At 37.0% G+C, this 72089-nt stretch overlaps 1 long non-coding RNA gene and 1 pseudogene across 1 annotated transcript; one reads left to right on the top strand and one right to left on the bottom strand.

Annotated features, from left to right (window-relative positions):
- The first annotated feature begins 16920 nt into the window (after positions 1-16920).
- Positions 16921-54319, top strand: LOC132293176 (uncharacterized). Its single transcript, XR_009477792.1, has 8 exons — positions 16921-17642; positions 17775-17916; positions 18880-23752; positions 24004-24301; positions 24543-24642; positions 25276-25347; positions 25425-25654; positions 54012-54319. It is a non-coding gene; the product is annotated as an uncharacterized LOC132293176 (long non-coding RNA).
- Positions 54320-56519: 2200 nt separating this feature from the next.
- The window catches only part of LOC132269588 (lysine-specific demethylase JMJ25-like), a 19024-nt pseudogene continuing 3454 nt past the window's right edge, over positions 56520-72089 (bottom strand).

Raw genomic sequence — 72089 nt, 5'->3', positions numbered from 1 at the left:
TTAATCACTAAAAAATTACGAAATCAAATACATTTACGATGTCGTATGTATGTTAATGCGCACATGTGAATGCAAACATTATGCACCTCATCTACTATGCTTAAAACATTAGGCAACATTATTAAACTAAAAATGACTAATTCACACTCACCAAACTACAGAACTTCAGACTTTTGGAACAGCCGCTTACTATTGTTGAAAGTAGGACTCCAAATCAAGAATAAATAACATCTGCGCTTTGTGGGTTTTTAGGGCGATCGGTTATGGGGTTCTCTTTAATCACTGAAAAGGAAAGAGGTAGAAAGGGTAAGAGAGAGGTTTTGGTTTTTTTTTAATCAAATAAAGAGCGAGAGAGGTTTTGGTTTTTTTTTAATCAAATAAAGAGCAAGAGAGGTTAGGTTTTTCTTCAATGTAGTGATGGTTCTCTGGTTCTCTTCGCAGACCCAAGCCTCAGACGCAAAAGAGAGGCTAGGGTTTTGGGATACACTTTACAAATACTTTGGAATTTATATTACGAACATGTTAGGATGTACATAAGGAAAATGTTGTGACTCACTTTAAAAAAAGTATTGGAATGTAGATAAGGAAGAATTTGGGATGCTTATTAGGAGAAAGTTGGGATGTAACTTTTGAAAACGTTGTGATGCAAGCCCAACGACTAAATATTTTCTTAACATTGTAACACTCTGAAACACTTTTTTTGGGCACTCATGTACTCTACAAATCCTCTCATTTTTTATCCTCGCAAACAAACACTCAAACCAAACCCCTAAAAACTGCACAATAAAAAGCCATCAATTCAAATTCACCAATAATTTTCTATTTCTGGGTTTCTTACAAAAAATGTATCTATATATTCGTACTAATTATATTTGTTTCTGCCATTCAGTTCTTATGGAAATAAGACGATTTCCTTCAAAATCAAATCTAAAAATTATAATTCATACCTACTTAGGTTTAACAACAAAATTTTGGGTTCATTCACAGAACAATAGTTGCTTCCGGCTTCTATTTGGAAAGAGAGGTTAGGGTTTTCTTCAACGTAGCGGTGGTTCTCTTCACAGACCCAAGCCTCAAACGCACAAGAGAGGTTACGATTTTCTTCAACTACAAAAAGGGCAACAGAGGTCTTTCTTCCTTCTTTCTTTTTCGCAAACCTTCTTCCGGCAACAGAGGAAATTCATCCTACGCAGACCTTCTTCTGGTAACAGAGGACCTTCTTCCTACGCAAACCTTCTTCTGATAACAGAGGATCTTCTTCCTTCTTCGTAGACCTTCTTCCTTTTTTCTCTTCTTTGCATTCCTTAAAAATTATGTAAAGTAAGGGCTAGGGCTAAATGGACAATTCCATACAATAAGTAAGGGTTAAATGGATAATATGTCATATAAATATAACCTATACCGTATTATTACACAAATATACCATATTGTTACACACATGTAATACAACTTCAACAGTGTGTAGTTACTTTTTTTGACCAACTTTTTAAAGTGACGTGGCCATTTCTCCTTCACTCATTCCAAAATGGAGGAAATTGCGCACTGTTGGAATAGAGATGATTTTTGGCCGGAGGCATACCCCTAAAATGTGTATAACTTCCCACGGCAAAAAATCACCTCCATTCCAACAGTGCGCACTAGGGTGGTATTCCCAGCTGGTTAGTGCCCGGAATAACCGTTTAACTTTTGGTTAAACTCCGGGATTTGATGTCCTAGCATTCCACTATTTGATTTTGTATTCAATTCCAAGTTGACAACCAATGTTTTTGTTTATTTGCGGTTTTAATGTTATAAGAACATTTATGCATTGTGATTTTCTTTGAATCATTGTGGTTCTAATGTTGTTAAGTACATTTATGCATTGTGATTTTATTAAATCATTAGATGATCCTTTAATACACCTTGAATATAGACGTTAAATGGAATGATTCCTTGTATTCGTTAATATTAATCTTATAATGATATTGAAACTTTAGGGTATACGCATATACTTCTTCATACGAGTAACTTGTTTACTCACCCTAATTGTTCGGATTTCTTTTCAGGCAAAGAGACTTTGTTTTTGGATGCTTATCATCCATAGATGTCTTTATAGCAATTTGGATTACTTTATGTACATTTATCATGCAAGTATTAACCTGTTTTAGTTTATCTCTTTTGATATAATGTTTAATTTACTTGGAAGCATGCTTTAGCTTCCCTTTTGGCTATGTAAAAGTACCTAAGTACTTTATTTTGACATTATTTATCATGTATGCAATGAGGCCAAGGGCCAAGCATGTTCTAGTTAACACTTATACCCTTTTGGTACCATGTTTTACTTTTGAAAGTAATTTTACGAACTTTGGAGGTTTGGCATGTGAAATTTTTGTAATTGATATGTATGAGGCCGTGAGCCGTTGTATTTCATTCATTTATGTAAATTATGTTTGTTGGCATGTTTACACAACTTTAAATCTTTGTTTTTGGACCATTTCATGATGGGGATTAAGGCTTTGGTGAAGCCTTAACATTTCTGGTGCATAGCAAGTTCTTCTGCTCTTTCTCGCGTCATTTTGGACGACCGAAATGTTATTTTGGACAACTGATTTCTTTTGTATTTATTTGAACAGTGTTTCCAGTAGCAAAAGTTCTTTTTGGTCCACAACTGGTCGACCAGTTCTCCATTTCAAACAACCAGAATGTGGTGTTCCTTTGGGTCTATTTCGGTCAACCGAAATGCCATTTCAGACGACCGAAATGCTATTGCTTTGTGGACTTTGTTTGGTTAGTTTCCTATGCATATTTGAACCCTCGTGCTTATCCCATTTTGCATTTTGACCTTATATTAGCCATTTTGTGGTGTTCAAGTGGCTGTCATCGGTACCGGAAGATACCGTTTGACTTTTTTAACTTAACCCCCGCATTTGATCCCATTTTGAGTATCGTTTCCTCATTGAGGACTTTCCTTTGTCCTAGAAGTGGCATTTGTCTCTAGTGACCTTTTATGTTGTTTTGCTTTCGGATTCCTTGATTTCTTTTGAGTTTGTGACTTCTTTGAAAGTCACTTTGTTGTCTTAGAGGTAGTGTCTATCTCTAGAGACCTCCGTCCTTTTCTCGCTTTCGCGTTTGCCTTTGAGATGAGTCTTGTGACTCTTATAAGGTTCCTTTATTGTTCTAGAGGTGTTGTTCCTCTCTAGGGACTCTTCTTCTTCTTGCTTCCACATTTCAGATTCGATATCGGGTCAGTCTTCGAGTTACTTGTTGACGTATTGGGTTCTTCAAAATTTGGGCCATCATAGAGTTTGTCATCACTTTATTAATACCCAAATACATTTTGGCATGCAAACAACCCCCCTCCCCCCCAACCCAAGTTTTTAAAGAAGATAAGTTACTTCACAGGAACTCAAATTTTTTTTCCCTTAGCAACAACCACACAAAAACAACAAAGAAACAAGCCAACTCGTACACTCAACTAGCAGCATCAACTGTCAACAGCCTAGAGATGAATGCTGGGATCGAATGAAGCACCAAATCCTCATCCACTTCAACCCTCGATAGACCAGCTAGAGCATGTGCCGCCTTATTACCTTCCCCTATAACATGTGCTAATGAAAACGAAGAACAAGTACACATCTCCTTCCGGAGCTCAGACACTAAAGGGAAGCACTCACTATCACCATCTCGCACACCCTCAATAGCTTCCACCACCACTTTAGTATCCGTCTCAAAGCAGTCATGTTAAAAGTTAAACATTTTGGCCCAATACACAGCACTAGACAAAACAGAAGCCTCAGCTTTGCTCACGAACAAGGAAGAGACCGATTTAAAAATCACTGCTTGAAGAACAGATCCATCAGAGCTCTGAAAAACCGCCCCTCCACCTCCTAACAAAGATGATTTTGTAAAACTAGCATCCACATTACATTTAATCTAGCCAGGCAATGGGCGTATCTAATGGCTAGAGGAGACAATACAACTCATAGACGAATTGATCACTTGGCATTGATGAGTGCTCAAATGTGACGCATTTTAGTACCTAAGCGAGGGTATTTTAGTCCATTCATCTATCTTTATTTTCCTATTTTAGTACTTATTTGTGTTTTTGTCTATTTCAGGTTAATAAGGTTCAAACGGGCTAAAAATGGTTTATTACAGCCTTTTTGGAGTCAAACAAAAGTTCAGGAAGATTTAAAAAAAATCCTGAAAAGGTCAAAAATGCTGAATTTTTGGATGGATCGAAGATATTTTGGATCGATTAAAGTTTCGATCGATCGAAAATGTGCTGATAACGAGCTGTTTTATTCCCGCGCGCCCGAATTCCACCTACCACATAATTGCGGGATTAGATATTTTGAGGGCTCATTTTCTAACTTGTTCACTATTCTAAGGACCTTTTATAAAGGGGGAATTGAACCATTTTGTAATATATCTTTAGTCTTTAATTTTATTTTATTGAAATTTTATTTTCTCTCTAGAAAAGTTAGAGATTAGGGTTAGAAGAAAAGAAAAGAGTGGAGGCACCAAAAACACATCTCTAGATCTACACACACTCTCTCTAGAATTCAACAAAGAAGAAGAGGAAGAATATGGAGCCATATTTGGGGATTACTCTTGAGGGTTCCAAGATCACACCCACCTCCTCCATGATTGGCTAGACTTCTCCTTGGGACTTGGATGAGCCCCAAGTTTGTAATCTAAACCTCTATCTTTTTTATACTTTTTGGGGAATAATATTTTATGATTAATGTTTTAGTCTTGTAAATTTAATGAATCTTGGTATATTTTTATGATTTCTATAGTTTAATTCTTACTATTAATTTTCTAGTTTATTTACATGTCTATGTGTGATTTAATTGGGAATTATGTCTTATATGATTCATATGATTTAATTCTTCATATTAATTCTCTTTGTGATTAAATGTTGTCTTATGTGTCATTATTTGAGAATTGATATCTACACTAGTTTTTCTATATTAGTTGCATGTCTATGTATGGTTGATTGAGAATCTAGTGATGGTTAGACATGATTTTTATTAGATGGGTTTGTCAATTAATTTGATGGATTATACTTATACTTGATGGGTTGTTCTACAATTTAATTCATGCTTGTAGGTAGGTAGACAATGCTTGTAGGTAGGTAGACAATTTTTACTTGATTTGATATTCCATAGCTTATTATTGTAAATTCCATGATTCTCTAGATTGATGTGTGCTACAATTGTGACTAGTTTGATGAGTCATTCTTAGAATTGATGGGTTGTGCTACACTTATTTAATTGTCGGTTAGGTAAACGATTCATTATTGAATTTGATGGTCCATGCTTAATATTGCAATTGGTAGTCACATTTTGTTCATAAGAAGGTTTTCCCCAAATTAGTTAAAAGTGTGTGATTTGGTGAACAAGCTTGGTGGTGATTCCAATGCACCCTAAGACCTCACTTCTTATCTCTTAAATCCCTATCTCAACTTAGTTTATTTTAATTGAATTTTAATTAATTGTTTTCAAGAGTAATTAACTAATCGATCTCTCATTTGCAATCTTGTAATCCATCAGAGTCGAAATTAAATTCTAACATGTATAATCCCTCAGAACGATCCCTACTCACTCTTGCTACGTTAGTAATAGTGGTTTTTATAAATTTAAACTTGACCTAAAAGGTTTTTCTTAAACCGCACATTCACTACATTATTTTAGCATATACAAGCGGCCTCGTCAAATTTTGGCGCCGTTGCTGGGGATTAATGGTTTTGTTGGAATTAAACTAAACAATAGTGTTCATTTTATTGCTTCTATTTTTATTTTATATTTCATTGTATATTCTTTTCTGACTCTTAATAATATCTGTCAATTAGGTACTTGACTACAAGAAAGGCAAACTTTGGAACTTGAAGCAATCATTGGAGCTTAAAACTAGGATTAGAGTTGAAGTTACTTAAGGACCTTTGTGAGCATTTCTTGAAAATCTCGTAGTTTAATTGTTTCACTTCTTTGCATGCTTGTGATAGCCCTTGTTAGGGCTTATTATATTGCTTAAATCTTTGTCCAAGCATCGGCTCGTGTGGAGGCCATTATTTGTTGCATTTGGATTTTGAATGTGGATGGAGCCATTGTTTGATCCAAGTTTGAGGAAAAATTACTTCCCTTCACCTTATTCCCCTCCATCATATTTTAATCCTTATGAGATTGTGTAATACCCCTAATTTTCAAAAGGATAGTCTCGGTACTTTGTTTAATTGTTTTCTGTTCATTAATTGTTTTTGGTTCATTAATTGTTTTGAATTATGTTTTAATTGACTTTTTAATTATTTGCTTTTCTTGACTTATTTGCGTTATTTGAATTAATTAGTTGGTTTATTTGTTTTCTTTGGTTTAACTAATTATTTGACTTATTTACATTAATTGTGATTATTTAAGTTAATTGTTTTAATTATTTATTTGGCTTTAATTTTTTGTAAATTGTATGTTATTTTCTGTTTTACGTTAACTTGGAATTTTATTGTTTCTTTAATTGAATTAGTAATTACATGTTTTAATTTATGACTAGGTATAAAAGTGTGGTTAGGGTTTTAGTTCTGTTTAGGTTTAATGTAATGCGCCGACAGGGTTTATAAACTAGGTTGTGTTTATGGGCCGCGTTTCAGACTTTAGATGTAATTGGACTTAGGGTTTTGGTTGCCTATAAATATATAAGATAAGTCTGCTTAGGAAAAAAATAATAAAACCAAAACACGTCTGTGAAATTAAAAACGAGGAACAGAGGAAGTTGTAGGAGGAATCACCGGAGATCGTAGAAGACGACGTAGAGATTTTTGGACAAAGATCTCAAAGGCAAGTTCTAACCTTACTCTCTCCCTTATACTCGTGTTCTTTGCATACTCAATAGTTCCAGGATGAATTACATGTTTAAAAAAACTAAAAACGTTAGCTGTTTCATGTTCAGAGTTTCACTGAAACTGAATTTGCTTTAAAATTGTAAACTGTTTAAACTTTGAACTTTCTTGTTTAATTCTTGGTTTAATCCATATTAGTAGCATAATAAGGACTGAATTAAGGGTTGGAATCTTCTGGGATTAAGTTAAACTCTCTGAAAACCTATACTGTGAAGTATCGGAGGCGTAAATGACTACCGGAGAGGAGAACACGAAGAAGAGGAGGGAGAGAGCCGGCTCCTATTGGATTGGAGCCGGCTCTCCTTGGACTGGAGGCGGCTCCAATGGTCTAGGAGCCGGCTCCAGGGCCATTGGAGGCGGCTCCAATATTCTGGAGCCGGCTCCAGGTTGTTTATTTGTGGGTTTTTGGTTCTGTTGGTTGTTTTTCCAATTTTTTAGTGATTAGGCTTCCTAGTGATTGTTTTAATATGTTTTAGTGGAGAATGAATACTGTAATGGATGGTTTAGGAGTGGTCTAGGGTAAACGTAAATATGTAAAGACCAGATTAACATAGAATTGGACACAAAGCATTAATCATTAGGATTACATGGAGTTAATTACGAATGTCTTGTAGACTGTGTGGATTTGGAGTTTCTAATTTCTTAATTATATTAGAAATTTTCTGTGAGAGCTTGTCCACTCGAATTATATGTTCATGGAAATAGAAATTATGCTAAAAATTTATACTTCACTGAAAATTAGTTGATGATTAAATTTAACGGTTAGTGCGGCAAGTTGTTGGACAGGAAACTATAAGTATAATAGATTACTTATATTTATTTTTCATGTTATAGATTTGAGTGGGAAAATATCTATTTAGGCTCTGTTAATTCTATGGAAACTGGGAATAGGTCATAATTACAAATAAAGCCCTGTATGATCAAATTATGGATTCTGAATTGGCTTACTTAAGCATGTTTGTTAATCTGTTCTAACATGTTTAGTTTGGAACTGTTGGTATTGACATTTATATGGTCATTATTTTATCAACTGTGAATGTAAATAAGCATGTTGATTATCTATTTCAATATGCATAGTAAGGAGTAGTTGACATTGATATTTATATTTTCAATGTGAATCAATTATTGGTATTTTTAAGAATGGTTGCTAATGCATTCTATTATGTTTAGTATGGAATTGTTGATATTGTTGTTATTATTAACGATGCTTTATCAACTATTGGACGGATTGGATTGTATGTACCGGTATGGGACGGTGACATACTAGGTTTGGATTAGCTCAAATTGCTAAGTCCTACCTATTTTGGAGTAAGGGCATGGGTTATAAAATACAATCCTCCTTATATATATAAGTCGGTACGGTTGAATACGTCGAGTGACTTACTGGATTTCTTGTGGATGGATAGAAACGGAGTTTAGATATATTTTTATGTTACCGTGTCATGAGCTTGAGTCTCAGTGTCGACGGTTGGGGTGCGTATATGCAGTTGGATGTGTAGCTGACTGTGAAGGTTGAGGTATACCCTGTTTAGGTTTAGGTACTCATACCCACTCAGGTGCGTATTGTGTGATGCCTTCTATCCAGGTTGAGACCCCCTTCATGGCCTAGCGAGAGTCCAGTAGTGTGGATATATTTATGTACGGATTATTAGTTATTGTTGAACTATTTAGTATGTACATGCGTATCGAGTCTCTGCTTGGATTGTAGTAGGATAGAACTTGTTCGTGGGCCTGACCCACTCCTATTTTTCAGGTGTACGTCAGTTCCAGGCTTGAGCTTGTTCGTGCTGTGCAGAGACGATCTTCCATTCTACCGACAATGTAGGATTTCTTTCCAGATTTTGGATTTGGATTTTATCTTTCATTTTACTTTCATTCAGTGTGAGATTTTTATTAGGGGTCCACTGGAGATGGATTTCCGAGTTGTTCAAATTATAGATATTTGGTTTATCAAATTTAAGTATTTAATTATTTAAGGATTTTCTTTTAGTTTTCTTTTCAGCTTTAATTTCATTTCTTAATTCATTTTGTATTCCGTGTTCGTTATAAAATATAATTGTTTGATATTCCCTCGGGTTTGGGCCTGGGCCTGATCAACCCGTGTCTCGGATCCGAGGGGTATCACAGATTGAGTCCAATTCATTTTATGCTTCATCTTATTATGGACTTAATCACTCTTTTGATCCTCTTTGTGACTTTTATCCTCCTCCACCATTTTATGAAAAACCACCTCCATCACCTTATTCACCCGAGTTTCAAGAAAAAGTGTTAGCTCTACTTGATGGGCTTAATTCACAAACTCAACTTATTCTTTCACATTCTCAAATTTTAGCCAATCTTGAAGTTCAAGTTGAGCAAATTGCAAGTACTCTTTCTCATCAAGAGGAGGAGGAAGAGGCAAATGAAAAAATGGCAAGAACTTCAATTTATATAGATGAGGATGATGAGAGTGAAGAGGAAGAAGTAGCAAGTGAGCAAATTGAGGAATTAATGAGTCCACCATTGGCTAGTGCGATAGAGCACAACATGACTTATGAGGATTTTTCTTATTTTGATCATGATTTAATTCTGGCCTTTGATACTGTAGAGAGTGAGGAGATGGTGACCACTATAGAAGTAGGAGAGGAGGAGGAGGAACTTGTTGAAGAGGGCCTTTCTTCTTGAGACATGTCTTTTTAAAATGTATTAAAATTGTGGTTTTGACCTTGAAAGCTCTAAAATTAAGTGAACTCTCTAATGAACTCCTTAGCTAACTTGGCACGTGAGGAGATGGTGATTTATGAGGAAGAAAAAAAGGATGAAGAGAGTGCAATTTCTATTAATCCAATTGAGTCTTTGAAAGACTTTGTCTTGCCAAGTGCAAGGCCGCTTATTATTGATTTTATTTTCAAGGCCGTGGATGAAAAAAAACAAATTGCATCTTTCATAGTTTCTTTTCAAGTGAGTCTTTTGGAGGATGTTTATATTGTTGTTAGTGAGGCATTAAATGAGAAAATGGAAAAGAGGGTTAATAAGGATGTTTCATATCCGATTTTTGATACTTTCGACTAGTGAGTCAACCAAATGTCTTGCTAAAGACGTTAAATACTAATATTCGTAGAGTTTCACAACTCTATTCCTTCCCTATTTTTTTTTTTTTTTTTTGCGTCGTCTAAATATGTTCCATTGCACTTCATTGTCAAAAATCAGGGTTTTAGACCATATTCATGCATTTTGGGGCCTTAGAAAATTTTTCGAAATTCAGCAATTTATGCCCAGGTAATTCGATCGATCGAAGACTTTTTCGATCGATCAACAATTATTCCGATCAATCGAACATGGTCTCAATTGATCGAAAATAATTTCGATCGATAGGAATTGCATAGAAATTTTTTGATCCCAGGACAATAATATTCATGTTTTCGATCGATCATGGCCCAGCTCAAGCGATTGAAGTAAATTTCGATCGATTGAGCACTGGTAAAAAAAAAAAAAAAAGTTTATTTGCATTTTCATTCATTGCATATTTATTTGTTTTTATTTTTGGGTGTGTATACATACTTGTTATGTCTAAAAAAAAATAAAAAATAAAAAAGTTTATTTTTATTTTTCATTATTTTATTCTTGCATTACAACATTTCCAAATAAAATGCTTAACCTTAGAAGGCACAGACAAGCCCCACAATTGACTCCAAACCTGTCTAGACACCATATGCCGATGCTCCCGTATTTCAGCCCACAAATTCGGATAATAAAGAGATACAACCAATTGGTAAGAGGACTAAACAAAAAAACCTTACTGAGGCATCACCATTCCAAATTAGAACATCCTCTACTACCCATTACGTAAAGAGATCTGAGATATACGATTAATCTCAACTGCAGAAAAAAATTGCCGCATCACCTCCATACGCCACTGTTTTTTTTTTTTTGATAAGTCTCCATACGCCACTGTTTACTACCACCATCAATACGCTCAGCAACCCAAGTAAAACTCGACCCACCCACCCGCTCTCCAAAAGGAATGGAAAAACCAGGCACCCAAAAATTTTCAATCCAAATGTGAATAAATGTCCCATTGCCAACCACCCATCGCAAACCATGCCTCAGTAACTCCTGCGCTAACCAAATACTATGCCAAGCCCAGGATGGATTCGATCCAAGGTGCGCATCCACAAAGAAAAATGATCGGAAATATCTCACTTTGAATAACTGATACGCCACTCTATGCTTATAAACTTGGAAACTCCAAGCGTGTTTTGCCAACAACACCAAATTAAAAGCTTCCAGGTCTCGAAATCCCAAACCACCATCCTTTTTACTTTTACACAATAAATCCCAATGAACCTAATGTATTGCTTTATCTTTCCCAAATTTCCGCCACCAAAAAGAGTGCACCTGCTGTATTAATTCTAGACATAAATTACGAGGAAGGCGGAAGGCAAATATAATATAGGTTGTAAGAGCATTCAACACCGCTTTTATCAAGACTTCCTTACCACCATCTGAGAGTGTAAGTTGCTTCCAAGAGGCCAAACGATCCTTCATTCATTGAAGCAAAAACTTAAACACATCATATTTGGATCGACCAATTATCATAGGCATCCCGAGATACTTCATCTGAAACCCTTCCTCGGATAAACCCAATAACTGACTCAAGGCATGCCGTAAATGCAAAGGCGCGTTTTTAGAGAAAAAAATGGTGAATTCTTCAAAGTTCGCCTTTTATCCCGAAGCCATTTCATAAACGGTAAGGATATGCTTTAAAGATCCGATCTCCGCCTTAGATGCCTGACAAAAAACAACTAATTCATCCGCAAAAAATAAGTGAGAAATAGATAGAGCACCTCTACAAATTCTCACCCCGGAGATAAGCTTTGCTTGCTGAGCTTGTTGGATAGCCAAAGACAATGCCTTAGCACAAAGAATGAAAAGATATGGCGATAAAGGATCACTTTGGTGCAACCCACGCGATGCCTGGAAGAAACCCACTGAAGTGCCATTGATACCCAAAGAATAGGAGACCGTTAAGATACATGAGGATAACATTTTAACCCAATGGTTATTCATTTTCAATTTACGAAGCATACTGAATAAAAAATCCCATTATATACGATCATAGGCTTTACTCATATCAAGGTTGAGTGCCAAAAAAGCCTTCTTACCCTTCCTTTTATTTTTCAAATAATGGAGAATCTTATGTGAAATAAGAATATTGTCAGTAATATGCCTTCCTGCAACAAACGCAGATTGAGATTCACTAATGACTTGAACAACCACACATTTCAAACAATTAGTCATAACTTTAGCAATAATTTGATATGCAACATTACACAAAGAAATAGGCCTGCAATGAGTAACTTAAGTAGGTGAGTCAGTTTTAGGAATAAGAATATTATTAGTATGATTTAAGCAGGAAAACATATACTCAGTTTGGAAGAAACTGGTTACCGCTGCAACAACATCCTTAATCACCTCCCAATATTTCTGATAAAAGAGAGGAGTCATACCATCTGGTCTAGGAGCTTTTAAAGGTTCCATTTCTGTCAGTGGCAATAGTAAAGATTGATTCATTTCTGGTGAGATTCGACAAGGAATAAAAATTGGTCAATTTGTTGAGGATGTTGAGTCTGAAATAACTGCTGAAAGTATCTCAAAAAAATAGATTGAATTTTATCATCCTCTTCTTGCCAAACTCCCACTTCATCAGTTACCCCAGAAATTCTATTTCGAGCTCTTCTTCGGCGGGTTGCTGCATGAAAAAAGCGTGATTTTTTATCCCTGAGTTAAAGCCACTGATTCCAAGATTTCTGTTTCCAATAAATCTCCTCTTCCAGCTAACATTGCAATAAATCAGATTCCGCCTGAAGCACCAGTGAATGATTATACGTCGCCGTCAATTCTTTGAGAGATCTCAAATAAGATTCCGCCTGCCGAATCTTATTTTAGAATTAGACTGACATTGTAGTAAAGCTTTTTTACAGTTTTTCATTTTGATAGCCGAGCAAACTGGCAAGATCCATGCACTGATTTATTCCACGATCATCCATAGTCCATCGAGCATCAAAATAAAATTGTCGTTTCCCCTTAGGGACAATTGGAACAAGATTTAACATTAACGCATGGTGATCCGATCCAGCCACAGTAAGATGGGATAAAGTAGCCCGTCGAAACACCGAGGTCCACGCTGTAGTTGCCAAAGCTCGATTTAATCTTTCTTGAATATTTGTAGACCCAGAACGGTGATTATTCCACATAAAAGGATAGCCCAAATCTCACAAATTGCAGTTCTCCAATAAAGACCAAAATGCCTGTAATCGCCACCCAGCTTTAATTACCCCACCATATTTTTCAGAAGGATGAAGAATATCATTGAAGTCACCAACAATCACCCATTTTGAAGACCAGTATTGGTCTTGATTCGCCAAATAATTCCATTGGATAATGCGAATACGGTCCACATAACTAGCATACACAACAGTAAGTGTCCATGGGGGATTATGGGGAGAGTGAATCATTGTAGTAATATGAAACTCATTTGATTCCATCACTTGTAACTGAACCGTGTCCATCCACCAAAGCACTATCCCTCTCGAACGTCCCACAAGATCTGACACTCTCCCTTGATGGAACCTAAGAACTTTCCGAATATGATCCATTCGATTTCTATGATTCTTGGTTTCCAACACCGTCAAAATATTCGGAGACTATAGCCGATGGAGAGAAATAAGCTGTTGGATGGTCACAGGGTTACCTAGCCCTTGAAAATTCCAAACAATTATACGCAAATTATCATTCTGAAAATGACCTAAAAACCCAGCCTATACCTTAGAGTTGTCACCACACCACCTAGGACGGTCGGTAGAGAACATTATCCCAGCCAAAGGCATCTTAGGCAGACACTACAACAAATTTGGGCTCTTGCCACGAAATTTTTTGCCACGTGTAAAATTTCATGGCAAAAAGTAGTGTTTCTACCACAAAATTAAATTCTCGTGGCTAAATATTGGTATTTGCCACAGAGCAAACTTTTCGTGGCAAATATTAGGCTATCGTGACAAATTTTACGAACGACCTAAAAATTTGTGGCTAAATATCAATTTTGCCACGACAAATTAGGGACGACATACAAAATCGTGGCAAAAATGTTGGTTTTGCCACGAATTTTCAGTCGTGGCTATTGTATGCTCTTTTGCCACGTAACTATTTTCGTGGCAAATCTATTAGTAATTCGCAACAATGTTACTCTTATGGTGAAAAATGTTATTTTGATACGAATTTTTTGTCTCGTGGCTAAATGATTTATTCTGCCATGAATTTTTAGTCGTAGCTATTGTATGCTATTTTGCCACATAACTATTTTCGTAGCAAATCTATTTGTAATTCACAACGATGTTATTTTTTGTAGCGAAAAATGTTATTTTGCCACGAATATTTTGACTTGTGGCTAAAAGGCATATTTTGTCACGAATTTTTAGTTGTGGCTATTGTATGATCTTTTGCCACGTAACTATTTTCGTGGCAACGATATTATTCGTTTCACAAAAAATGTCATTGTTTGTAGTCATAATTTTCTTGTGTTATGAAATTTTAATATAAAATAATTATGTTTATTTTAATTGTTATATGAGAAAAGTGTAAAGCAATTTATTTGTTACAAATGTTTTGATATATATAAAATATTATAACTTATACTGAACGATAAACTTATTTATATTCAATTGCTTTAATATTTTTTTTCTTATATAAAAAAATCTAATTAGAGATGAAAATTTATAGAAGTTTACTTATATTTTCAATGGCCAATCTTAGATAATTTTTCCCACGTTTCTTTATTAGTTTTCCTAGCAATTGTTTTGATATAATATAAAAATATTATATCTTATAGTGAAAGATAAACTTATTTAGAGGTAATTAATTTAATATAATTTTTTCTTTATTAGAGAAATTCATATTGTCCAGTTTACTCGATCATTCTAATTAAATGATTTGCCAATATGTTTCAAGGTAACAAATAATTATTGTTCTAAGGTATACCTAGGGGTGTTCAAATAATCCGTCAATCCGGTCCAAATCAATCCGATCCGTGTGGTTTAGTTCGGTTTTCATATCTCATGGTTGGTGATAGTTTAGAAAAATAGCAATCTGCTATCCGTGATTCGGTTAACGGATTGGCCCTGAAAAAACCGATCCGATCCGTTAACCGAACCGAACCGATTCGTTACCTTAATTATATATTAATATATTATATATATACTTACTGTCATTTATTACTGTATTTATATTTTTTGCTTTTATTCATTATTTAAGTTAACCCTAGGTCACTAGTTATCTCATTAGTCATTAGAATTTATAGTCATTACAGGCACAGTGCGCCTCACTCTTCAGCCTCGCAGTCTTCAATTTCTCGCCTCTCAATCCATCGTTCACCCTACAATACATCAAAACAACAGAGACCTCTGTGTATCGAAGAAACAACGACCTCTTTGACTGGATCGACCTTTTTTTAGGTGAGTTCATAAGATTTTTTCATGAATTTTCTTATTCTTCTCTTCTCTGAACAACTCGTATTGTTTTTTGTAATGTCCTTGCTGATTTCTTCTGTTTGTCTTATTTTTCTCATATTTTTTGAAAATATTTTATTCTGATTTATTATTTATTTGTATAAAGACGTAATTATGATGATCTTTTGGTAGGTTAGGTATTCAGTTCTACAAGTTTGATTTTAAAATTTTTTATTCTCTTAAAAATATAGTTTGATTTTAATTTGTGATTTTTTTTTTTTTGAAAGTTTTTTTTTTCGTAGTTGGAACTCACACACACATGCCTTTACCGAGGTTCGAATCCCTTACTTCCTTGTGAAAAGTAGGAGCTTGGTACCGCTAGGCCACTGGCCCGTTGGTTTTTGAAAGTTATATAATTGGTTCAGATGAGGAATATTGGAATATGTATTAGTAGCTGAATCTGATGTAACAATTTATGTTCTTGGCAAATGACAACTGTAGAAAATACTAATGTTCTAAGGTTTGAAAAGCCCAATCCGTCAGAATCGAACCGATTCGATCTGTTATTTTACGGATTGACTTGGTTCGGATTGAAAGTCTTCACAGATCGGTTTAGTTTTAAATTTAACAAATCCGTGGAGCTCGAATTGAATTGAACTTTACCCCAAAACTGGACTGAATCGATCCGTGAGCTTATTCTCTTCTCTTACATCCAACCAAACAAAAAAAGAAACTTACACAATATCTTCTCTATAGATATTGTAAAAGATAAAATTTAACGATATATATATAGTTGTAATAAGTTCTCCTTTAAGGTACCAAAACATTCTTTGATCCAAGTTATTTTTAACTAATAATTCTCCCTCAAATGCTATATTAAGCACACATAAAATTACAAACATGCCTATGCACATATATAAAAATCATTAAAATATTTTTTGAACTATTAGATTATGTTGGAAATTATATGCTTCAAATTACATTTAAGATATAACTAACCTTATACTAATATGTCATGAGATAATTAATAATGTATTTAAAAATAATTAATTAAATATTTTAACTTATTATTTAATTAAACATGCAAATTAAATCAATAACATAATAATAATAAATAAAGAATGTGGACCGAGCCTAGTATTGGAAACTATGTCTTTAAGACAATTTATAACCCGCATGGTATTGACAGATTCTGTGACGCTTGTCTTTCAGAATATAATGGTTTACATTCATTAGTAACTACAAACTTGTAAATACTATTACAAGAATACCACTACAAGAAAAGAGGTATTAGTGACAATCTTTTAGGGACAGTACAAAAAATTGTCCCTAAAGACACTATTATTTTAGCAGTCTCTAAAGCCCAACCCAGAACAAATTTCATCCAAAAAATATAGTAGCGGGAAATTTGGCGCCATTGAGTTTAAGGAAATGTGAAAAATTAAAAATTAGCCTTTTGAATGTACTGTGAGCCAATGCTACCTTAATAAACGACATCGTTTTTGTCTATTAAGTATACATATCCTAGCCCAGGTGAGATAAGGAAGACTCGTAGAAGCCCACTGGACAACTCTGCTCTCCCTCCCTTAGGTCGAACAAGTACAATGACCTAGCTCTCTCTCTGTCGACAAAGACGATGTCGACGAAGACGGTGCTGTAGCTTCTCTTTCTCTGTATTCGATATCAGATCGAAGCTCCCAATCTCTCTTTGCCTGCATGCCATATCACCTCTCTATATCTTCTCTCTCTCAAATTGTTGATGTGGAGTCACCATTAGGCGTTAGCAACCTCATTCACACACGGCTATTCACTTTGTATTTTGCGTACAGGGAAACTAAAGGTTTGGAACCCTAAAATTCAATCTGTTGCCTTTTTCTTTCTCTTTCGCATAGCTGATTGTGATTGTGATTAGATTTTGCGCTCTAGAAGCAACACCACAATAGCATATTTTACCCTTTCAAACTGAAGTATTCAGTCGAATTTGGACACCACAACCAGCAATTTAGAGGGACAATTTCTTCGGATTTGAGACTGATATGCCTCAATTTCATCATATTGCTGGATGTAAGATTTGGAGTGACGATTTCTTCAGATTTCAGATAGCTACGCCTGATGTCATTTGATCACCGAACCAAAGTAGGATTTAGAGTGACGATTTCGTTGGATTGCAGACGGCTACACTTCAATTTCATCTAATCGCTTAATTGAAGTAGTTAGGAGTGACGGTTTTTTTCAATATTCCTGCGAACAACAGAGAAATTGAAGGTTTGGAGGAGTAACTCAAGGTTCGTCTCTCTATATATGTGTGTGTTAGTTTTGATTTTTTTGATCTTTCTGTAGGGTTTTTTTTTTTTTTTTTTTTTTTTTTTAATGCAAATACATGTTCTATTTTGAACTATTCATGTTGGTATTTACAGAGCAAGCCAGAGACTGAAGCTCGGAATGGAGGGAATTCCTTGGGAGAGGCTCAATTTTACGGGAGATGTATACCGCGAGACGAGACTGAAGCACTACAAAAATTACGAGAACCTCTTGTTCTCTCCTGAAGAGCTCGAAAAGGTTAGCCTCTTTTGCCTCTGTTTTGATGGAATAATTTTTGCAGCCGAAACAAAAATTTGTCTATTTTCAACTAAATCGTTTCATCTGGTGGTAGTTGTGAATTTAGAAGTTAGATTAACTTAACATCTTCCCACTTTTTTGTTCACCAAAACAAGAAAATGGTTCCCTGAATTTTTTTTAATACATATACTAATTTTTGCCTTTTGTTGGATTGGTTGATTTCCAATCTCTTTGATCTTAGGGTTTAGCTGTATCATCAGATGGGTTTTTGATTTAAGCAGTAGAAGGCACAGAAAAAAAAAAAAAAAAAACAGAAAAAAACAAAAGAAGGAACTTTGAATGTAGGGCAAGTCTTAAAAGCTTGTTCATTTCTGAATTTTACCAGTGGAATGTTACATAGATTGGGTACGTGTGTGGGTTACGGATTTTTGTCAAGTGTCGGATTTATCAGAGCTAAAACCCAAGGGCATGGTGACACAACAAAATATTTTTGTTGTTTAATATTCTTCCTTTCTGTTTACAGAAAATATAGTTTTTCCCCCTAAACATTTCACTCATTTTAAAGCAATAATGTAATAAAAGGGACATACTTGAAGCACCGGCTATGCTTGGTAGGTGCATGTCAACTGGACTTGTTAGGCACATATCCATGCCCATATCCAAGTGTCTTGTATTTGATGCAGGTACTTCATGCATTTTTGAAGACTCTTTTAACAAATCTCTTGTTTTAAATATGTTTTATTTTCCTCTTCCATATTTTTAAATATACAATAACACATCCTTTACGTCCATTAGGCCTTATTACTTAACCTTGTTCTTTAATATATATATATATATATGTATATTATATTGTAAAAGTTCTAGCTATTTTTCTTCTCCATATGCTAAGATTTTCATCAGTGCACACTAGATAATTATTTGTTTTGAGCTTTGTGCTGAAATATTCTTCTTGCTGGAGTGCAGAAAAGTGGAGAAGGGCCACAGCTTCTATGATTTTCAGTTCAATACAAGGCTTGTCAAATCAACAATTGTGCATTTCAGGTAGTGAACTCACATCTGATTTATATTAATAAATTTTTCTATAGTTCTTGCCAATGTTTTTCAGAGTGTGACTTAAGATATCTACAAATTCATAATAGTTGCATTGAATCAAAAGTAAACTTGCCTGACCAAGCAATATTCTAAGTTAGAGTTGAAGGTCTAAATAGAATTGTTCCCGAAATAAATCTAAACTTCTGAACAGACAAAACTATCTATTAGGAGTGTCTGCCCTTCTTGGATTTTTGTCCATGCCCATTTCTGTCTATAGTACACTTCACCCATCACATGGAAAAAAATAATAAAACCACTCTCCTTAATTTTAAAGAGGGTTTGTTGTCTACTTTAGGGCACTTGGTCTTCACACTTATTTAAAATTCTGCACATATATTTATTTAATACAATTATACTATAATAAGTTCTTAATTTTTTTGTGTTCTCTAAGCAATATGATATCCTTTAACTACATTAGATAATGAACAGGTCCTGTTGTAGTTTAGGTAGTTAGTTAAAGCAATATTCACTTGTATCTCATAAATGTAGAAAATAAGTTACTCTTTCTTAATACAGGAGAAACTGTTGATGCCAATATTAAAGCTCCATATTCACGACAAATGAAAAAAAGTTTCATTTAGCGTTAATGATAGGGATTTTTACATATAAATGGAGTTATGGAGCCATATTTACTCATGGATGGAGTCAAAGTCCTATATTTTCATAAAAATGAGTTTGACCTAAATGATGACATGGCACATGAAGTTTTACTGTTTAAAATTTTTGTTACCTAAAATGCCCTTCTCCCTATTCCAATGCATTTATCTTATCACCCTTGTTCAGAAAACATGGTACCTGGAGGCCAAAAAGTGGTACCTTCAGTTCAAAAATGTGGTACCTTCAGAACAAAAGTGGTACCTTCGTAAAAGGGAATTGTTTTTGCAATTGAAAATGACATTGAACCCCACACCGCTAATTAAGTTGCACATTACATCCATAAACAGCTTCATTAGTGCCATGAATAACACAAATTATTCTTCAAGCTAGCTAAGCGAGTGTTTAGAAAATATGGTACCTAAAGGCCAAAAAGTGGTATCTTTAATTCAAAAACGTGGTACATTTAGAACAAAAGTGGTACCTTCGTAAAAGGAACTTATTTTTGCAATTGAAAATGGTATTAAACCTCACACCGTTAATTAAGTTGCACATTAGATCTATAAACTGCTGTTGAAAAATTTATAAACCTTCTTATTAAATATAAGAGCCTAACATGCATGTATTTATTAAATAGAATAATCAAAATCCATTACTTTTCATTAAATCAAAACCATCAAGTGAAGTGCTATGTCTACAAAATACTTTAAGTCATCACGAATGTCAAAAAAGTTATGATCCATCCAATCTAATAAAGTCAACAAAAAATAAAAAACTAAATCACTAAATTTAAAGAAAGCAATCATCTTTTGCAAAATAAGAACACAATTATTAAGTTTGAACATTTATTAGCCCCTACTCGTCCATACAAAGTCTTGATTGCAATATTAACTCCCACTCATCCATACAAAGTCTTGATGGCAAGAATCGATCCTTCAATCACACTGTCAAAAAAAAAAAAAAAAAAAAAAAAAAAAAGGTTACTATATTTAATTGTATCACATTAACGAAAAAATTAACCAACCTTAAAGAAGTAAGCGAAATGGAAAAAGTAAAGGAGAGGAACTGAAAACGTGGACAAATTTTCAGACTCTTAAACAAAATGAAAAAATATAATTAAATGCATAAGATGAGGTATTTCAGAATTTCTAAACTGGGGCATTTCAAAATTTCAATAACACATCAGTATAATTATAATTGTATGCAAAGAAAAATATAATTCTAGACTGGGGCATTCTAGAATCTCAATAACACATTAATCTCTTTAAGTTATAATGTATAAGATGTCTGTTTGAATTCATGATAATCATTCTATTCTTATCATACAATTAATATATATATATATATATATATATATATATATATAAGTAGCATCCTACAATTAATTAGGACCTAGATCTATATCAAAATTCTAAATGGTCTTCATGTATAAGAGGTCTAGAGACCAAATTATCTCCCTATTATCATTGAAAAATTCTAAAGATTTAATTATGACCCAGATCCATATCAAACATGATCTTTGGATACCATAATTTTTTTAACAATTGCATTATTGAAATAGTTATTCAAAAGTCCCAAACAGCCTTGCCGATTAAAATGGTGCGAAAAAAAAAAATCTACCATACCAACTATTTAGATGTAGTATATGATAATTAAGAAATATTTGTGTTATTTATGGCGTTAATGAAGTTGTTTATAGATCTAATGTGCAACTTAATTAGTGGTGTGGGGTTTAATACCATTTTCAATTGCAAAATTAAGTTCCTTTTACGAAGATACCACTTTTGTTCTAAAGGTATCACGTTTTTGAATTAAAGGTACCACTTTTTGGCCTCCAGGTACCATGTTTTCTAAATACTCGCTTAGCTAGCTTGGAGAATATTTTGTGTTATTCATGGCGCTAATGGAGCTGTTTATGGATGTAATGTGCAACTTAATTAGCGGTGTGGGGTTTAATGCCATTTCAATTGCAAAAATAAGTCCCTTTTACGAAGGTACCACTTTTGTTTTAAAGGTACCACATTTTTGAACTGAAGGTATCACTTTTTGGTCTCCAGGTACCATGTTTTCTAAACAAGGGTAATAAGGTAAATGCATTAGAATAGGAAGAAGGGTATTTTAGGCAACAAAAATTTTAAACAGTAAAACTTTATGTGCCATGTCATCATTTAGGCAAACTCATTTTTGTGAAAATATAAGATTTTGACTTCATCCATGAGTAAATATACCTCACTAACTCTATTTATATGTAAAAATCCCTTAATGATATTCCACGTAAACTTTTTTGAAAGCCTTTTTTATCCATTGCGTACTCATGCAACATTATCATTCTGTGTTTCTTCATCGCTGCATTAAAAAATAAATAAATAGAGGAAAAAAGAAAGCTTCAAAAATTGTGTACTTGTTTAACCAATGGTCTCAATTGTCAGGTTCTACTTAGCTTTTTCTAGGTCCATGGCTTAATTTTATTTGTGTTTTTCTGTTTCCGTACTGATCATGTTTAATCCACATGGTAGTCCATGGCAATGCATTCTATGCTTAAAAAGTTGAATATTTTTTTCCCTTGCAAATTGTGTATTGTGCTTACCCTATGAACTTGTGTGTTTGGATGGTTGTAGTGCAATGCATTCCCAAGTTGTATCCTGTTACTCGGATTTTCTTTCTTCTCTTTTCTCTGTTTTTGTTTCTTCTTTTTGTCTCTTGTGGTTTGATTGTTGTTGCAGGTAGAGGAAAGATCATCATTGTTTGTTTTGTAGATTTTTGGATGGCTCGTGCTACAAGACTTCAAGCCCTTTTTGTTTAAGATGGTTTAAGTAGTGTATGTTTAGGTCTTTGAACTCTTTGTTTAGGAATCTATAGTTCATTTTTGTCTAAGATCTTAGAAACATTTTATTTAAGATACTAGCTTGTTTTGGTCCAAATTATTGGAGTTGAAATTGTATTAGATGTCAAGATTCAATTTTTTACGCGATGGGCTTTATTATGTATGTTGTAAACAATAAATTTTTTGGTTGGTGTAATTTATGCAATATCAAGTATTTATTTGTTTGCATAATCATGTTGATGTGATAAATTTTTTTATTTTATATTATTTCTTTTGTTTATAATGTTAATAATATACAGGTTTGCTACAAATTTTTATCTATGTAGTCTATTTTTGGTATTTGCAACAATATATATTTTTGACTATTAAATTATATTTTATTTTATTAATAATAGAATAGCCACAGATAAACTTCGTGGCCTATTTTAGATAGTTGCCACGATATATATTCGTAGGCAATTAAAATTATAGCCACGAATAAATTTTGTTGCCTATTTTTGGGTATTTGTCACGACATATATTCATGGGCAATTAAATTTATAGTTACAAATAAATTTCGTGGGAAAAGACCTATTCTACCATGATAAATATTTCGTTGCAAAAGGATTGAATTAGTTACGATTAATTCCTATATTGGGATTGCTACTTGCCACGAAAGGATTGTTATTTAGCGACGAAATAATTTGTGACAATAGAAGGTATTTTACCACGAATTCAAATTTCTGACAAAAGGTCCACAATATTTAATCTTAAAAATCACTGTATAATGACTATCATAACATTATAATATTATTACATATAAGTGAATTCATAATCTAATTCATCTCTTGGTTAGACGATGGAATCTCTGAATACAATATGAAAAATGTTTTATTAATTTTTTTCCCCCCAAAATATTCCTTCAGGCGGTTTAATTATTTTATATTCCCGCCCAAATATATTTTCCCTTTTTCTATCACGGTACCCAAACGCTTTATCACTTTTTCCAACTCAAGCCCTAAACCTTACCCAAGCACTTCCTGTGACATCCTTAAACTGCACACATTCAAATAGTCGTGATTCAGGCTTCGGTGTCGAAGCTCTTGAACAATCAAGAGAGGGAACGCGAGATGTGTACTCTAGCTAATTGCTTGTGTGTTAGGGATGGTAATGGTGTTGGATCCGTAGAAATGAATCAGAGTTTGAAGGAATCTCTGATCGGAGGGAGGTCGCAGCACCGGCGAGGTCTCAGTCTCAACGGAATCTCCAAGGATACTGATGAGAACTTGGATCTCTTCTCTAGGAATCGCCGGAGTCTCTCCGTTGCTTCGTCCGATGAATCAGACGGTACGATTCCTCTTCATATGCACCGTATTATCCTTCACTTTGAATCTCACTAGTCCTTATTTACTTGTGGACTATGATATTGCATTCAAAGCTGTTTGATTTAGTTTAGTGCACAATTAATTTTGATCTGTTTCAGTTCAATCAGCTAATTAATGCCTTCACAACTTGTTCATAATTTAATTCATACTTGTTCAATTATTGGGATTTTATGAAGCCAGAGGGTTAATTTACTTTTCATTACCTAATTGCAGTTTTAGTGAAATTGGGGAGACTTTCAGTTGGATCAGCGAAACCCTACAAAATATATAATTACCAGACCAACTTCTTCTACTACTTCTTCCTCCGAGGACACCAATTCATGGGTCGTTCATGCCTAGCTAGTCGCCGCCGGACTGCACTAGTGGCGGTGGCCGGGGCATACGCTTCATTCTCTCTCCAAGGATTCACAAGATTTCGAAGGCAGGTGATCGGAATTATACCAGCACAGTACCTCCTCTTGATTCCAAGGCAAACCCCTTGTTTCCATCCTCGGCAAAGCCCATGATTCAGGTACTACTGTCTCTCTCTATTTGTATATGCCATATATATTTATATATATTTGGTAGAATTTAAATCTTGTCCCGAACTCTGTAATTGTTTAAGTAGACTTCTCATATATGAATTATGGAAATTAAAAATTGGTCCCCAATCCATTGGTTTCAGTGTAATTAACTTGTCTAGTAAAAAAGATTGAATTTTGGTCAGATTGTGTCGAGTAAGAGTTGCTAATATACATTGTTTTATCGTCAAGTTTGATCTGCAGGTCTCTACATCCATGAAGGACCTGTGTCATGATGTTTTTGGGATATCAAAGGAAAAAAAAGATCCAAGAGATGTGAAAGGGAACCGAGGTATGACTTGCTTTGGTTTTCTTTAAGCTTATAACCTTCATATGCATATTCTAGTGCTCATTCATGTGATTTAGTAATGATTTATTAAACTTATTGTTTGATTCTTATCTATAACAGTATATACACCCATTCCGATTACTTTATCAAATACGATCCAAATCCTGTTTATTTTATAATCAAGTGATTAAAAAATGTGGCAGCTGATATGTGTATTCTTATAAATGCATTTTACACTTGATGTGTGTGACTTCTTTGTCAGAAAAGGAAATAGTTTTTGCTTGCTTGCTTACTTACTTTCTTAGGCATGTAATTGCATTTCTCCTGTTGGATAGAAGGATGGTGTATTCAGTTTCAACAGGATAAAATTTAGTAAGAATTTTTAAAACCAATTAATGTTCATGTTGTATGATCATATGTTACCTATTTTTTTTTTAAAGATAAATAGAGTAAACTGTATTAATAGAAAATAGTGTACAACCAAGTCCTTTGAGGATCAAAGAAAGCCTTAATTTCAAGGCTGGTCAAGTAAGACATTAAGATGCATAAATACAAAGCATGATTAACTTGACAATTAATTCTACCTTGCTTATATGTTAGCTATGAACAATGCTAGATTTTTATTTTTTGGCTCAGGGACATCTCAAACAACAAAATTAATGGTTCTATTCCTTCTTCCCTTGGTGATTTGGAGCATCTTCTGAAACTGTGAGTTTTACATTTAAAGGAATCTTGTACCAATTTTTATTTTTATTTTTGCTGACAATCCCTTAAATTATATGCAGGAACTTAAGCAGGAATAATTTGGTTGGCTATATACCAGTTGAGTTTGGTAATCTAAGAAGCGTTATGGAGATGTATGGAATCTTTAATTGCAATTATGGGTATTATTGCATTTTCTTTGTCCAGTGTTCAACTTTGTTGTCATGATTTTCCATTGTAGAGATATTTCAAATAATCACCTTTATGGTCCCATTCCTCAAGAACTCGGTCAGCTTCAAAATGTCCTCATGCTGTAAGTTCTATTTCCCTGTTTGATAATTGTGCTTCAAGTTTCTATTTGTGGACTTCACTAGTTGTCAAAGTGACTGTTATTCTGTGGGAGGATAAAACCAACAGGTTTGGTTATGTACTGCTGCAACTTATGAAACATAACATTTATATATACTCTCTCTCTCTCTATATATATATATATATATATTTATGCATATATATGGGTTTAGAAGGTTTTTGGTTCCCATTTTCAATTTTACTTACCACCTATAGAAGTTTTACACCCAATTATTCCGAATAACACTTGCATTCTTTGTATTACCCAAGGGCTGTCAAACCAATAATTAAAAATTTCCAATTTTCCAAATCAAATGCCCCAACATATGGATTGCAGATATGGATGTAGAGTAATTTGACAGTCAACATGACTTGATATTTTTTAGAATTTATTTGGAAAATAACTTATGTTTCTGTTGGCACCAAAACTTGGCAGCCACTTCAGCAGCGACGTGGACCAATGGGAAGCCGATAAGTGTTAAGCATGTCCAAGAATGGTCGGCTAATGGAGAAATAGTAGGAGAAGATTTAGGAAGATATCTATATATTCAGCCACCTCACCAAAAGGGTTGTTACTAAACAACCGAGACTTGTGTTAATTTCAAAAGGAAATTTCATTAGAAATAGAACATTGGGAGAAGTTGGCCTATAAAATAGGGATTTAGTTATGAGAAAGGAAATTGAGTCCTTATGGAAATGAAATTCAAAAGGAAGGGGCAGCCACGTGAGTGTATGGGTTAAGGCTATAAATGGTCTTCCAGCCATTTAAGGGAATGAAACGGGCTGCTAAACTTAAAGAGGGGAGTTGCCAAAAATTAGCAACTTTTCAGCAACTTTCTAGCAACGTTTTAGCAATATCTCGGCAACTTACATGTGATTAAATCGAGGAAGGTTGTTTTTACAGAGATTTCCTATTGAAACAAAACAAGAAAGGAAGCGGAATAACAATAGGATTTGACTGAGTTCAAATTGTGAAGAGAAAGAATCAAAGAAGGAGAAATTTTCTAGCAATAACTTAGGAAAATAAGTTGAGATAGAAGTTCTATAAATAGAAGTATTGTATTCCATTCTAGGGGGTCCAGCACCACCACAAAACATGCATTTCAACTAAAAATGTTTTCAATTGACTCTACGTCATTTTCCTATCAATTTCTTTATTTTAATTTAATGGCAATTGATTAGATCCTCGTCAACTATTTCGATTCAGCCATTTACTTTCTTTCAATTTCAATTATGCCAATTTTAATTACGCAATTTTAGTTAGGCTTTCAATTCAATGGCAATTGATTAAATTCTTGCCATTGAATCGTAGTGACAATTGATTAAATTCTTGTCATTACTTGGCTGATGGCAATTGATTAAATTCTTGCTATCACGTTTCATTGGCGATCGATTAAATTCTTGCCATTGTGTTTGGCTGGTGGCGATCGATTAAATTATTGCCATTGTGTTTGGCTGATGGCGATTGATTAAGTTCTCGCCATCACGTTCGGCCGGCGATCGATTAAGTTCTTGTCGCCTGTCTTCACTCGGCCATTCCATCCATTCAAACATTCATCAGCCGTTACATTTCTTTAGACACTCTAAAAAGTCTTTGCTACAAACAAGGCATAAAAGAACCTTACTGGGAGTTCTTACTAGTCTCTCTCCCACATAATCGCCTGAGAGTCAGCCATCGGAAAAAGGGATAGGCTGGTGTTCAATTACATATTTTGGGTATTTTGTACAAATACTCTGGCACGCCCGCGAAGAGTCCATCGACCAGCGTAGGGAACAAAAACCGCGCGAACACGTTTTGGCACGCCCGGTGGGACCATTACTAGAATGTTATAAAAGAGGCAAATATGCCGCGGCCCACAAAAAATTCTAAGGCCGTGGCTACTGATGAAGATTTGGAGGAAGGCGATCAGCAAGTACAGGCTGAGAACTCTGCAACAGGTCTTACTGATGAGTTAGCCGTACTTCAAGCACAGGTTAGCTCCTTGGTAGATGCAATGGGAAGGATGGGAGCACGCTACAACGATTTGCATGAAAACATGTCCCAACTCTCAGCCTTTATTTTGAACAAGCCGACTCAAGCTAGCAGCTCCAACAATCAGGAATCGGCTTCTCAGCCGAACTTATCACAAGCTGCTCGGCTAGAGAGGGCCATTGAAACATCACAGCCATGGCCGCCAGTAGTGACACTCCAACCAGGTGCAACATCAAGTCAGCCGGTTCATACGCTACTCACCTGGGTAGAAAGCTATCCTCAGCCTACGTTGGCAGGTTCTAATCAGCCACCAGTAGTAGGTTCGCGGCCACAGGTAATTCCACCAAACCCTCCTCGGATGCCTTTGAACTCGGGGGGTTATCAGATCAGGTGGAGGCCACCGAACCCACTGTATACTCATGTGCCGCCACAGGTAGGGCTCGGGGGGCAGAATATGGCTAATCAGCCACATGATTGGCCGAATTGCTATCAACCAGCGGCTAATCAGCCGCCAGTTTTTAATCAGGTACCTCAAGTCATGTTAGATAGAAGACAATTAGCTGATTTACTCACAGAAAAATATGGCCTGGAACTTAGAGGTGCCGGCCGACCAATTTATAGAACTCCTTATCCAGAAGTGGTAGACCAAGTTGAGTTCCCTAGAGGATATAAAGTCCCTGACTTTGTAACCTTTAGTGGAGAGGGGAATCAATCGACCGTGGAACACATTGGCCGATTCACGGTTCAATGTGGAGAGGCCAGTGTTAGCCCGTGGTTGAAATTGAGACTTTTTCCTAACTCTTTGACAGGGGCAGCTTTTTCATGGTAAATTCGTCTACCTCCTAACTCTGTTTTTAATTGGCCATAGATGGAGGAATTATTCCACAATCAGTTCTACCGTACGGAGACAGAACCTACTCTGGCCGATTTATCCAGGCTAAGTCAATTGCTTAGTGAATCGGTCGAGACATTCATTGCAAGATTCAGGAGAGCAAGATTAAGATGTCGTGTACCTCTTCCAGAACAGGAGTACATTCGTTTGGCTTTGAACGACCTTGATTTTGAACTTCGAAAGAGGTTTGAAGGAGTTCCATTTCGTGACATGTATGACCTGGCCGAGAAAGCTACTAGGTATGAGTTGGTTCTCAAAGAGGAGAAAGAACGAAAAAATTCCTCTAAAGGTACGTACTATAGGGACCCCAACTATGAAGTTTATTCAACTGATATGGTTGAAGAGGAAGATTTTGAAGCTAATTTAGCCGAAGTCATTCTAAAGAAGCCTTATGTATGTGACGCTTTAACAAAACCAAATGTATCCACCAGTGGTACTCAGCCATCGACTTCATCGGCCAGGAAGGGTACGGCTGATACTGGTAAGGTTTATACGTTTGATCTGGCCAAAACAGAACAAATTTTTGATCATTTGTTGGCCGACAAACAAATCGTTTTGCTAAAAGGACACAATATACCATCGACCAATGATTTAAAAGGAAGAGAGTTCTGCAAATTTCATAATTCATGGAATCATACTACTAACAATTGTTATGTATTTAGAAATGTATTGCAGAAATCTATCGATGAAGGTGTATTGAAATTCCCTAAAAAGAAGCCAGATGTAATGGGGGTCGATGGCGATCCATTTCCTAATATTGTCAGTACCAATGTAATCAGCCTGGCAACTGAAAAAGCCGCTGATAATGGTAGACAGGAAAGATTACCAAAAGTTCTTGGTAGTTCATCGGCCAGTAATGATGAGCAGAAAGTTAAGGATTTGGAAATTCAGTTAAGAGAAGCTCAAATTGCCCTCATCAACCATGGTTGTTGTCCAAATTGCAAAGGCCGAAGGAATGACTCAGACAAGAGGGGCTATTTCCAATCAACCAGAAAGCGCAGTGTCCATGAAAGGTTAGGCCATCAGCCTAGACAGAATCACGAAGAAATCAATCGATCAATATTTAGAGAAAATGGGCCAAGGGCAGTGAGAATCATTCGGTCATCGGTGGCCGATAGAGTCATGCCAGAACAACATTTTTATCCTAGTTTCAAAAGGAAACCAACAATTCAGTCAGAAATATGGGTTCAAAAAGGAGAAGAATCTAGCCGTGTAAGAACGGTTAGACCTCCTTTGGTTGACCATGGCAGATGGACTCGAGTAAGTCACCCAAAGTTTCCTAAGCAACCTCCTACACGTACTCAAAAAAGGAGGATGCGAAGAAAAAATGCAGAACTCAAAAGGAAAGAAGACAAGATCGACCATGATCAACTAGAAAGAAAAAATGAACCAGTGGTGGCTGAAGTCATGGAGGTCGCTACATCCTTTGAGAATAAGGCATGCTTTTATGAAGAAAAAGATGATCAGCCAGACCAGGATCCAAAGCATGCGGCCAAGTACAGAATTCGTTTTGGTTCTCTCCCGGATGAGGTAAATTGTAACATGGTATTTGTTTTGCCTTCTGTGTTTGAAGAAACGATAGAACCAACGATGAACAGGGATGTTGAGTCAGCCAAGCAGGAGGAAAAGGCTGAATCTTCAGAAATTAAGAACGATTCGACAAGTTCATCGGCCGGGATATGATTGATCTCTCACGATCAGCCATCTAAGGCCGATAAAATTATTTTCGAAAAACCACCTTTGTCCATGACACAGCAGTTGAGGCCGTTGTATGTTAAAGTATGGGTTGAGGGTCAGCCAATCAATAGGGTTTTGGTTGACAATGGTTCGATGGTGAATGTCATTCCTGCAACTACTTTGAAGAAATTGGGTAAAACCATGGACGATGTAGGTCCAACCGACGTGGCTATCAGTGGTTTTAATGGAGGATCTAGTAACACTAAAGGTATTTTACCTTTGGAAATTACTATTGGTGGTAAGACATCCTTTACGGCTTTCTTTATCATTGATTCAACCACGGCCTATAATCTCCTTTTAGGCCGAGATTGGATTCATCCTAACATGTGTATCCCATCAACCTTGCATCAAATGTTGATTTTTTGGGATGGAAATGAGGTAAAAATTGTTGAGGCCGATAACAAACCCTTTATAGCTAGGGTGTATTCGGCTGAGGCTGCACTTTATGATGAAACTGTTGTACCTATCAAATTTGTTGGCATTAACAGGATGGGACGACCAGCAGCGGCAACAATGAAGAAGAATTTAATTAATGCTGATATTAAAGAATTATTGTCAGAAGCAGCTCGGCCGAAAATTGATATTTTCAGGTCGACCATCAAGGACATTGAAGATGTTACTGATGGATCACAAAACCAATGAAGAAAAGAAGCGGCAAGCTTTCAGGGCCGCTTGCATAAGACTGAAAGCATATCTGGCTGAGAAGAGATTGGCCAGAGAAGAACAGCTATATGAAGAGGTATCAGCTAGCACGGTGGATATAATTGAAGAAGGTTTCGAAAAGCTCGAAGCAATCCAACTTGAAGATTTGGAGTCAGCCCCTTCCAGGATGGAAGATAATAAAGCAGAGGTGCAAGATCCTTTATTGGAAATAAATGTTGGTACTAAAAGAGATAATCGGCCATTATTTGTTAGTGCTTTGTTTGAGCCTAAATTCCAGGTCGATTTGATTAAATTATTAAATGAATATAAGGATTGCTTTGCTTGGAGTTATGAAGAGATGCCTGGCCTGTCTAGAAAATTGGTAGAACATAGATTACCGATCAAGAAAGATTTTCAGCCATATAAACAACCACCAAGAAGGATGTCTTCGGAAGTAATGCTCAAAATTAAAGAAGAAATTGAGAGACTTCTTAAGGCAGGATTTATTCGAACAGTTAGGTATGTTGAATGGCTGTCTAATGTTGTTCCGGTAATGAAGAAGAATGACAAACTTAGAGTTTGTGTGGATTTTCGCAATTTAAATAATGCCACTCCAAAAGATGAATATCCAATGCCTGTGGCCGATCAACTTATTGATTCGGTCGCTAAGCATGAAATATTGTCTTTTATGGACGGCCATTCAGGTTATAATCAAATCTATTTAGCCGAGGAAGATATTCATAAAACGGCTTTTAGATGTCCTGGGTCAATTGGTACTTTTGAGTGGATTGTGATGCCATTTGGCCTAAAAATACTGGGGCTACTTATCAAAGGGCAATGAATTCTATCTTTCATGATATGATTGGCCGATTCATGGAAATTTATATAGATGATGTAGTTGTGAAATCATCGGCCAAGAGACAGTATTTGAAACACTTGAAAAGGGCCTTTGAAAGGATGATGATTCACAAATTGAAAATGAACCCATTGAAGTGTGCATTTGGAGTTTCAGCCGGGAATTTCTTGGGGTTCTTGGTACACATACGAGGTATTGAAGTTGATCAGAACAAGGTCAAAGCTATTATAAATGCTAGGGCCCCAGCCAACAAAAAACAAGTGCAAAGGTTCCTCGGCCAGGTAGGTTTTCTTAGAAGATTTATTTCTAACCATGTTGGCCGAGTGCATGTCTTTTCGACTTTAGTGAAATTAAAGTCACATAAGAAATTTCATTGGGACAAATCCCATCAGAAGGCCTTTGACAAAATAAAAGAGTATTTGGCAAACCCCCCGGTTGTAATGCCTCCAAGAAAGAAGTGGCAGTTAAAGCTTTATTTATCGGCCGCAGAAGAATCAATTGGTAGTATGCTCGCACAAGACAATGAACATGGAAAGGAGCAGGCTGTCTACTACCTGAGTAGAGTGCTAACTGATGTAGAATGCAGATATTCCTCAATTGAGAAACTTTGTTTATCTTTGTACTATTCGGCCATGAAGTTGAGAGTATACATGTGGCCTGTTGATGTTTACATTCTTTGTCAGACTAACGTGATCAAGTATATGCTATCAAGGCCATTGATTACTGGCCGAATAGGTAAGTGGGCTTTGGCTTTGATGGAATTCAATTTTATTTACGTCCCACAAAAATCAGTAAAAGGACTGGCTGATTTTTTGGCCGATCATCCTTCAACTGATATTGATCCATGGGTTTATGATGAATTGGAGTCATCAGCTATATTCTTAACTCCTTGGATCTTGATGTTTGATGGATCAAGCACGGCTGATGGAGCAGGAGCAGGTATTGTTATTATTTCGCCAGCTGGCAGAAAGGCTTCATTCTCTTTCTTTTTAGATTTTAAATGTTCAAATAATCAGGCCGAATATGAAGCGCTTATAATCGGCCTGGAGATTTTAATTGAAATGGCTGTTAGAGATGTAAAGATTTTGGGAGTATAAACTTAGTCCTTAGCCAAATTTCTGAAGATTTTAAGTGCCTAAGTTGGCAATTATGGCCGTTTCATTCTCTGGCCACTTCATTAATGAATCAATTTGATAATGTTCAACTTAAGTTCTGGCCGAGAGGGCAGAATAAGGAGGCCAACAGCATGGCCCAAGCAGCCTCTAGAATAAGAGTACCAGCCGGAATAGAAGATCAATTGATAAAGATAACACGAAGATCTGTGCCATCGGCCGAATTGAGAAATACTATATTGTTTGATACTTGGACAATTGATGTAGAAGATTTGGCCGACGATGACTGGAGGATACCATTTATAATGTTCCTTCGAAATCCAAACATCAAGGCTGATAGAAGTATTAAAAGAAAAGTGATTAACTTTGTGCTTCTAGATGGGGATCTATACAGAAAAGGGTTAGAAGATGGGCTCCTACTACAATGCATAAGCAAGGAGGAATCACTTCAGGTTATGGCCGAGGTACATGAGGGCAGCTGTGGGGCTCACCAAGTTGGGATTAAAATGAGATGGCTGATTCGCAGGTATGGATATTATTGGCCGAGGATGAGGAAAGATTGCATAGATTACTCAAAAGGTTGTCAAGCTTGTCAAAGACACGGGCCGATTCAAAATGTACCAGCAAAAGAATTACATCCAATAATCAAACTTTGGCCATTCAGAGGTTGGGGCCTTGACCTTATTGGTAAAATTAATCCACTATCAAGCGAAGGCCATCACTGGGTGATTGTTGCCACAGATTATTTTACTAAATGGGTTGAGGCCAAGGCTTGCAAAGCGGTTGATCAGCAAACAGTGATTAATTTCATGGAACAAAACATCATCTACAGATTTGGGATTCCAGAAACACTTGTTTCAGACAATGCAACAGTATTTAGGGCCTGGAAAATATCATCGGTCAGAGTTGGTAGTTGGCCTTTAAAGGTAGCAATAGTGGCTTGAAGATCAACCGGAAAGTCTGGGTACTGGCTGAGTGTAGAAAGCACTGCTGTGAGCTCACTTTCAAATTGAGGAAGATCAGTAGCATCTCTTTTCAAGATCTCAAGTAAAGATTTTTTGTTTTCTTCTAAGGATTGTATAGGGATATTGGCTGAAGTGACTGGAGTGGCTCCAGAAGATTCACTTTCTTTCTCTTCGGTCGCTGAAGCTACCACATCCTTAAAGAAATTGCTCAAGGCCAATAGAGATGAAGCAGGAGCTTTTTGTGGAGGAAATAAAGGAACAATTTGAGTTTTCTCATACATAACCTGACAAAATGAGGAAAGATTAGATCTTAAATTTTTTTGGGGTTATGAGATAGTCAATACCTTGGATGATTCGGCCATGTCTGTCACCAAGAGTGGCTGATGACTAGTTACTAGAGGAGGAAATTCTGGCTGAACCGCTGTGTTATCTCCCTGGGATGAAGTTTTAGCAGGAGTGACTTGAACATTGAAGGGCACCTCAATGGGATCATGAAAATCCTTCAGAGGGCTGAAATTTCTAACCGGACAATAGACCAAGTCAAGAAGAGGAGATTGCTGCAAAAGAGAAGAGATTAAGGATGTTATTAATTGAAAAGTTTGGAAAGTTCAAGTACAGTTATCTTTACCTCTTTTTCATCTGAGGAATGATCAGAAGGATAGTCAGCCACATTAATTACAAGATCATCGGCCACGTCTTCTGTAGGATGAGGGCTTTCTAGATTTTCTTCTACTTCATGTTTCTTACTTTTGCTCAATCTTGTCTTTTTTAAAGTACCATGAGCAGTTGATTTCTTTCTTTTTCCCTGGAGATGGAAGCTTTATTAAAGTTTGTCTCGGCCAATAATAGTTGTGGCCAAGAATTAGAAATCAATATTGGCCAAGTATTTTAATAATAGGGCCGATATGATTATCTTCGTATGTTAATGGATAAAAACTTTTACCTTTGGAAGGGCTGGAGGAACATCAGGGATGACGACTGATTCAGTTGTTGTAGGCTGAGGAGGTTGGCTTGAGGAAATTTCATCATCTTGGGGCTCAACGTTCTCTGGATTAGGCGAGGCTGATAAAGTTCCACTGTCTGAATCTGCAAAAAAAAGGTGTAAGAGAAATTCAATTAAAAGTTCTTTTAAAAATATATATATATGCAAGTAAAGGAAGATTGTACCTTTGAGAAGGCTGGCAGTGGCTTTGGCCTTAGCTTTTCTCTCTTTATTGATCCTTGTTGGAGCATCTGCTGGCTGAGAGAAATGGAGTTTCTTGACTGTTTGTTTTTTACCTTTGGGAGGATTCTTTTGAGGCACCTTCTTTGGGGTAACGGCCCGGGAAATTATGAATGCCCCTTCAAAGGCCACAGATATGAACTTGAAAGATTCCAATATTTTAACAACAAGTGACTGGTTATCAGCCGTCCTTGTAGAAGTAATGTAAGAAGACCACCATTGATCAAAACTAGAATCTGAGGCTGGGTTCTTGATGAAGGGTTGGAATTGGAATCCGGCTTGCAGATTTGAGAACCGAGAGGACACGTTCTTTACATAGGAGTCATCTGGAAATACCACACGCCTATGGAAGTTTTTGTTGAAAGAGAAATAAGGGGGCATGGGGATCATTTGAGTCAGACCAAATTGCCTAGCAAGTTGGTTTGGATTGTAGAACTTAACTCCAACTTTTGAGTTTACTGTGCCTAGAGGGCCAGTGTTGAAGTGAAGGTCTCTTGAAAGTAAGAAACTAGCCCACATGGCCGAATGCTTATCAGCTAATTTTTTGGTAGAGACTCCTTGAGGAGGAGTTAGCCATCGAGGTGCTTGTGAGTAATGAGAAAATGGAAGGAATTGGCTGATAGTCCTCTGTTCACAACCGGAGTAAAAGAAATTGAAGCAATCTCCAAACGAATGGGATTTAGGTACGGCCGATGCATAACTTACAGAAAGTAATGGGTCATTGGCCGAAGGCCTCACCACAGGTCCGAGCTCAGGAAAGTACACTTTAAGCCAAATTTGAAATAACCAGAGGGGATCGCCATAGCATCCGAAGTTGGAGGTAAGCAAGTCATAAATCCCTCTATATAAATGGGAAAGCACCAAGGGAGCAAGAGCAAGGTGTTTACCTCTTGAAAGGGCAACGGCCACATGAATGAAATCCTTTGTGACTTGAAAGGCCGGTACACATAAAAGAAACTTGTTCAGCCAGGCCAACAAGAAGGCAATATGTTCAGCATCATTCACAGGGACGCGAGGATCCATGGTGGAAGTTAAGTACTTGCCATAAGAGGATTCAGATGACTTGGTTCCAGTTTGCTTTGAAGGGAAGATGAAAGGAGAATCCTCCTCTACCAACAAGGTACTTACATCAATCCCAAAGGGTTTGAGGCCGGTTAGATAGCACATGTCTTGAATGGTTGGAGCCATCATGCCACACTTCAAGTGTAAGGAGTTGGTGGTGGTCGACCAATTAAACATGGCTGCTATCATCAAGGCCCTGTCTTGGGCGATGTTAGTTTTACTTAGCTGAATGGCATCATATATGCCACAATCCTTCCATACTTCTCCCTTCACAGCTCCAACTCGGTCGACCCAATTGATCCAAGCATTATTTGAAATATGCCATGTTCTAAAATGAAAGTGTGGCAAACTGCCATTTTCATTAGGAGGGAAGGTTTGAAGGAATGGAAGAACGTCGGTCGAAGGATAGAAAGGTGGGATTGATGAAGGAGCTTCGTCAAGGAAAGCAGGACCTAAGCCTTTGAAGTCAGTACGAAGATCGATAAGGGTATTGAGACAGTATTTGTAAGGAGATAGAGTTTTTAGGGATATTTCTATGATGTTGCCATAAAGATCGATAAGGGTATTGAGACAGTATTTGTAAGGAGATAGAGTTTTTAGGGATTTTTCTATGATGTTGCCATGGATTGAAAGATCGGAAGGTTGAGGGATAGAGGTGGAATCAGTTGATTTAGTTTTCTTAGGAGCCATAGAAGACGTCAGGAACGATTTTGCCGAGAAAGAATTTCAGAGATAGAAAGTTTAAGGGAAGAAGAATGATTTTAGGGATTAGAGAGCATCAAGCTAAATACTTGCTGGATGTAATAGCGGATTAGTGTAGTCACCGCTTTAATTGGGAAAGATAACCATTAAAGCAGGTGGTTGGAAAGAGAATTTATTACCAAAATTTGAATTACAATTTTAGGCCGATTCAAATTCCAAACGCTTCGTATCATAAGTGATAAAAGCATTTGAAATTCAGGGGGCATTTGTTGGCACCAAAACTTGGCAGCCACTTCAGCAGCGACGTGGACCAATGGGAAGCCGATAAGTGTTAATCATGTCCAAGAATGGTCGGCCAATGGAGAAATAGTAGGAGAAGATTTAGGAAGATATCTATATATTCAGCCACCTCACCAAAAGGGTTGTTACTAAACAACCGAGACTTGTGTTAATTTCAAAAGGAAATTTCATTAGAAATAGAACATTGGGAGAAGTTGGCCTATAAAATAGGGATTTAGTTATGAGAAAGGAAATTGAGTCCTTATGGAAATGAAATTCAAAAGGAAGGGGCAGCCACGTGAGTGTATGGTTTAAGGCTATAAATGGTCTTCCAACCATTTAAGGGAATGAAACGGGCTGCTAAACTTAAGGAGGGGAGTTGCTAAAAATTAGCAACTTTTCAGCAACTTTCTAGCAACGTTTTAGCAATATCTCGGCAACTTACATGTGATTAAATCGAGGAAGGTTGTTTTTACAGAGATTTCCTACTGAAACAAAACAAGAAAGGAAGCGGAATAACAATAGGATTTGACTGAGTTCAAATTGTGAAGAGAAAGAATCAAAGAAGGAGAAATTTTCTAGCAATAACTTAGGAAAATAAGTTGAGATAGAACTTCTATAAATAGAAGTATTGTATTCTATTCTAGGGGGTCCAGCACCACCACAAAACATGCATTTTAACTAAAAATGTTTTCAATTGACTCTACGTCATTTTCCTATCAATTTCTTTATTTCAATTTAATGGCAATTGATTAGATCCTCGTCAACTATTTCGATTCAGCCATTTACTTTCTTTCAATTTCAATTATGCCAATTTTAATTACACAATTTTAGTTAGGCTTTCAATTCAATGGCAATTGATTAAATTCTTGCCATTGAATCGTAGTGACAATTGATTAAATTCTTGTCATTACTTGGCTGATGGCAATTGATTAAATTCTTGCTATCACGTTTCAGTGGCGATCGATTAAATTCTTGCCATTGTGTTTGGCTGGTGGCGATCGATTAAATTATTGCCATTGTGTTTGGCTGATGGCGATTGATTAAGTTCTCGCCATCACATTCGGCCGGCGATCGATTAAGTTCTTGCCGTCTGTCTTCACTCGGCCATTCCATCCATTCAAACATTCATCAGTCGTTGCATTTCTTTAGACACTCTAAAAAGTCCTTGCTACAAACAAGGCATAAAAGAACCTTGCTGGGAGTTCTTACTAATCTCTCTCCCACACAATCGCCTGAAAGTCAGCCATCGGAAAAAGGGATAGGCTGGTGTTCAATTACATATTTTGGGTATTTTGTACAAATACTCTGGCACGCCCGCGAAGAGTCCATCGACCGGCGTAGGGAACAAAAACCGCGCGAACAGTTTCACCCTTTAGTAATTAGCTGATGTGGTTGGCTTATCCTTTCTTAAGCAGGAACCTTTGTCTCACACCCCATGAATTAAGAAACATAATATTTAATCTCTCAATATGATCCACCCTTCTCGTGTCATCTATCATTTTTGTAATACTACTACTGTATGCCATGGCCATATTAGATATGAATCTTCTCACAGTGATGTGCTTGTTTATTGTTTTCTTCTGTTAATTGTTCTTTTTTTCATTTTATTCTATTATATAATACTGAGTTTTTATATGTTTCTCACAAGATTCTACTGGATAAAAAACAGTTGAATGATTGCTAGAACAGAGAAAATTCTCATTGTAGTGCTTTTTCTTCAATTGTTAGAATATATTTTTTAGTTATGATTTGTTTGTCAATTATAGTGACCCCATAAGAAAGAGGAAAGGAAAATATAGATGAGATGGAAGGCATGGGAAGTCTTGTCCACTTGTACTATCATCTTGAATCCTTGAACTCTTTGAAGTGTCCAAATTACATTAGAGATGTTGTCAAACAATTTCCAAGTAGCCCCTCTAACTTTCTTGTCATTTTTTTTTTTTTTTTTTTTGTTGGGTCATTGGTTAAATATTTTTTCTTGAATGGGTTATTGAACTTATTGGTTAATTTGGATTGTTCAAAAAATTAATTATTTAGCCAAAGTAGATTCAAAATAGTTAACATTAAAAAACCTGTAAAACTAACTAATCAATTAAAAATAAAGTTGGTAACTTCTTACTTGTGTAATGTATTGCCCAATGGTCTATAGTAAAAGTCTAGTTATGTGGACTTTGTCTTAGTACATCACAAAAAGGCATAAGGGTGACTTGGTTTCCTACAGAGGTTTTGAAGAATACTGAAGTGAAAGTAGTGAATTTTTTGCGAGTAAAAAATTATGTCCTTGTTGGCACCAAAACTTGGCAGCCACCTCAGCAGCGACGTGGACCAATGGGAAGCCGATAAGGGTTGAGCATGTCCAAGAATGGATCGGCCAGTTTTGAAGATATTAGGAGCAAATATAGAAAGATATATTTCAGCCACCTAATGATTTGGCAGTTGCTGAAATATAGCAACTCACATTTGACTTTTTTTTAAAATGGGATGTTAACAGAAAAGGAAAAGGTTAGAGTTTGGATGAAACTCAATAACTAAATTCCTATAAAATAGGAAGTTTAGTTTGATGAAAGAAGGAAAGCTTTGAAGACATGTATAGAAGGTTGGCAGCATGAAGTGAACAAATCTAATTGTGACAAGTGGCCTTGACATGGCGCTAAAAGATGGGCCACTTGGGATAGAACACGGCTGCCAAGTTTATAAAAGGAAGTTGCTAGAACTCAGCAACTTTTCAGCAACTTTCTAGCAACGTTTTAGCAATATCTCGGCAACTTATATGTGACTAAATCAAGGAAGTTGGTTTTAGCAAGGATTTCCTACTAAGGCAAGCCATGAAGATAAGGAGAAATATATTGAGTTTTGGCTTAGTTTGATTCACGAAGAGAAGAAAATCAAGGAATGAGAGATTTTCTAGCAAAAAGTTAGGAAAATAAGTTGAGAAAGAATTTTATAAATAGGAAAGTTGTAATCCTATTCCAATTCGTCCAGCACCACCACAAAACACGCATTTCAACTAAAAATATTTTCAATTGACTCTACGTCATTTTTCCTATCAATTTCTTTATTTCAATTTAATGGCAATTGATTAGATCATTGTCAACTATTTCAATTCAGCTATTTACTTTCTTTCAATTTCAATTATGCCAATTTTAATTACGCAATTTTAGTTAGGCTTTCAATTCAATGGCAATTGATTAAATTCTTGCCATTGAATCGTAGTGACAATTGATTAAATTCTTGTCATTACTTGGCTGATGGCAATTGATTAAATTCTTGCTATCACGTTTCAGTGGCGATCGATTAAATTCTTGCCATTGTGTTTGGCTGATGGCGATTGATTAAGTTCTCGCCATCACGTTCGGCCGGCGATCGATTAAGTTCTTGCCGCCTGTCTTCACTCGGCCATTCCATCCATTCAAACATTCATCAGCCGTTGCATTTCTTTAGACACTCTAAAAAGTCCTTGCTACAAACAAGGCATAAAAGAACCTTGCTGGGAGTTCTTACTAGTTTCTCTCCCACACAATCGCCTGAGAGTCAGCCATCGGAAAAAGGGATAGGCTGGTGTTCAATTACATATTTTGGGTATTTTGTATAAATACTCTGGCACGCCCGCGAAGAGTCCATCGACCGGCGTAGGGAACAAAAACCGCGTGAACACGTTTTGGCACGCCCGGTGGGACTACTACTAGAGTGTTATAAAAGAGGCAAATATGCCGCGGCTCACAAAAAATTCTAAGGCCGTGGCTACTGATGAAGATTTGGAGGAAGGCGATCAGCTAGTACAGGCTGAGAACTCTGCAGCAGGTCCTACTGATGAGTTAGCCGTTCTTCAAGCACAGGTTAGCTCCTTGGTAGATGCAATGGGAAGGATGGGAGCACGCTACAACGACTTGCATGAAAATATGTCCCAACTCTCAGCCTTTATTTTGAACAAGCCGACTCAAGCTAGCAGCTCCAACAATCAGGAATCGGCTTCTCAGCTGAATCTATCACAAGCTGCTCGGCCAGAGAGGGCCATTGAAACATCACAGCCATGGCCGCCAGTAGTGACACTCCAACCAGGTACAACATCAAGTCAGCCGGTTCATACGCTACTCGCCTGGGCAGAAAGCTATCCTCAGCCTATGTTGGCAGGTTCTAATCAGCCACCAGTAGTAGGTTCGCAGCCACAGGTAATTCTACCAAACCCTCCTCGGATGCCTTTGAACTCGGGGGGCAATCAGATCAGGTGGAGGCCACCGAACCCACTGTATACTCCTGTGCCGCCACAGGTAGGGCTCGGGGGGCAGAATATGGCTAATCAGCCACATGATTGGCCGAATTGCTATCAACCAGCGGCTAATCAGCCGCCAGTTTTTAATCAGGTACCTCAAGTCATGTTAGATAGAAGACAATTAGCTGATTTACTCACAGAAGAATATGGCCTGGAACTTAGAGGTGCCGGCCGACCAATTTATAGAACTCCTTATCCAGAAGTGGTAGACCAAGTTGAGTTCCCTAGAGGATATAAAGTCCCTGACTTTGTAACCTTTAGTGGAGAGGGAAATCAATCGACCGTGGAACACATTGGCCGATTCACGGTTCAATGTGGAGAGGCCAGTGTTAGCCCGTGGTTGAAATTGAGACTTTTTCCTAACTCTTTGACAGGGGCAGCTTTTTCATGGTATATTCGTCTACCTCCTAACTCTGTTTTTAATTGGCCACAGATGGAGGAATTATTCCACAATCAGTTCTACCGTACGGAGACAGAACCTACTCTGGCCGATTTATCCAGGCTAAGTCAATTGCCTAGTGAATCGGTCGAGACATTCATTGCAAGATTCAGGAGAGCAAGATTAAGATGTCGTGTACCTCTTCCAGAACAGGAGTACATTCGTTTGGCTTTGAACGGCCTTGATTTTGAACTTCGGAAGAGGTTTGAAGGAGTTCCATTTCGTGACATGTGTGACCTGGCCGAGAAAGTTACCAGGTATGAGTTGGTTCTCAAAGAGGAGAAAGAACGAAAAAATTCCTCTAAAGGTACGTACTATAGGGACCCCAACTATGAAGTTTATTCAACTAATGTGGTTGAAGAGGAAGATTTTGAAGCTAATTTAGCCGAAGTCATTCTAAAGAAACCTTATGTATGTGACGCTTTAACAAAACCAAATGTATCCACCAGTGATACTCAGCCATCGACTTCATCGACCAGGAAGGGTACGGCTGATACTGGTAAGGTTTATACGTTTGATCTGGCCAAAACAGAACAAATTTTTGATCATTTGTTGACCGACAAACAAATCGTTTTGCCAAAAGGACACAATATACCATCGACCAATGATTTAAAAGGAAGAGAGTTCTGCAAATTTCATAATTCATGGAATCATACTACTAACAATTGTTATGTATTTAGAAATGTATTGCAGAAATATATCGATGTAGGTGTATTGAAATTCCCTGAAAAGAAGCCAGATGTAATGGGGGTCGATGGCGATCCATTTCCTAATATTGTCAGTACCAATGTAATCAGCCTGGCAACTGAAAAAGCCGCTGATAATTGTAGACAGGAAAGATTACCAAAAGTTCTTGGTAGTTCATCGGCCAGTAATGATGAGCAGAAAGTTAAGGACTTGGAAATTCAGTTAAGAGAAGCTCAAATTGCCCTTATCAACCATGGTTGTTGTCCAAATTGCAAAGACCGAAGGAATGACTCAGACAAGAGGGGCTATTTCCAATCAACCAGAAAACACAGTGTCCATGAAAGGTTAGGCCATCAGCTTAGACAGAATCACGAAGAAATCAATCGATCAATATTTAGAGAAAATGGGCCGAGGGCAGTGAGAATCATTCGGTCATCGGTGGCCGATAGAGTCCTGCCAGAACAACATTTTTATCCTAGTTTCAAAAGGAAACCAACAATTCAGTCAGAAATATGGGTTCAAAAAGGAGAAGAATCTAGCCGTGTAAGAACGGTTAGGCCTCCTTTGGTTGACCATGGCAGATGGACTCGAGTAAGTCACCCAAAGTTTCCTAAGCAGCCTCCTACACGTACCCAAAAAAGGAGGATGCAAAGGAAAAATGCAGAACTCAAAAGGAAAGAAGACAAGATCGACCATGATCAACTAGAAAGGAAAATTGAACCAGTGGTGGCTGAAGACATGGAGGTCGTTACATCATTTGAGAATAAGGCATGCTTTTATGAAGAAAAAGATGATCAGCCCGACCAGGATCCAAAGCATGCGGCCAAGTACAGAATTCGTTTTGGTTCTCTCCCAGATAAGGTAAATTGTAACATGGTATTTGTTTTGCCTTCTGTGTTTGAAGCAAGGATAGAACCAACGATGAACAGGGATGTTGAGTCAGCCAAGCAGGAAGAAAAGGCTGAATCTTCAGAAATTAAGAACGATTCGACAAGTTCATCGGCCGGGATAGGATTGATCTCTCAGGATCAGCCATCTGAGGCCGATAAAATTATTTTTGAAAAACCACCTTTGTCCATGACACAGCAGTTGAGGCCATTGTATGTTAAAGTATGGGTTGAGGGTCAGCCAATCAATAGGGTTTTGGTTGACAATGGTTCGGTGGTGAATGTCATTCCATCAACTACTTTGAAGAAATTTGGTAAAACCATGGATAATGTAGTTCCAACCGACGTGGCCATCAGTGGTTTTAATGGAGGATCTAGTAACACCAAAGGTATTCTACCTTTGGAAATTACTATTGGCGGTAAGACATCCTTTACGGCTTTCTTTATCATTGATTTAACCGCGGCCTATAATCTCCTTTTAGGCCGAGATTGGATTCATCCTAACATGTGCATCCCATCAACCTTGCATCAAATGTTGATTTTTTGGGACGGAAATGAGGTAAAAATTGTTGAGGCCGATAACAAACCCTTTATAGCTAGGGTGTATTCGGCTGAGGCTGCACTTTATGATGAAACTGTTGTACCTATCAAATTTGTTGGCATTAACAGGATGGGATGACCAGCAGCGGCAACAATGAAGAAGAATTTAATTAATGCTGATATTAAAGAATTATTGTCAGAAGCAGCTCGGCCGAAAATTGATATTTTCAGGTCGACCATCAAGGACATTGAAGATGTTACTGATGGATCACAAAACCAATGAAGAAAAGAAGCGGCAAGCTTTTAGGGTCGCTTGCATCAGAGTGAAAGCATATCTGGCTAAGAAGAGACTGGCCAGAGAAGAACAACTATATGAAGAGGTATCGGCCAGCACGGCCGATATAATTGAAGAAGGTTTCGAAAAGCTGGATGCAATACAACTTGAAGATTTGGAGTCAGCCCCTTCCAGGATGGAAGATAATAAAGCAGAGGTGCAAGATCCTTTATTGGAAATAAATGTTGGTACTAAAAAAGATAATCGGCCATTATTTGTTAGTGCTTTGCTTGAGCCTAAATTCCAGGCCGATTTGATTAAATTATTAAATGAATATAAGAATTGCTTTGCTTGGAGTTATGAAGAGATGCCTGGCCTGTCTAGAAAATTGGTAGAACATAGATTACCGATCAAGAAAGATTTTCAGCCATATAAACAACCACCAAGAAGGATGTCTTCGGAAGTAATGCTCAAAATTAAAGAAGAAATTGAAAGACTTCTTAAGGCAGGATTTATTCGAACAGTTAGGTATGTTGAATGGTTGTCTAATGTTGTTCCTGTAATGAAGAAGAATGGCAAACTTAGAGTTTGTGTGGATTTTCGCAATTTAAATAATGCCACTCCAAAAGATGAATATCCAATGCCTGTGGCCGATCAACTTATTGATTCGGCCGCTAAGCATGAAATATTGGCTTTTATGGACGGCCATTCAGGTTATAATCAAATCTATTTAGCCGAGGAAGATGTTCATAAAACGGCTTTTAGATGTCCTGGGTCAATTGGTACTTTTGAGTGGATTGTGATGCCATTTGGCCTAAAAAATGCCGGGGCTACTTATCAAAGGGCAATGAATTCTATCTTTCATGATATGATTGGTCGATTCATGGAAATTTATATAGATGATGTAGTTGTGAAATCATCGGCCAAGAGACAGCATTTGGAACACTTGAAAAGGGCCTTTGAAAGGATGATGATTCACAAATTGAAAATGAACCCATTGAAGTGCGCATTTGGAGTTTCAGCCGGGAATTTCTTGGGGTTCTTGGTACATAAACGAGGTATTGAAGTTGATCAGAACAAGGTCAAAGCTATTATAAATGCTAGGGCCCCAGCCAACAAAAAACAAGTGCAAAGGTTCCTCGGCCAGGTAGGTTTTCTTAGAAGATTTATTTCTAACCATGCTGGCCGAGTGCATGTCTTTTCGACTTTAGTGAAATTAAAGTCACATGAGAAATTTCATTGGGACGAGTCCCATCAGAAGGCCTTTGAAAAAATAAAAGAGTATTTGGCAAACCCCCCGGTTGTAATGCCTCCAAGAAAGAAGTGGCCGTTAAAGCTTTATTTATCGGCCGCAGAAGTATCAATAGGTAGTATGCTCGCACAAGATAATGAACATGGAAAGGAGCAGGCTGTCTATTACCTGAGTAGAATACTGACTGATGTAGAATGCAGATATTCCTCAATTGAGAAACTTTGTTTATCTTTGTACTATTCGGCCATGAAGTTGAGAGTATACATGCGGCCTGTTGATGTTTACATTCTTTGTCAGACTAACGTGATCAAGTATATGCTATCAAGGCCATTGATTACTGGCCGAATAGGTAAGTGGGCTTTGGCTTTGATGGAATTCAATTTTATCTACGTCTCACAAAAATCAGTAAAAGGAAGGGTTCTGGCTGATTTTTTGGCCGATCATCCTTCAACTGATATTGATCCATGGGTTTATGATGAATTGGAGTCATCAGCAATATTCTTGACTCCTTGGATCTTGATGTTTGATGGATCAAGCACGGCTGATGGAGCAGGAGCAGGTATTGTTATTATTTCGCCAGCTGGCAGAAAGGCTTCGTTCTCTTTCTTTTTAGATTTTAAATGTTCAAATAACCAGGCCGAATATGAAGCACTTATAATCGGCCTGGAAATTTTAATTGAAATGGCTGTTAGAGATGTAAAGATTTTGGGAGATTCAAACTTAGTCCTTAGCCAAATTTCTGAAGATTTTAAGTGCCTAAGTTGGCAATTAAGGCCGTTTCATTCTCTGGCCACTTCATTAATGAATCAATTTGATAATGTTCAACTTAAGTTCTGGCCGAGAGGGCAGAATAAGGAGGCCAACAGCATGGCTCAAGCAGCCTCTGGAATAAGAGTACCAGCCGGAATAGAAGATCAGTTGATAAAGATAACACGAAGATCTTTGCCATCGGCCGAATTGAGAAATACTATGTTTGATACTTGGACAATTGATGTAGAAGATTTGGCCGACGATGACTGGAGGATACCATTTATAATGTTCCTTCGAAATCCAATCATCAAGGCTGATAGAAGTATTAAAAGAAAAGCGATCAACTTTGTGCTTCTAGATGGGGATCTATACAGAAAAGGGTTAGAAGATGGGCTCTTACTACAATGCATAAGCAAGGAGGAATCACTTCAGGTTATGGCCGAGGTACATGAGGGCAGCTGTGGGGCTCACCAAGCTGGGATTAAAATGAGATGGCTGATTCGCAGGTATGGATATTATTGGCCGAGAATGAGGAAAGATTACATAGATTACTCAAAAGGTTGTCAAGCTTGTCAAAGACACGGGCCGATTCAGAATGTACCAGCAAAAGAATTACAGCCAATAATCAAACTTTGGCCATTCAGAGGTTGGGGCCTTGACCTTATTGGTAAAATTAATCCACCATCAAGGGAAGGCCATCACTAGGTGATTGTTGCCACAGATTATTTTACTAAATGGGTTGAGGCCAAGGCTTGCAAAGCGGTTGATCAGCAAACAGTGATTAATTTCATGGAGCAAAACATCATCCACAGATTTGGGATTCCAGAAACACTTGTTTCAGACAATGCAACAGTATTTAGAGCAACTGAGGTACTACAATTCGGCCACAACATGAATATTCATATGTCAGCCTCTACGCCATACTATGCTTAAGCAAATGGCCAGGCCGAATCTTCAAACAAAATTCTAATTGAGATCATTGAAAAAATGATCAAAGATAAGCCAAGAAGGTGGCATGAGACTTTGTCTGAAGCTTTATGGGCCTATAGGAACTCAAAAAGAACAGGCACAGGAGTTACACCATACATGTTAACTTATGGTCATGATGCTGTTCTGCCTATGGAGATGAAGGTTAAATCAGCCAGAGTTGCTTTTCAAAATAATCTAACTCCAGCTGATTATACTCAAGCAATGTTGGTAGAATTGGAAGATTTGGATGAATTTAGAAGGGATGCCTTGGATCATATCATAGCTCACAAGAAGAAAGTAATGAGGATCTACAACAAGAGGGTAAAACCTAAGTCTTTTGCTGAAGAAGATTTGGTTTGGAAAGTTGTTTTGCCAGTGGGTAAAGTCGATAGGAAATATGGGAAGTGGTCCCAAAAATGGGAAGGGCCATACTTGGTCCATCAAGTCTTAAGTGGAGGAGCATATAGGCTGAAGTATTTCAGTGGTCGATTACATGACTATCCCATTAATGGCAAGTACCTTAAGAGGTACGTACCGACAATCTTTGAAAGGGAAAATTAGTGTTAGCCAGTACTTATGGCTGACCATGTGTACCTTTATGTAATAAAAATCGGCCTATTTTTCTAGGCTGATTTGGCTATTTTAATAAATTTTTTCTCGCTAAAATGTTGATGCTTTTTTGGAGAAACAAAAGAGGCCATTTATTCATTGAAGTGTAAAAGATTACATCATTTAAAAATCATACACTAAGATGGCCACAAAAGGAAGCTAATATAAAAAAAAAATTTCATATGTTTGCAAATTTTTCCTTGAAATCGGCCCAAATAACTAAAGACCGATTGAAGGCCACCATGGCCTGCCTCTTTGACTCTTCCAATTGGGGTAATTCTCTACGAAGATTCGCATGCTCGTGAGCAAGGTCTTGAGCTTCAAACTGCAATGTGGCAGCTTCAGCAGACAAGATGGCCTTACGAGCATGGATCTGGTCGATCTCTTTCTGAAGGACATGTTCTCTTTCCTCAAGGCCGATGAACTCTGTATTCACTCTTTCAAAGGAGGAAGCTTGAATTAACAATTGGTTAGCAAGGGTATCCTTCCTGTTTTTACTCTTGTTGAATTGGTTGATTGCTTCATTGGCTTGGAAAATATCATCGGTTAGAGTTGGTAGCTGGCCTTTAAAGGTAGCAATAGTGGCTTGAAGATCAACCGGAAAGTCTGGGTACTGGCTGAGTGTAGAAAGCACTGCTGTGAGTTCACTTTCAAAATTAGGAAGATCAGCAGCATCCCTTTTCAAGATCTCAAGTAAAGATTTTTTGGTCTCTTCTAAGGATTGTATAGGGATATTGGTTGAAGTGACTGGGGTGGCTCCAGAAGATTCACTTTCTTTCTCTTCGGTCACTGAAGCCACCACATCCTTAAAAAAATTGCTCAAAGCCAATAGGGATGAAGCAGGAACTTTTTGTGGAGGAAGTAAAGGAATAATTTGAGTTTTCTCATACACAACCTGACAAAATGAGGAAAGATTAGATTTTAAGTTTTTTTTTTTTTTTTGGGACATGAGATAGTCAATACCTTAGATGATTCGGCTATGTCTGTCACTAAGAGTGGCTGATGACTGGTTTCTGGAGGAGGAAATTCTGGCTGAACCGCTGTGCTATCTCCCTGGGATGAAGTTTTAGCAGGAGTGACTTGAACATTGAAGGGCACCTCAATGGGATCATGAAAATCCTTCAGAGGGCTGAAATTTCTAACTGGGCTATAGACCAAGTCAAGAAGAGGAGATTGCTGCAAAAGAGAAGAAATTAAGGACCATATTAATTGAAAAGTTTGGAAATTTCAAGTACAGTTATCTTTACCTCTTTTTCATCTGAGGAATGATCAGAAGGAGTGTCAGTCACATTAATTACGGGGTCATCGGCCACGTCTTCTGTAGGATGAAGGCTTTCTAGATTTTCTTCCACTTCCTGTTTCTTACGTTTGCTCAATGTTGTTCTTTTTAAAGTGCTATGAGCAGTTGATTTCTTTCTTTTCCCCTGGAGATGGAAGCTTTATTAAAGTTTGTTTCGGCCAATAATAGTTGTGGCCGAGAATTAGAAGTCAATATCGGCCAAGAATTTTAATAATTGGGCCGATATGATTGTTTTCGTATGTTAATAGATAAAAACTTTTACCTTTGGAGGAACTGGAGGAACATTAGGGATGATGATTGATTCAGTTGTTGTAGGCTGAGGAGGTTGGCTTGAGGAAATTTCATCATCTTGGGGCTCAACGTTTTCTAGATTAGGCGAGGCTGATAAAGTTCCACTGTCTGAATCTGCAAGAAAAAAAAAAGGGGGTAAGAGAAATTCAATTAAAAGTTTTTATATATATATATATGCAAGTAAAGGAAGATTGTACCCTTGAGGAGGCTGACAGTGGCTTTGGCCTTGGCTTTTCTCTCTTTATTGGTCCTTGTTGGAGCATCTGTTGGCTGAGAGAAAGGGAGTTTCTTGGCCGTTTGTTTTTTATCTTTGGGAGGATCTTTTTGAGGCATCTTCTTTGGGGTAACGGCCCGGGAAATTACGAATGCCCCTTCAAAGGCCACAGATATGAACTTGAAAGATTCCAATATTTTAACAACAAGGGACTGGCTGTCAGCCGTCCTTGTAGAAGTAATGTAAGAAGACCACCATTGATCAAAACTAGAATCTGAGGCTGGGTTTTTGATGAAGGGTTGGAATTGGAACCCGGCTTGTAGATTTGAGAACCGGGAGGACACGTTCTTTACATAGGAGTCATCTGGAAATACCACACGCCTATGGAAGTTTTTGTTGAAAGAGAAATAAGGGGGCATGGGGATCATTTGAGTCAGACCAAATTGCCTAGCAAGTTGGTTTGGATTGTAGAACTCAACTCCAACTTTTGAGTTTACTGTGCCTAGAGGGCCAGTGTTGAAGTGAAGGTCTCTTGGAAGTAAGAAACTAGCCCACATGGCTGAATGCTTATCAGCTGATTTTTTGGTAGACACTCCTTGAGGAGGAGTCAGCCATCGAGGAGCTTGTGAGCAATGAGAAAATGGAAGAAATTGGCTGATAGTCTTCTGTTCACAACCGGAGTAAAAGAAATTGAAGCAATCTCCAAACGAATGGGATTTAGGTACGGCTGATGCGTAACTTACAGAAAGTAATGGGTTATTGGCCGAAGGCCTTACCACAGGTCCGAGTTCAGGAAAGTACACTTGAAGCCAAATTTGAAATAACCAGAGGGGACCACCATAGCGTCCGAAGTTGGAGGTAAGCAAGTCATAAATCCCTCTATATAAATGAGAAAGCACCAAGGGGGCAAGAGCAAGGTGTTTACCTCTTGAAAGAGCAACGGCCACATGAATGAAATCCTTTGTGACTTGAAAGGCCGGTACGCATAGAAGAAACTTGTTCAGCCACGCCAACAAGAAGGCAATATGCTCAGCATCATTCACAGGGACGCGAGGATCCATGGTGGAAGTTAAGTATTTGCCATAAGAGGATTCAGATGACTTGGTTCCAGTTTGCTTTGAAGGGAAGATGAAAGGAAAATCCTCTTCTACCAATAAGGTACTTACATCAATCCCAAAGGGTTTGAGGCCGGTTAGATAGCACACGTCTTGAATGGTTGGAGCCATCATGCCACACTTTAAGTGTAAGGAGTTGGTGGTGGTCGACCAATTAAACATGGCTGCTATCATCAAGGCCCTGTCTTGGGCGATGTTAGTTTTACTTAGCTGAATGGCATCATATATGCCACAATCCTTCCATACTTCTCCCTTTACAGTTCTAACCCGGTCGACCCAATTGATCCAAGCATCATTTGGAATATGCCATGTTCTAAAATGAAAGTGTGGCAAACTGCCATTTTCATTAGGAGGGAAGGTTTGAAGGAATGGAAGAACGTCGGTCGAAGGATAGAAAGTTGAGATTGATGAAGGAGCTTCGTCAAGGAAAGCAGGACCTAAGCCTTTGAAGTCAGTACGAAGATCGATAAGGGTATTGAGACAATATTTGTAAGGAGATAGAGTTTTTAGGGATTTTTCTATGATGTTGCCATGGGTTGAAGGATCGGAAGGTTGAGGGATAGAGGTGGAATCAGTTGATTTAGTTTTCTTAGGAGCCATAGAAGACGTCAGGAATAATTTTGCCGAGAAAGAAGTTTCAGAGATAGAAAGTTTAAGGGAAGAAGAATGATTTTAGGGATTAGAGGACATCAAGCTAAATACTTGTTGGATGTAATAGCGGATTAGTGTAGTCGCCGCTTTAATTGGGAAAGATAACCATTAAAGCAGGTGGTTGGGAAAAGGATTTATTACTAAATTTGAATTACAATTTTAGGCCGATTCAAATTCCAAACGCTTCGTATCATAAGTGATAAAAGCCCTTGAAATTCAGGGGGCATTTGTTGGCACCAAAACTTGGCAGCCACCTCAGCAGCGACGTGGACCAATGGGAAGCCGATAAGGGTTGAGCATGTCCAAGAATGGATCGGCCAGTTTTGAAGATATTAGGAGCAAATATAGAAAGATATATTTCAGCCACCTAATGATTTGGCAGTTGCTGAAATATAGCAACTAACATTTGACTTTTTTTTAAAATGGGATGTTAACAGAAAAGGAAAAGGTTAAAGTTTGGATGAAACTCAATAACTAAATTCCTATAAAATAGGAAGTTTAGTTTGATGAAAGAAGGAAAGCTTTGAAGACATGTATAGAAGGTTGGCAGCATGAAGTGAACAAATCTAATTGTGACAAGTGGCCTTGACATGGCGCTAAAAGATGGGCCACTTGGTATAGAACACGGCTGCCAAGTTTATAAAAGGAAGTTGCTAGAACTTAGCAACTTTTCAGCAACTTTCTAGCAACGTTTTAGTAATATCTCGGCAACTTATATGTGACTAAATCAAGGAAGTTGGTTTCAGCAAGGATTTCCTACTAAGGCAAGCCATGAAGATAAGGAGAAATATATTGAGTTTTGACTTAGTTTGATTCACGAAGAGAAGAAAATCAAGGAATGAGAGATTTTCTAGCAAAAAGTTAGGAAAATAAGTTGAGAAAGAATTTTATAAATAGGAAAGTTGTAATCCTATTCCAATTCGTCCAGCACCACCACAAAACATGCATTTCAACTAAAAATGTTTTCAATTGACTCTACGTCATTTTTCCTATCAATTTTTTTATTTCAATTTAATGGCAATTGATTAGATCATTGTCAACTATTTCAATTCAGCCATTTACTTTCTTTCAATTTCAATTATGCCAATTTTAATTACGCAATTTTAGTTAGGCTTTCAATTCAATGGCAATTGATTAAATTCTTGCCATTGAATCGTAGTGACAATTGATTAAATTCTTGTCATTACTTGGCTGATGGCAATTGATTAAATTCTTGCTATCACGTTTCAGTGGCGATCGATTAAATTCTTGCCATTGTGTTTGGCTGATGGCGATTGATTAAGTTCTCGCCATCACGTTCGGCCGGCGATCGATTAAGTTCTTACCGCCTGTCTTCACTCGGCCACTCCATCCATTCAAACATTCATCAGCCGTTGCATTTCTTTAGACACTCTAAAAAGTCCTTGCTACAAACAAGGCATAAAAGAACCTTGCTGGGAGTTCTTACTAGTCTCTCTCCCACACAATCGCCTGAGAGTCAGCCATCGGAAAAAGGGATAGGCTGGTGTTCAATTACATATTTTGGGTATTTTGTACAAATACTCTGGCACGCCCGCGAAGAGTCCATCGACCGGCGTAGGGAACAAAAACCGCGTGAACAGTCCTTACAAACTTTTTCTATTAAACCCTTTATGTTTTACAGTAAATAAATATAGCCATGTTAGTGATAATTAAAAATGCCAATGGCAATGTGACATCGGTTTACAGGGTTCTTTAATCATTGGTTCAATGTAAAATTAAGATATTTAGAGAATAACAGAAAATATGCCTCTGCTGCGCAATTCATGTTTGTTTGTGTTTTTTTTTAAAGGGGGCTATGGCAGTCACATGGTGCAATTAGAGACAAGGAAACAGATTGCCTCTCTTGGTTAATACAATTTCTCTCTCTCGCTCTCCATTTATTTAGAATAGATAGATGTGGAGGCCTGATTGTTGGTACATAGCAATGGCAAATGCATAAAAGATGCATTAATGAGATAGGACAAGTTGTGGGATTTCTGGATACATACTATATAGAGATTACATCAAGTGAAGGTTTACTAGGGATTATATATTTACTCTTCCAATAATTTAGAAAGCAATAATTCAATTGGCTTTATGGCTTTAAGGCAATTGAGGAAATTTTCAAGTAGGCTTTGGGGTTCAAAGATTTGGACAGGACCTCAGATATGAAACAAGAAAGCTTAAAGATGTATCATAATATTCCAAATGCTACATAAAAAACTGACGCATAAAAAAAATGAGATTCTGGCAGACCTCAAGAGTTCATTTTGAATTAGTTAGTCATGTAATTTAAATTATTACAACTCATGGTCTAATTCTCTCTATCTAATAGAAATTGCAAGTTAGTGAGAAGTGACATAAAAAGTAATATGATTAGTTTTGTTTCACAAAGTAAATACTCTTACATGTTGATTTTTCAAAGCTTATCTTGTTAATTATAAATCTTAATAGTATTCTATCTTTTTTATTTATAATTTTTCTTATCTTTAATGAGTTGATTTATCTTGGTATTATTATTTTCTATTTATATTTTTTTTCTTTCATGTAGCATATTTTGAAAATTTAGCTTTGGGTTCATTTTTTTTGACATAAGCACTAATTGTATTTATTCGTCGTTGGTTTTGCAGATTGTTGGATGAGCTCATGATACAAGAATTCAAGCTCTTTTTGTTTAAGATGGTTTAAGTAGTTTATGTCCACATCTTTGAACCATTTAGGATTCTATACTTCATTTTTGTCTAAGATCTCAGAGCATTCTATTTAGCATACTAGCTTTCTTTTGTCCAGATTATTGGAGTTGAAACTATTTCAGATTCTAAGACTTCTTTTTTAATTTTTTATTTTTATACGATAGGCTTTATTGTGTATGTTGTAAACAATACTTTTTTTGGTTTGTGTGGCTTATGCAATATTGAGTATTTATTTGTTTGCATAATCATTTTGATGTGTGATTAAATTTTATTTTTGATTTTGTTTATAATGTTAATAATTTATAGGTTACAATATTATAATTGTTACCATTAAATGTTATTAATATATATAAAAAAAAATAATAATAATATATCAAAAAAAGGAAACATTTGTCACAAATTCTCATCGTGGATTGTTACGAATAAATTGTCGCCTATTTTGTGTATTTGCCACGATATATATTTGTGGGCAATTAAATTTATAGCCACGAATAAACTAACGTGGCCTATTTTGTGTATTTGTCACGACATATATTTGTGGGTAATTAAATTTATAGTCACGAATAAATTTCGTGGCGAAATGATTGAATTAGCCACGATTAATTCCTACTTCGGGATTGCTAATTGCCACAAAAACATTGTTATTTAGCGACGAAACACCTTGTGGCAATAGAAGGTATTTTACCATGAGTTCAAATTTGTAGCAAAAGGTTCACATTTTGCCACGAAAATTTTTATTCGTGGTTATTGACATTCTGTGACGGGGCTACGACCATGATCGAGCCACAAGCTATTTCTTGTGGCTAAAAAGCTTTTGTCACGAAATTTGTAAGTTTTTGCCACGAAGTGTCTTGTAGCAAGAGCCCAAATTTGTTGTAGTGTAAATTTGAAATGTAACCTTAGATAGAAGGATCTTGTGTTTTAGAGGTGTTGAAAGCTGGATCTTGTATTATAGAAGTGGTATCATACAAATCAGAAAAGAAGTCAAAATTTTGGGAAAGAAAATGAAGAAAGGTGGAAAAAAAATGAAGTTTTCAATTCAATGGCGAAAGGGGCATTACAGTGCCGTAACTGTTATGACACCAAAATCGTCCATTACGGTAGTGAATCTGAAGCACATGATATAATGGCTAGTGACAGAAAAATTATACTGAAAAGTTGGATTGAACAAAGGCCTAAAAGCTTAAAGTAGTGTTGGTTCAAGTGGGTAAGTCGCTTGGCTTTGGTGACTCATGAAACATTATGTCTCAAGTTCAATTCCTCTTCTTGAGTGCAAACAAATCCTTGGAGGGGGTGTGTAAGTATCAACTAGAGAAAAAAAAAATTATTAGGCCATTACAGTTACTTTACAATCATTATACCCCATAACAATCGTTATTATACATACAGGTTGAGAGGGAGTAAGGACAATGTCATAACAATATCAAACATCAGGTAACCTGCCAAACTCAAGATTATGGCATTCTTTCTTCTTCATATTCCTTTCTTTTCTTTTTTATTTTTCTTTTCTTGTGAAAGGGGGAGTTCGCACCCCTTTAGGGAAAGAACTATTCCCTTCGAATACCTTAGTCATCCCCAAACCACCTATATCAAGTAATCCCAAGGTGGAGGCTTAATGCTTCTACGAGTTAACGGGAGGCCAAACTTCTATGACAATTCAACAAGTGTCTAATACTTTAGACGTGTCTAATACTTCATGGACGTGTCCATAATTTGAATTTTTTTTTTATTAATTTGGACATTTGGCCGACATACGTATACACTCCAATACAAGTCTCACATAATACAAACATATAATAATCTGGAAAATGATATAAATACAGTTCAAAGTGTCTTAATCTCTTTTTTGGTTTGAGAGAAAATTAATACTATATACACGTCATAACATGTAACAAAACTTATTATATATAACAAAATTAATTATAATGACAAAGTGGGAGAGTAACACCATAAATAATATTAGGACATACACAACTCTCTCCTCCAAATTATGAAACATGTTGTACTTCTTTTATTTAATAAAATTTAATAAATGGTAATTTAAATTTACATTAGTTGTGTCCACCTTGTACCTATGTCCTATCTTTTTAGGATTTAACATGTCATCATATTCATGTCATACCGTATGCCCACAATATTGCCCCTAGCAAGGCTCGAACATTCAACCTCCCCTTTGAGGAGGAAAGATCATATCTACACTAGTTTTATGTATCATTTTGCAACTTCGCACGAATTATATATTTATCCACATATTTCTAAGTGTGTGTGTGTGTCTATATGTCTGTACTACCACTATAGATGGTCTAGTCTTGATGTAAGTGCATTATATGCTTCTAAAGGCCATGATTGGCCTAGCTTGAGCGTGGAATTGTTAAAAGGCAGCCTCAGACCCCTACCTCAAGTTGTTACCATCTTATTGTTTCTTATAACCGTGAACAGACAGCGTTACATTTGCAGAACTACGGCAGGAACACAGATCCAAGCAATAATGAAATCCTAAAAGAAATTACCCAGTAATTAATAATGTAGAAGTCTATTATAAGTCCACAAATAGAAGCATACCGCGTCAGACATATCACAATGAAGCTTGGTTACAGAGTCTCCACGTCCCAGCTCCTGAGAAATACCATATGCAATATATGTCTTTGGCCCCAAGTCTGGCTTCAAAGATTCTTCAGGTAATTTGACAGCAAGATTTAGGAAGCCCTGGCGAGGATGTGTATATTCTTTGAAGGGCAAGCAACTTACGAACTCAGCACCGTCCCTCAAACAAACTAGAAGGGGGCCAGTCTTTCAACTTCAGAATCTGAGGCCATCCATCACTGTCAGATCGGCCCTCCAGATACCCTTTAAAGAATTGGTGGATATTGATTTCTACCAGCAGTTTATCACAAGAATATAGCATTATGAACATTGATAAAGATACAATCAATCACTGGAGTATAAAATCAATTAATCCTGGGTTCAGTTTACATCCAACTACAATCGAATGCATTGAGCCGGCAGACGAATACAATTTCAAATCAAACCTGACTAGTACAGAAACATGTTGTGAAATACAAATCAGGAAGCCTAAAAGAGACTTTACATAACGATTGTGGATTATAGTTTAGAAAGAATAATGAACATTAATAGAGCGGGGACACTACCAAGGGAGGACCCAAGACAGACCTAACCTTTGAAATTTCACAAAGTAGCTGCTCTAAGGCTCGAACTCGCACCAATAGCACTGATGTTCAACCATTAAACAGCTGAACCAGGCAACAGCCCTCATGATGACATGAACCTTTATAGACAGAGAGAGAGAGCATCCAAAAGAACTATGGAATGACTTATTGCAGATTGGGTTAAGGGTAGAAAAACAGTGGTTATAAAATCAGTCTGAGGGCAAGTTCATAAATTGTAGTATTAATAATTTTGACATACAATTGCATGTAGAAAAGATGTTCAACAAGTATTGAGTTTTACCTGATTAGAATGCAAAAACTGCCAGGTTCCAAAATATTCTAACTTCTATAAACAGAAAATCAGAAGGCATCAGGTCAGGAATAGACTAAATGAATAAACTATTCGAAATATAGAATCATACTCAAAATTTCTGGAAAAACCTTTTTAAAAAAATGAAGGTTCTCTTTTCCAAAACCCCAATTTTCTCCAAGTAAACCTTCCCACATATGACGAATCCAATTTGATTTGATATTCAGGGTCTCCAAGGAAAATAATTACTTTACCCAATACCCATAGTGTTCCCCTCCTATTGCTTCATTATAACACCCCATCTCCCAATAAATGGGAAATGGCATGAATCATTTTCTAAATATGATGGGGGCCAGTATCATTCAATCAAAACACTTAAATACTGTTAAGAAAGATGTACTCTTAAGCCAGTCAAATTGTTATTGATTACAGCAGCACGTTACATTTAAATCAAAATCTGTCCTACTTAATGAAATAAGAGTAAAGAGAAATACAACACAATTTTTCAAAAATCTCGAGAACAGCCACATAGCTTGAGAATGTATCATACAAACAAATCCATTCCTATAGAAGTTAAGTAGTTACAAAAAATTCTTTAAATCAACCAAACAGTCAAGGCAACAGGAAAAGTTGTGATATAATTGGAACCACAAAGTTAGCTATGCATCTTAGACTGGAATGCAAGTGGTATGGAACCACAAAGTTAGCTATGCATCTTAGACTGGAATGCAAGTGGAATGGAACGTACTGACATGACAACCTGAACTGATAATAGATCCAGCTTCCTCTAGAAATACTTTTCATTAATTTTCTCATGAAATCAAAAAAGAAAATATAATAAACCGGACAAGTCCATTGCTACATCATGTGCATGTCATCAATTTTCAGCATTATTGAAGAGAAAAGGTTGAAAACTGAAACTGACCTCGCACCAGTCCAAGCAATTAATGGCATTTACATCCAGTTGTAGGGAATGCCTGGTATTCTTGATCCGACGGAATGCACGCCACATAACCATTGGTTCCCAGCTCAAACCAGACGTTGTTTCAAGCACATTACTGACAATCACGGGTTCCCCTTTGTACCAGTGCCGCTGAAAATGCTTCAAATCCCGATGTTCAATGTCTTTGGCTGTAGGACTGTACAAATAGTTGTCACTGGAATCTTCTCGAGAAGCTGCTTTCTGTAAATTACGGCTGTCCATGTCAATTTCACCCACCGAATTGAAACAGGAGCACCATTGGGCATGAGTCTCAGGCTTATCCTGAAGTTTGTAAGTATTGGTTAATTCTTTTGCTTTACCCAACAATGATCAAGTCCATAATAAAATGATGCATGTTGAATATTGGAATCAATCTCATAAAGATTAAAATATGGAGGAGCATAAGGTGAAGAGATGTAATTTCCCCTAAACTTGGATCAAATAATTTTTCCATTCACAACTAAAATCCAAAATGCAAGAAAATATTGGCCTCCACACGGGCCGATGATATTACAATAAAACAAGGCCTCCACACGGGCCGATGCTTAGACAAAAATTTAAGCAATATAATGAGCCTCAACAAGGACTATTACAAGCATGCAAAGAAGTGAAACAATTAAACTACGAGATTTTCGAGAAATGTTCACAAACGTCCTTAAGCAACTTCAAATTCCAATGCTAGCTTTAAGCTCCAATGATTACTTTAAGATCCATTATTGTCCTTCCTTGTAGTCAAGTACCTAATTGAACAAATAATATCAAGAATTAGAAAAGAATATACAAAAGAAAATAAAATAAAAAAGAAGCAATTAAATGAACACTATTGTTTAGTCAAATTCCAACAAAACCGTTAATTCCCGGCAACGGCGCCAAAATTATGATGCGACCCGAGCGTTTGCACAAAATAATACACAACGCTTTAAGTTTGGAAATTAGTATCAAGTGGGCATCACACTTAAAATTTATAAACCGCTTAATACCTATACTATGTTGTATAAGTGAGAAGGGATTATCCCAAAAGATTATACGTGTTAGAATTTAACTTCGACTCTAATGTATCAAATGATTGCAAAGGAGGGTTGATTGTTTGATTACACTAAATTTAATTAAATTAAAATGCGATTAAAGTAAACTAAGTTGAGTTAGGGATTTAAGAGATGAGAAGTGAGGTCATAGGGTGCATTGGAATCGCCACCTAGCTCGTTCACCAAACCACACACTCTCAACTAATTTGGGGAAAACCTTCTTGTGAACAAAATGCGACTACCAATTGTAATATTAAGCATGGACCATCAAATTCAAGTATGAATTGTTTACCTAACCAACAATTAAACTAAGTATATGTAACGACCCTAAACTGATACCATTTAAAAAAAAATTTCGGCATGACCTCCCCTAAAAAAATGGGCCTACCACAACCTGTTTAAATGCATTTTTAACCTGTCCCAGCACAATAAACATATAATTCATTCTAACATCCCTTTCATCCATTCACCATGCCTTAACTTAGTTTATTTCATAGTGGTACAACCACATACTATATCATCCGAATATCATAATTATAGTCCCAAAATATAAGATTAATATCAAATTTTCATAATTTAAAACATTTAGACAGCTCATACAAAAGTTACAACCCATAGGTATAATTATAATAACAAGAGTCCACAAACCTCTATACTAAATATAGCAAACTAAAATTTTACAAAAATATGGGACTTAATACAAAAATAGCAAAAAGAAGTTTTCTAATCCAAATTAAACCGTGGTGGAAAGTCATCCGCTACTTCTTTCCCGTTTCTTGAAAAAAATTATTAAATAATAAGGTGAGCATAAAACTCAGTAGGTAGCAGTTAAGATACGCATCTTGTGTCCTTGTGAATCTATACAAAGAAATAGATCAATAGGAATAGGGATCATATAATGTCGGGATAATACAACATTTCAACTAAACTCAAATGCAAACAATACAATGCCATGGAATGCAAATGCATGCCGATGTCACTCCCCATTTTCACATTTCAAACCATCACTTTCAAACTGTTAATACAATCCACCCTTTGGTGACGCCGCAGCGGCACGAGAGGAGGATTGGCTACTGTCCCTAGACCTTTGGTAACCCCGCAGCGTCATCGAGGGGCCGAGATAGCTCAACCACGCTAGGGCGACTCCCTAGTCCCCTCTAAGCTATATTAACACTCCGGCCCTTTGGTACTCCCACGACGACCGGGTTTTCATAAAATCATTTCGTAAAAACTCTTTTTCCAAAATTTCCTTTTTTGTTCCAAAACAATTTTTCCCATTTCATACCCAATGTAAGTGCATGAGTGCATCAGTACCATGAATATACTCATCATTCCACAACCAACTCAATTTAAGTAAGCAAGGCATAATTTCACAAGAAGTTCTCAAGGAATTTCAACATGTTCTTATACAACAATACATCTAGCCTAACGAACATATATAAATCATTACATAGGTAAATTTTCCACGTAAAACATTTAATACAAGCTCTCACATAACCACATACACATGTTCTAATTACTTCTAAACAACAACTAGCACAAATAAGCATGTCCTGCAACAATTTGGAAGATGTAATTCACATAGGAGCAAGAAAATTGTGGATTAAGAGCCCCTACCCCAAGATTGTACAAAACCCTTGAAATGGGTCTTTAATTTCGAACTCCCTAGGAAGCACTGATAAGCGCCGAATATTGTATATTCAAGCGCCCTAAATTACATTAACAAAGTCCAGTTATTAATTATTTTATGTAGATTAACTCAATTTGCATGTTCTTATGCATTTTCAGGTTGAAGTGCAAAAAAAGGAAGCAAAAATGAGGCCTTGTGGAATTTTGAACAAAAAGGATGCCATTTCTGAATTTCTGGCAGCAGTGATCCTGACTTTTGTCGCCATTTTCGACCTTGCAAACTCAAGAACTAGACTTCCATCATAACATGAAAGATTTAGATCTCTGAATCAGCTTTCCAAATCTTCAAGTGGTTCATCATTCGGAGTTCGGAGCAGAGAGTTATGATCTTCATAACAGAGGTGCGCAGAACTGCCTGGCAGCACTGATGTACTGCATTTCTCCCCATTTTCGACCAACCAGACTTGAGAATTGGGCCTTTATCAAAACATGAAGCTTTTAAAGCACTGAATCAGCTCTCCAAATCTTCAAACAGATCATCATTCGGAGTTCAGGGCACAAAGTTATAGCAGTTTTCCCAAAATAGGTCAGCACTGAGCAAGAGGAGCATGTTGCACATTGCACTAAGTTAGAGTGCTCGAGATCACCAAGCGTGTGCTCGAAAATCAGGCAGAATGCCCTTCAGAAATGGCTCATTTTAGCCCACTTGCACATTGCTTTCCTCAATGCCATCTTCCTTCTTTATGAAGTGGTTGGAGGTGTTCCTTGGAGGAGAGAGGGTGTTGTTGGAGCATAAAAAGCTACCCAAGGGCCACACATTAGGAGTCTTGGATTTTTAGAAGACAGAGGAGAGAGAAGAGAGCAAGAAGAAGAGGGTTCTTGGAGCAAAAGGAAGGGAGCTCGAAAATGGAGGAAAAGGGCAAGCTTCTTCCTTCTCCTAGCTCACTCATGGGTAACTAAACCTCATCTAGGGAGGTGATGAAGCCTCCCCTTATGTTCATGTTCTAGATTAGGTTCTATTTTGGGGATTATAATGTATAAACCTTGGTCTTTTCATAGTTTAAGAGCCTATTACTTCTTGTAATGAATATTCATGTTTAAATGATTGATGTGAGTTATTTAGCTTGTCTTGATGATTCTTACATTAGTCTTATTGCTTTTATTTTCATAGTGACAATGAAGATATTAACTATGAATGGTTTTCAAGGCATGTTAATTTTGAAGCTTGATATTCCATTGCTTAGGTACCTCCTTTGATGGACTATGCTTGATTCTTACTTTCATGTGCTTCATCATTTGATTGAATGCTTGATGGTCTTTTGCTTAAGTTAATGTATTTGATACTACACCCTAGTCTAGGTAGTCCAAATGGGTTGTCTTTTGATAGACCATTCTTGTTTTAATCTCATGAACTTTTTATTGGTTATGAAGCAACTATGTGTTGCTACATAATTCTTGATCATTGCTTATATAGTGTTTATCCCCAATTTAGTCTTGATCTAGCATGTATTTAGGGTGTAGGTGGATTCACTTCTCTAGTTTCCCCTTTTATTATCTCTAACTCTCATTTACTAGCACTACTATTTTATGCATTCTAAGTTCTAAGTTTAAGTGACAAACAACCAAAACCCTCTATAAACCCCTTATCATTCTAAGAACAATTCTAGACACTTAGGTTGCCATAGACTAGCGCAGTCCCAGTGGTTCGACTTACCCGACCAATAGCCCTATTTTACAATGATTCGTGCTATTGCGAAGGTTGATGTTAGTTGATCGACCGATCAAGCACCAAATCTGAAATTGCTTACACTAACGCGTAGAGCTCGTCGTGGGCTTTATTTTGCCTCAAATAGCTCTCAAATCTACCATGGATTGAGGAAGAAATTGCAAAAGAAAAAGAAAAAAGAAATACAGAGAGGAAGACAAGCAGCGGAGAGAGAGTGGGATAGCAGAGAATAAGCAAGAAAAAAAAAAGTGGTCTTATAACCACTTTAAAAAAGACTGTGGGTCCCTCCACCATCCTTTAATATACATACATATATATATACATACATATATATATATATATATATATATATATATATATATATATATAAAATTTAAACATTACATTTTCCCCAACTTTAAAAGATTTCGTCCCCGAAATCAAGACATACCTGAGGAAGAAAACAATGCCGGATACTTGGAGCAAACTTCCTGTTCGAGCTCCCAAGTAGCCTCTTCGACTCCGTGGTATCTCCAAAGTACTTTCACCATTGGTATCGACTTATTCCTCAACACCTTCTGCTGTGTGTCAAGGATCTGAACTGGTCCCTCCTCATAGGAAACATCCTCATCAATATCCACATTAACCCAACTCAAAATGTGAGATGGATCCGGCTCGTACTTCCGTAACATCGATACATAAAAGACATTGTGAACCCTGTCCAACTGTGGTGGCAAAGCAAGTCTGTAGGCAACCTCTCCTACTCGGTCCAAAATCTCAAATGGTCCAATGAATCGTGGTGATAACTTGCCACTTTTCCCAAATCTCATCAATCCTTTCCGTGGAGAAACCCATAGAAAAACGTGGTCTCCCACCTCAAAAGATAATGGTCGTCTCCGCTTATCTGCATAACTCTTCTGTCGACTCTGAGCTGTGAGCAATCTCTGTCTTATCAGCTTAATTTTCTCGGTCGTCTCAAGTACTATGTCTGGTCCTAAGGCGGTTGTCTCCCCCACCTCAGTCCAATAAATAGGAGACCTACAAGGTCTACCATACAACGCCTCAAATGGAGCCATCTGAATGCTCGCCTGATAACTGTTGTTGTAGGCAAACTCAATAAGCAGAAGGTGATCCTCCCAACTACCTCCCAAATTAAGGACACATGCCCTATGCATATCCTCCAAGATCTGGATAGTACGCTCCGACTGGCCATCTGTCTGTGGATGGAATGCCTTACTGAGATGCAACGCTGAACCAAACGCTGCTTGAAGTCCTTCCCAGAACTTCGAAGTGAACTTGGCATCCCTATCTAAGACAATGGTTACTGGAACTCCATGCAACCTTACAATCTCCTTCACATAAAGTACACCAAGCTTCTCTGCATCATCTGTTGCCTTAATAGGTAAAAAGTGAGCCGTCTTGGTCAACCTGTTAATGATGACCCATACGGTTTCATTACCCCTCTGTGGCCTTGGAAGACCTGTCACAAAATCCATAGCAATATGTTCCCATTTCCACTGCACTACAGGTAATGGTTGCAACAAACCAGCTAGTCTCTGATGCTCGGCCTTCACCTGCTGACAGGTAAGGCACTTAGCCATAAACTGAGCAACAACTTTCTTTATCCCGTTCCACCAATACTGATGTCTCAAATTGTGATACATTTTGGTACCACATAGATAAACTTCAAAGCGGGAAGTGTGAAACTCCCGTAAGACGTCCTCACGACAAACCGTGGAAACTACCAACAAACCCTTGAACCGTAGACCCCCATCTGCATACAAGGTCCAATCTTTCATTGTCTCACCACTAGAGATTAAAGCATGAATGACATCTAAATCTGGGTCCTGTCTCTGCGACTCAATCACTCGTACAACAAGAGTAGGCTGAGCCACAAGACTAAACAAGAATGCTGGCTCACTGTCAACATTGTCATCAAAACAATGCAATCCCATCTCTGCCAAATCCTTAAGCATCGTCCACTTCCGAATAGCCAAACAGGCCAGAGTCCCACGAGATTTCTGGCTTAAGGCATCTGCTACCACATTTGCCTTGCCCGGATGATACTGCAAGTCAAAATTGTAGTCCTCTAAGAACTCAACCCATCTTCTCTGTCTATTGTTCAAGTCCTTTTGGGAGAAAAGGTACTTGAGACTTTTATGATCCCAGTACACCTCGAATCTCTCACCATACAAGCAATGTCTCCAATATTTCAAGGCAAATACAACTTCTGCTAACTCAAAATCATGAGTAGGGTAGTTAAGCTCGTGAGTCTTCAACTGTCGAGACCCATAAGCCACTGCTCTACCATCTTGCATCAACACACATCCCAAACCATCACATGAAGCATCATAATAAATCACATAACCCAAGCCACGCTCAGGTATCACCAACACTGGAGCTGTAGTCAACCTTGTCTTCAACTCCTGAAAAGATAACTCATAGGCTTCATTCCACGTAAACTTGATCCTTTTCCGGGTCAAACAGGTCATAGGAGCTGCCAAACGGGAGAAATCCTTCACAAATCTCCGATAGTAACCCGCTAAACCAAGAAAACTGCGGATCTCAAACATATTCTTGGGTTGCTCCCAATGTAAAACTGCTTCAACCTTTGATGGATCCACTGACGCTCCACCTTCTGAAACAACATGCCCCAAAAATTTCACTTCCTGTAGCCAAAACTCACATTTCTCATATTTGGCACACAATCGGTGCTCCCGCAAAATCTGTAAAACAATACTTATATGGACCTCGTGCTCCTCCCGAGTCTGTGAGTACACAAGAATGTCATCCACAAAAACTACCACAAACTGGTCCAAGTAATCGTGCAAGATGCGGTTCATTAAGTCCATGAATGTTGCTGGCGCATTAGTCAAGCCAAAAGGCATAACAAGGAACTCATAGTGTCCATACCGTGTACGGAATGCTGTCTTTGGGATATCTTCATCCCTAACCCACAACTGATAATAGCCAGACCTCAAGTCAATCTTCGAGAAACAACTGGCTCCCCTCAACTGATCAAATAAATCATCTATCCTTGGCAAAGGATACTTGTTCTTGATGGTGGCATGATTCAACTTCCGATAATCGATGCACAACCTCAAAGAATCATATTTCTTCTTAGCAAACAAGATTGGTGTGCCCCACAGCGACACACTCGGTCTGATAAAACCTTTCATCCTCAAATCATCAAGTTGCTTCTTCAATTCTTCCTATTCAACTGGTGCCATACGATACGGTGCTATAGAAATCGGCGCGGTACCGGACATCAAATCAATAGTAAACTCCACCTCTCGGTGTGGAGGCAACTCTGTCAAATCCTCCGGAAACACATCCAGAAAATCGCGAACAACTATAAGGTAACCCTCTTTCACAACATTATCTTCTTCGGTTAGAATACTAGCCAAGAAATAATCACCACAACTCTGTCCACGAACTCCATAAAATGATGAAATGTGGGAATCACTCCGATCTCCCACGAAAAAGAAACAGTCTCCCTCAGAAGTGCAAACTGTGACTCTCCCTCTAAAACAGTCGATCGTGGCATTAAAGGAAGCTAACCAATCCATCCCGAGAATGAAATCAAAGCTAGTCATCTCCAGGAGTGACGAGGGCCGTTCCAATACGCCAAACTAAATGTAGTGAATGTGTGGTTCAAGAAAAGCCTTTTATATCAAATTTAAATTTATAAAAACCACTACCAACACCATTACTAACGTAGCAAAAGTGAGTAGGGATCGTCCCAAGGGATTATACGTGTTGGAATTTCAACTTCGACTCTAGCGTACCAAATGATTGCAAAAGAGAGTTGGGTTAGTTGATTAAGCTAAATTGAATTCAACTAAATAAAATAATATGAAGTAAACAAGAGAGAGAGAGAGGTCTTGGGGTGTAGAGATCACCACCAAGCAACACTATTCCAAACCATAATCAAGTGACTAATGAGGGAAATGAATGTGTTGCAACAATGTTGTGTGTGTAAAAGACATTCAATTGGTAAGGGTGACTCAACAAGTGCAAATTGTCTCAATCAACATGTGTGATGCCACAAAACATCTATTGGTAGAGGAATATATTGTCTAAACATCATGTGAAGATAACAAAATAACAATTCAAGTCATTGAACCTTTCATTAAGCTCATAGTCCAAGCAATCCATAAGGATGACTTAGTTAAACATGCATTATCTAAACATCATGTGAGAGGTACAAAATATCTATTGGGAGAGGAATAAATTGTCTAAACACATGTGAAAGATACAACATATCATAACTAGTCATTAATCCTTCATTAAGCTCAAAATCCACATACAACACAATATTAGAGGAATATGCCATTTGGACTCACAAGCATGGAACATCAAACATCAAGAGTAGATTGTCCTCCCATCTAACATTACACTACCACTACACTAAATCTACACTACTAGCATGAAAATAAAGTTATCTAGACTAGAGGAGAGGCACAAACCATCAAGAATAGGCATAAACCATCAAATGAACCAAAATAGCATTCATTAAGCATATCATCTTGATAATTTCTAAATCTATAGCATCAATACACATAGACATGCATTAAAAACACTAAATCTAGGGATAAGCACATGATTATTCTTCTCTAGCATACATAGACATATGGATAGAATAGAATAGTCAATTGGAAGCATTAAACCATACAAACCATGAAATAATCAAGATTTATATATACATGAATATCAAGATGTATCATACAACACTAATCCCTCAATAATACACAAGATTAGAGTATAGAAAGCATGCTTGGGGCTAACTCTAGCCCCAAGAGGATGTCTAGCCACTCATGGTAGTGATGATCCAACCCTCAAGGGCTAACTCCATGGCTGCTCCTTGTTGGTGAAGATCTCCTCCAATGGTGCTCTAGCTTCCCTCATTCCTCCTCTCCAAGAATAGCCTCTAAGATGATTTTCAATGTGTGACAAGAGACTCCCCCTCAAAAAGTGTATCATATTCCTTATATAGGTAGGTCAAATACACCCTATGATGAGCTGTGGTCGTGCAAGGCATATTCTCCAATGATTGGATGAAGGACGGAATAAATGAGTTGGACTTTAACTTTTTCTCGCTGGAGGAAGTTCGATCGATCGAACCTTAATTTGGATCGATCGAAAATGGGTTCGATCGATCGAACTGCATCTTGGAACAATCGAAGTGGTCTGACTCCTCCGGATAAGGACAAGGCTGAGATATTTCGAAGATATTTATGAGGAAAAGGACAAAAGTGGTTGGTAGGCGTACAGCTGTGGATAAGATCAATCATTTGAATAGGACAAAATAGGGTTCGATCGATCGAAGGTGATGTTGGATCAATCTAACTTGGAATTTCAGCAAATGCCAAGGTTAGATCTATCGAGAAGTACTGTGATCGATCATAGATGTTCGATCGATCGAACTCTAAGTTGGATCGATCAAACTTTTCAGCTGCACAACTTGATTCCTTATTGCTCATTTCTTTCTCCACTTTGCTCCCTCATTTGATTTATCTCAGGATTGCTTCAATTAAGCTCTTATTTGGCTGAGTTAGCTCAATTTTGGGATTAGTGCCTGAAAATATAAATAACACGTAATAAGTCTAAAACGGCAAAGTAAGATAGATAAAGGTACTAGAATGCTTAAGCTTAACGGGTTTAAATGCGCACTTTTCAGTGCTCATCACACCCCCAAACTTAAATATTCCTAGTCCCTAGCAATGAACGAAGAAGTAAAGGAATGAAATAAACAACTATACAAGTATAAACTGGAAAGCAAGTAAAATGATAACACCATTTTCGTAGGGAACACGATTGCATTTAGCATATGCAACAAGCCTTTTAAACCCCTAGGTTACCCCTAGTGGACGAGTAAAGTCTCGTGAGGGTTTCCAGAAATGGTACCCACAAACATTAAGCTCATTCTTTCAAAAGAGGCACCAATATTACAAACAAGCATTGGGAGAAAACTACCTCAAGTATGCAATTTTTCAACCGTTTCTAAGCAATCTCCCAAAATTTCGATATGAAGCAAGCAAGTATGGTCCTCCACATATCAAAAAAATGATCATGAAAATCGAAACAAGTCTAGAATCCATGTGAGAGGTCCGGCATCAAGTGTGTTGCTATCTTAGCCAACTAGAGAAGTAATCACATCCTTACCCTCAAACTAGTGCACAAATCTAGTACCGATCATCAAGATAAGAGAGTGGACCTTTTATTAAAGCTTTATTGTTCTAGGTGCACTTATTCTTTTCACTCATTTTCTTCTTCTTTTTTATTTTTTATTTTTTATTGAGGATCAAAGATGGAAATATTGTGCAATGTGTTGATCTCTTAAGCTTTCTAGAAGATTCATGTAGCGAGCTTTAGGTCAATGACTCCCAAACCAGATGGCTTTAGGGCATTAGGTGTTAAGACACCCTAACGGACTTACAAACTCAAATCAACTAGGCTACAAATCAAGACAACAACCATCTAATCATTTCCTACTTCTCACCTTTTGGGAGAAGTCCTCACTTTTATTGCTTTTTGCAACTTTTTTTTTTTTTTTTTTTTTTTTTTTTTTTCAATTATTAACCTAGAGTTTGGGCCCTCCACCTTTCGGCGTGAGAAGTTCACTGCTTAATGAGGCAAGAATCCCGGCTACTCAATGAAAAGGGGTTGTTATCCATCTTTATCAAGAATGAAAGCTTTCAATGCACTACTAGCCCAATTGGGATATAACCAATTCAATAATCAACAAAGCATGTACCCCACAATTGAATGCTAGCGTGCGCTGGTGCTAGTGTAGAATCCTAGAATGAATCTCAAAACAATCACAAATTCAGGATGATGTGGACCACAAATGTAAGCAAGATATCAATCTTTTGAAAAATTTACTCCTAAATGGCATTCAAAAGGCATACAAGGAGTATTGGACTCTCAAATCAAGCAATTTTTAAATTTTAAGCAATATAGTCCTCAAAAGATCAAAATCATAGCTAACATCAATCTCAAATCTCAATCATGCATTTAAAACTCAAATCTTAAGTAGAATGCAACAAGACACCTTACCCCCAAACTTAAACCGCACATTGTCCTCAATGTGCAATGAGAACAATGGAAAAAAAAGTGGAAAGAGTATACCGTGGTGGTGTAGACATGAAGCCCGGTCATAATCCAATTCGAAAGACGTCTCCCCTAAACTTGGAATCAACAACCTACTTGAATAACCACGCTAGCAAACTCACATCAAATATCAAATGGGATAAGAATAATCAAATCAAGCATTCTAAGGCAATGTAACACATGATGCAAGAGAGATATAAGATCAAGCCCTAACTAAAGCATAAAGTATGCATGACTACACATAAGGGCACAATGATGAATCTTTTTATATTTTTCATTTAATGAAAGCAAGTATATACAAAATGCAAGAAAAACACAGAATAAAATGCATGAACAAAATATAAAAAGAAAATTAAATAAGGCAAAATGTAATGAAAGAATATGTTCAATGTAAGAAATGAAAAACAATATGTGCAATGCAAGAAATTAAAAGGGACATGTACAATGCAAAAAAAAAATGGAAAGAATATGTACAATGCAAGTATATACAAAATTTTCTTACTTTTTGTTTTTCATTTTTTTTTTTTTTTAAATATATATGTGAAAACATGCAAAGAAAAATGAAAAATGTAAGAAATATGCAAAATGGGTGCTAAGTTTAACGTCTCTAGCAAGACGGAATGCTTCTTTGAAAAACCGTCTTTTTTTTTATTATTATTTTTTTAGACAAAACAAATATGTACACAAATAAAAATAAAAAGGCAAGTAAATAAAAATAAAAATAAAAATGCAAGAAGTAAAAATGTAAGGAAATAAAGAATGAAATATATATATATTTTTTTCGAAATTAAAAATTAAAGTTAAACAAAATATTTTTGGATTTTTGGAAATAAGATAAAAGGAAATAAAATAAAAGAAAAGAAATATTATTATTTTATATATATATATATATATATATTTATTTTTAATACCAAGATAGAAGTAACTAAATAAAATAAAAGAAAATAAAAAAATAAAATAAAATAAAATAAAAATAGAAATAGGAAAAAGTCAAAAAGTCAAAGGGTCAAAGGGGCAAAGTTGTGATCGATCGAAGATGAAGTTCGATCGATCGAACATAGCTGTGATCGATCCGAGATGAAATTCGATCGATCGAACATGTCAAATTTTGAAAAGTCCCGAGAGCATACATTTTTGAAAAATGGATGAGGCCTAAAATTTTTTCTAAGTGTTGGGACTCATGATCGATCGAACGACATGTTGGATCGATCGAAAGGTAGTTTGATCGATCGAAATGGTTTACGATCGATCGAACTTTTGAAAATTTGGAGATCCCGAGAGCATGCATTTTCAAAATTGATGAAAGCTCAAAATTTTTTCTAAGTGTTGGGACTCAAGTGGAGTTTGATCGATCGAATCCATAGTTGGATCGATCGAAGAACAATTCGATCGATCGAAGGTGCTCTTGTGATTGATCGAACTGGCACTAAATGCCTAATTTTGAACTGAAAGTGCTGAAAATCCTATGCTAAGCCCCAATGATGGTAACAAGAATGAAAATTTGAAAAATAGATGGAAGAATGTACACAAGAATGAAAAATAAAAAGAAATGAGGGAGGAATAGAGTTGTGAAACTCTACGAATACTAGTGTTTAACGTCTCTAGCAAGACGTTAGGTCAACTCACTAATCAAATGAATCAAAAACTGGATATGAAACATCCTTATTGACCCTCTTTTCACTTTTCTCATTTAATGTCCCACTTTTGACAATAAAATCATCCTCCAAAAGAATGACTTGAAAAGAAATAAAAGAGATGATATTGTTCCTTTTATCCACAGTCTTGAAAACAAAATCAATCATGGTTAGGCTTGCCTCTTTGTTGTGTTCTTGAAACACATTCAAATGATCATCCATATTGATAATTGGTGAGACATTGTCTTTCAAAGACTCATTTGGATTAATAAGAAACACCCTCTCTTCATCCCTCTTCTCCTCCTCATAAATTATCATTTCCTCACCTTCTAAGTAAGCTAAGGAGTCCATTAGAGAGTTTATTTCATTTTTAGAGCTTTTAAAGTCAAAACCACAATTTTTATACATTTCCAAAAGACACTCCTCAAGAGGGTCATTAGAGATAATAGA

This window comes from Cornus florida, unplaced genomic scaffold (genome assembly GCF_030987335.1).
Source record: "Cornus florida cultivar Cherokee Brave unplaced genomic scaffold, ASM3098733v1 CherokeeBrave_3.0.0_Hap2_Chr01, whole genome shotgun sequence".
Classification (NCBI taxonomy): domain Eukaryota; kingdom Viridiplantae; phylum Streptophyta; class Magnoliopsida; order Cornales; family Cornaceae; genus Cornus; species Cornus florida.
Note: the sequence above shows the minus strand (reverse complement) of the source record. Positions and strands in the feature narration are given on the sequence as shown.